This window comes from Natator depressus, chromosome 2 (assembly GCF_965152275.1).
Source record: "Natator depressus isolate rNatDep1 chromosome 2, rNatDep2.hap1, whole genome shotgun sequence".
NCBI classification, from domain to species: domain Eukaryota; kingdom Metazoa; phylum Chordata; order Testudines; family Cheloniidae; genus Natator; species Natator depressus.
The window spans coordinates 113848897-113920985 of NC_134235.1; the positions used below are offsets into that span (position 1 = coordinate 113848897).

Consider the following 72089-nt stretch of genomic DNA (forward strand, 5'->3'; position numbering starts at 1 on the left):
CACACAGCTCCCCTTGATTCCAATAGGCATTGCCCACACCCCCCCCATGGCAAAATTTCACTGTGTTTACTGAATTCAGGAACCCCTCTCCTGTAGCCAAAAAGATTGAAATCCACTTAAAACGGGGGATTCTGAACCATTTCTCATGTCTCAGTAAATGTTACAAAGCTGCATCTCTCTAGTGGATGGCAAATGTCAGTAGAAGCTATTTTGACATTGGATCATCCCTTCAGCCTAGGGCACAGCTGATGAGTTTCATTTATAGAGTCCAAGTTACAAAACTCTAGTCTCTCCCAGGGGATCCTTCTGTGCAGGGTTCACCTTCTCAGCTACTTGAACCTTTCACCACTGATGCCTGGGGTCAGGATGGAACCATTCAATTTATCTTCCTAGGTCTCGAGTTGTACAGAGCATGATAATTTGGATTGTGCGCGCCTGGTGATTTTATATGTGGATTTTTATCTCCCGATAACATATGAACTCTTGAAAAGGTTACAGGCTAAACTCCAACTGGGGCCAAAGATACGAAAGTCCATTTGTGATGCATGGCTAGAAAGGGTTAAACATCCTGCAAAATAAATAACTCTCAAAAGACATGTGGGGAGATAATGTTTGTGTTTTTGTGTATTTACATATGTATGAGTAGGGTCAACAATGTAATCAACAGTCCCTGTCTATGCTGTATTCTGATAGTTCAGAGGTCAAAGAGACATCCTATCATTTAAATGAATTAAATACCGAGATATCCTGTGTTTACATCTCTCTTTGAAATGTACTGTGAATGGTGGAGGAAAAAGCAAATAGCTACATGAATTAACATAAGGCTAAGTACCCTGATGGATCTCCTTCAAAATCATGATAATCACTTTTATCAAAAGATCCCCTTGTGCTGGGTCAGCATCCCATGTTTGGCTAAACTGGTCTTCGGTGTGCTGGCTGAAGGCTACCCTCACGCAGGGGAGAATCTGATCCAGAGCGTTCTGCTTGTAGTTGCAAACATGTGTTGGATCACTAGTGGGAGAAAAAAAATTCTTCTGTCCTTAACTGCAATCAGATGTGAAAAGCGGCCTTCTGCTTATGGGGCCATAGTTCACGTTGTCTCTATTTTCTTTTGGAAAATGCAGGCTTAGTTTTCTATGCTCATGAAGATAACAGGACTGACATAAACAAGTTCCTGAGACTCAGAGTTAACGTCATGAGTTTGTACAGTAATTGTGGCACTGCAAACATTTGTTCATTTTTGGCAAAGAAAGGCTCTTTCTATTTCCCTTCCTTCCAAGGCTGTGTTCATGTCTAAATTTTAAAATAAACCACAAATACTTTAAAAGTTTAAAAGTTTATTGCCAGAATGCAGCAGTCAGCCTTTTTTGATGTTACATGGAAAATGAACAAGCAAAATGAGTAAAAAATATAGAGGATGGTGAAAGAAAAGTACATGCTAATAATATCCCCCAATAATGAAGTTATAATTGAACAGTCAACCAAGTACATTATCTGTGGAAGAGGATACAGCTTCTCATGTTACAGTACAGTATCCAGATTGATAAGGAAATGCGTTTTCCATCCACAAATAACTACTTTTCTTAAAATAAAATAAAAAATAAAATAAAATAAAAGTGGCTAGGCTGGGGAAAAAAGGAAACTATTACAATATTTGCAGATCTTGGTTATCAGCTTACAATTTTGAGGGTATGGAAATGGGAGAAGCAAACAATAGCCCATGCAAAATATACAGGAAGAGATTAATCAAAAATCCAAACATTAAAAAAAATAGGAAACTCATAACTGTTGCATTTTGCTGTCCTGCAATCTTCTCTTCAAAAGTCTACACCCAAAACATTTTACAGATTTTTTAAGAAGAGTAGAGAAGTTAATCACACCCAGAAAAGACTTTATGATTTATTTTGGGCATGACTTTATTTTCCAGCAAGGTCACTGCACCCAAGCAAATAATAATATGACCACCAGTTTGTTTTGTTTTTAAGTGAAAGTAATACAGATTCATCTAAATGAAATTAAAATTCAGATACACTTGTTAACTGACTACTAACGCCCAATAGAGCTGCTGCTGAAGGTTGAATAGGAATAAGAATATGAAGCATTTGCTGATGCATCTAAACTTCCTCTCCTGGATCCACTTTGTGAGCCTGAGCGGGAGCCTGAGCGGGAGCCTGAGCGGGAGCCAGGGGCAGAGGAGACATTATAGGGACTAGAGATGCCTTTGGACGAAACAGAAGCAGCTTCCAACAGTCTCAGCCCAGTGACGTCCTCCACCATTGATCGACTCATTGCATCTTTGTAGGATATTTTCAGCTTGGTCTTGGGGCAGGTCAGAATTTTGGTATAGCTGTTAGTGTCTTGCAATCTCTGAGCATTCCGCCCATCAATCAATCCTTTCCTAATGGCTTCCTCCGTACTTATTCTTCCACGCACTTCTGGATCGACGAGGCCTCCAGTGAGGTACTGGAATTCAAGAAAGCGCTGACCAGCCTCATAAGGCAGCCACTTTTCCTTCACGGCCTCTGCTGCTGACATTCTACTGCCACCCTTTAGGCCTTCAAACCCTAAGAAGGCCTTCTGAGCTGGCTTGAGCCGTGTGGCCATATCGTGATCAATGATGCCTTGAGCAACTGCATCCTGAAGTGAAAGCCTTTGGCCTGTGGTAGGGCACATTATGCCTCCTGTGCAAGCCTGAGCTTCGAGCAACCGCTGTCCTGTAATGCTGTCGACAATGCCCCGTTGTATAGCTTCTGAAATGGAGATTCTTTCTAAGTTTTCAGTATCAAATATGGCTGCAATGGGGCTGCATTCCTCAAGGGGTGCTGAAAAAGAACCACTCTTTCTCACTGAAGAACTCCTGACACTCAGCACTGTGGGAGATTTAGTTACTGACTCATGCTTAAATACTTCATCGCCACCATTCTTGTAGGAAATCATGTCTGCAAACTGTGTAAGGCTCAAGCTTCCAGAACGGTACTGGTCAAAAAATTTCCTTTCAACAAGACCCGTATCAATAGCCTCCTGAATGTCATACTGATTGCCTGTTTTCCTGTCCACAAGGACCACTCTTGTGCTTCCATCTGACCCTGTAATAGTTATTTCTTCCCACTCACACTCCTGTTCAGAAAGTTCCAGGTAGGTGTCATAATCTATGAGGCCTTTATTGTATGCCTCCTGCACGGACATTTCCCGGTCTGTTTCTGGATCTACGATGACAACCCTGCGTTTCCTAAGTGTGTTCTTCTGTGAAGTTTGCACCACTTTTTTCTTGTCTCTCAGGGGGAGAAGACAGAGCCCTGTTGCGTCATCCTTTATGCACCTTTCTTTCAGCTGCAGGTAGGTCAGATTTTCTTCGGTGTTAGGATCGAAAAAACCCTTCGTATCATCACTCGGGTCTGAGAGAATTAAGCTGAGCTCTTCATTGAAGTAACCACGTGTATATGCCACGTCAACCGGCAAACGGTGGCTTTTTTGGGGGTCAATGATTCCCCCAGTGGCAATCTGAGCCTCTAGCAAACGAATGCCATGGCCTCTCTCAATGAGCTCCTTATTCATTGCCTGGAACAAGGAGATGATATTTCCTGTTTCGGGGTCTTTGTACCCTGTGACCGCTCTTTCAGCGGAGAGAAGTTTGTCTTTAAATTCAATTCCAACAAGGCCTCTTTTGTAAGCTTCCTCAACTGGTAGCCTTGCATTGCTGACAGGATCCACTATGAAACCAGTGGCTGCTTGGGCTTCTAGAAGTTCAAGGGCTGTACCCGGTCTAACCAGGCCTATTTTCATGGCCTGGTAAATGCCAAGCTTCTCTTTAGTGGCCTCATTGTAGATCCCTGCTATGCAACTAGAGCCCTGGAGGAAATCCTTAATTCTGTCACTGACTTCTTCCACACTAATTGTGCCTGCTTCGAGCTCACAGGCTGTTGATTCCTGAATAATTCCAGAGCTGACCAGTTCACTTATGGGGACGGGCTGCCTAATCCCTTGAAATGACATGCTTCTCTTATGCACGGGAAGGAGAAGTAAACCAGTGTGAGGTTCAATCCTGCATTTTTCCCTCAGCTGGATGTAACTGACCGCCTTCTTGGTTGCAGGGTCAATAAAATTCTTTGAAGCACCTTGAGGGTTATTCAGGACTCTGTACAGGTCTTTGTCAATCAACCCACGAGACAAAGCAACATCTTTTGGCAAGAAAACACTGTTGACAGGGTCAACAATGCCTCCTGCAGACATCTGGGCTTCGAGCAGGCGAATACCAGTTTCCCTGTCAATCAGATTTTTCTTGATGGCATCAGACACTGGCACTGTTTTTCCTGAGAATGGATCTTTAAATCCCATAACAGCCTTCTCTGCTGTATAGATTTGTTCTCGGTCATCAAAATCAACCAGGTCTCTCGCAATCGCACTGTCCACAGTCAACAACTCGTTTCTGTGCGGGTCAATCACGCCTCCTGTAGCTGCCTGGGCTTCTAAAAGCAGGACTGTGTTTTCTGGGGTAAGAAGCTGCTTCCGTTTGGCCTCCAACAAAGTGTACTTCTCCTTTGGAGTAAGAGATGCTCCAGCAATAGCCCCTGCCCCTCTAAGATAAGGTTCAATGTCAGCAGCAACTTCTTCCACTGACCTTTGCCCCTTCAGGAGCTTATCTAGGGTGCTTTTGTCTATCAACTGACATTCATAGAGCTGAATTGCTGTAATTTTCTTACGCAGCCCATTAAACAGCAATTTGGAAGGATCAATGGCAAAGTCCTCTTCCGTCTGAGTACATCTGTGGGATCCACATGGGCGATACTTAAATTTCTCAATCTCCCTTTGCATTCTGAGGCGCTCGGCATCCACCTCCGATTGGCTTTTGCAGCTGATCTCTTCCAATCTGCACTTGTATCGGTCTTCAATCCTCTTGATCTCCATTTGTAACCTTTCAATCTCAATCCTCAGGGCATTCTTCTCCCTCTCGCTCTTTTCCCTCTCAGATTCAAACTTTCTAATGGTCTCTTCATTTCGGGAATACTGGCTCTTCCACTGATTTAAGTCATTCAGGATTTGTTGTTTCTCACTTTCCAGCCGTTGTTTCAAACGAGACTCTGATTCCAGTGTAACCTTTGCACGGTTCAGCTCTTCTTCTAATCTCTGCAGTCTTGCCCTGTCTTGTTCCAAGGTACTTATTTTTATCAGCAGGGTCTCCCTTTCTTGCATAATGTGAGTATACTGACTTTGGGATTCTTGAATCCTGTTGGATGCCTAAAATTTAAGAAGCAAAAAATTGAGAGAGAAAAATGTTATAATTCCCACTTACGGTGTTCTTTATCCTGTTCCATAATTTAACCTATCACGTATTGGCACTGGAAAACCTTCGGAATATCCCTATGCTGTATCCAAGATTATGAATATGTTTTAATATACACGGATACCTTCTCTGAAAACATTCCTGTTACCACCTAGCACATAGTGCCTCATACCCACTTTTCGCTTCTAGACTGTACTGCATCCCCTCTTAACTGTCTTGTTTTTAATTCTGTCTGTGGGTTAGGGAAGCCTTGGTTTTATGGTGATCAGTTACCTTTTGACTACATTTTTACGACTACTCATACTATATATGTACAGTGTACACAGACACATCAAGGGCCTGATCCTCAGCTGGTGAAAATGGGCATAGCTCCATTTACTTATGCCTCCTCTTCTTGTCCATATTTTTTATTTTCAGTTCCAAATATTTTTACTTGAATTTCTTTAAATTTTAATGCATTTAATGCCACTTAACATATGCGTACACACATGCACAGATACATAGAATGCATACCCTATATGCATCAACTGTATTAAATTAAACTATGTATGTGATAAATATATACGTGTGTGTGTGTTTCTGTCTAGAGAGAGACATATACAGACAGATCGATAGATACAGAGACTCTATCAAAAAAAGAGAGGAACAATATTATGAGTTTAAAAAGAGAAAAACAAAGGGAAAGAACGATGCTGAGAACAGAATCAAAAGACAAATACCGAGGATGGTAATAGTAAAAGATTACAGAAGGTAAGCACAGGGAAAATCATGGCATGGGGAAAAATCATGGAAGTAATAGAAAAATATTTTGAAGTAAGCACGGAAATAAAACTGCAAAGTGGCAGAGTTATGAAGGATGTTTTTATTTTGACAGATAGCATATCATAACTATGTATTTCATAGTTACATATGCATGCATAAATATATCATGTAATATAGTGGTGTATACATAATATATTTATTTACACATATATTCAACCATATACATAAAAACACACAGATTGTAAGGAAGAATTACTTTCTGGAAAACAAAGCAAAACAGATGTGGATTTGTTCTGTTTATATATATATATATATATATATATATATATATATATATATATAATGTAACATATGTAGATTCAAACCTGCTCAGTAGATAGGGTTTCATAAATGCTCACTTGTACATGTAATAAATATAAACTGCTCTTTGGCAAGTGACAAAGCAAACGAATGAAGGATAAAATCAGATCTTTTAAAATTTTCTCTGTAATCAAATATCATTGATATTTTGGGGAATATGGGCTCAGAGTAAAATTTTCAGAAGAGCCTAAGTGGCTTATTACCAAGTCCCATTGAAAGGCAATGACACTTAAGCTTCTAAGTCACATAAGCACTTTTGAAGATTTTACCCTTAATCCTTAGCTGCAGCCAAAGATATACTCAACCCACTTGAGAAGAGGGGGAAAGTCTCTTAAGCCACTTTTGCAGCTCCTCAATTCTGGGGCTAGCAGCTGGTTCAGCACCTGCTGCAATTTACAACAGTCTCCGGACTGCTTTCACTTGTGCTGGATGAAACAGTCCCCAAGGAGTATACAGCCTACAGGGCAGAGTTGAAACACAGTGGCAATCCAGGTACTCCCTCTTCCCCTGTGGCTGTAAAATGGGGGGATTAGTACGGAGCTAGAGTTTCCCTCACCCTGGGGGAAATCCTCAGCTGGACGGGTAAGACTGCTTTATAGCCCATTGACACTGCTTCAGGGGTGCATAGGAGCTAGAAAAGGGGCCAGGATCTGACCATTTTAAAAATCAAATGTAAAAGGGAAATTAATCTCCATTATAATTAAACAGCAAAGAGTAAATTAAATCAAAAAGCCACTGGAGTCAATTAGAACATTGGAGAAACAGTAAAGTCGTGATCAAATATTTGTGAATACCTCTAGAGCCTGCTTTTGGAATTTTTCAATTTCCTGTCTCAAATTTTCCCTTTCTCTGTGTAAATCAGTAATCAGCCCCTGAAGTTCCAGGGTTTGCTTGCTGCTTGTCTGGAGCTGATTCTTTAGTTCAGCAATAGTAGCGTTTTTTTCACCATCAGCTTCACTTTTGTCCCTTCTTACATCGTCATATTCCAATCTTAAATTGCGCAACTCTTCCTCTAACATCAAGTGCTCCTTGGTAAGATTCTCAGTAAGAGACTGAAGTCTTTCAATTTCTATTTTGCACTCATTCAGGCTCCTGCTTTTGTCCTCAGTAGCTTTCTGCAAGTGCTCGTTTCGGAGGTGAGCCTGTTTTAAGTGTTCCTGCTCTTGAACCAACTGGTGGCTTAAAGTTTCAAGCTCAGATGTGTATTTTCTTATCTCCTCCATGAATCTCTGCTTTTCTCTTACTTGACCATCTAGTAACTCTCTCTGGTGCTTAAGGTCATCCTCACTCCTTTTCTTTACAATGGACACTTCCTCTATCTGCTGAGTGAGATTGGTGATTTTAACTGACTGCTCTCTGAAAGATCTCCTCATACTTTCTAATTCCTCTTCTACGTTCTTCCTCTTGGAAGACTCCTCCATTGCATTTTTATTCAGCCTACAAAGTTCCTCTTCCAGTTTATGTTTCTGGAGCTGCAAGTCTTTTACAGTGCTTTGGAACTTTGCACTTTCCTGATCCTTCCCTTTTTTCTCATGTGAAATTCTTTCATATTCAATTTTCAGTCGTGTCAGTTCCTGTTCCTGGATCCTCAGTTTGTTGATCGTCTCTGTCGCACTGATGTTAGTTTTCTGCAGATCAAACTGAACTCTTTGTAATTGTTTATTTTCCTCCTCTAAGTCTTTCCTTTTACTTGTTTCCACTTCAAACGACTTTCTCAGTCTTTCAATCTCTTTGTTTCTCTCCTGAATGGTCTTTGCAGCATCATCAAGTGACTGCTTGTATCGTATGCTTTCTTCAGAGTGCATCTGAATGACCTGTTTTAGCTCAACCTCCACTTGATGTTTCTTCTGGGAGATCTCTGAGCTAGTTGCTTTCTGCTGTTGAGCATTCTCCTCTATTTTTCTAAGGTTCTCTGTTGTCTGACTTATTGTGTTCTTCAGTCTCCTAATTTCCTCACACAAATTCCTATTTTCTCGCATGGCATTGTCAAGCTGTGTTCGGTAACTATTTGTGTCCTCCTCTTTTTGCATAGTAATCTGGTGAATTGTAGTCTTGGTGATATTAATTTCGGACTCGTACTTGTTTTTTAAACTAATAATTTCCTCATCAAAATTGTTCCTTACCTTAGCCAGTTCATTTTCAAGTTGCCATTGGCTTTTAGCCTCTTCCTGAAGCTGAATCTTTAATCTTTCTAGCTCCTTAGTTTTTTCCTGAATGGTTAATGCAGCCTCCTCAAGAGCCTGCTTGTACCTTGAGTTGTCTTCATTACGCAGCTGAATTATCTGCTTCAACTCCAGCTCCAGCTGTTGCTTCTGCTGTGACACTTCAGAACCACAGGCCTTCTGCTGAAGAGCGTTTTCTTCTGCCCTCCTTCGTTGCTCTGTTGTTTGCAAAATGGTATCATTGAGTCTCACAATCTCATCTTTAAGGTCTCTGTTCTCCCTTGCCAGTCTATCCAACTGGTTTCTGAGACTTTTTGTATCATCTTCTTTTTGGGAAGCTAGCTGATGGATTGTGGTTGTCTTAATATTAATTTCAGTCTCATACTTGTTCTTTAAATTACTCATCTCCTCGTTAAACTGGTTCCTTACCTTAGCCAGCTCATTTTCATATTCCCTCTTCCGTACGCCTTCATCCTGGAGAAGAACCCTTAACTTTTCTATCTCGTACTCCTTCTCCTTGATGAACTTCTCAGACTCTAACTTTTGCCAGCTCAGGCTATCTTTCTCATTTTGTCTTGTTTTCTGCAGTTGGTCATAGTCATTTTTCTGCTGCTCATATCTATCCTCCATCTGCTTCCTTTTCCTTTTCTCATCTTCAATCTCATAAGTCAGTCTTGTTATCCTGTCATTGAGATCCTTTATCTGACCATAGCATTTGTCCAGATTTTGCTTAGCAGAACTGCCATCCATCTCAGCTTGTCTCTTCAACTCCTCCAGACTCATGAGCTTTGCTTTGAGCTGGGAACAGTCCACCTGGAACTTCTGCAGATTCTGTTCCAGAAATTTATACTTGTTGCTATTATCGGAATTTGCATCTCTGGCAAGCCTGAGCTCTTCTTCTAACATTTCAATTTTAGTGGTTTTCATCTGTGGGATCAAAATTGAAAAAATAGGCTGTGATAACTAGTTTGAACCCATCCCATGAATTACATCTTAAAAAACCAACAACTGTAAGGGACATGCCCAACAATTCACAAGACTTATTTAATCACATCAGGACAGATTCAGATACCCATCTTCACACCGAGTAGTACCTTACTCTGTAAAATCAATAGGATGATTTCCAGAATAAGATTCTACCTGATGTGAGTATGGGTGGCAAAATTTGGCTTTTTGCTTTGGCAACATCAAAGCTCCCAATGCTACATGCTGTTGGGAATGAATGAACTATCTTAGCTTCAAACACATTTAAATTCCCCTCTACCCGGAATTTACTAGCTATTGATATTGTTCATACCTAAGGCTACAATTCTTTCATGGAGATCACGGAATCCGTCACTTCCAGCGACCTCCATGAATTCAGCCCACGGCGACCAGGAGCTGCAGGGTCCCCTCTGCCACCTGGCATAGATACCCCAGAGCTGCCAGGGGCAGTGGGGGTACCCCAGAGCTTCCTGCTGCAGGCGTCAGCGGGGGGACCCTGGAGCTCCAAGCCCACACAGGGAATGGGAGCCCCTACAGCTGTCTAGCCACTGGGGGTGGTGTGGGAACCCCACAACTGATTTTGCCACGGATATTTTCAGTAAAAAAAAAAAAAAAAAAAAGTCACTAACAGATCACAGGCTTCCATGAATTTTTCTTTATTGCCCATAACCCGTCTGACTTTTACTAAAAATATCCATGACAAAATCTTAGCCTGATTCATACCTCCCCTCTCCTGTAGGTGCACAGTGCCCCTAAAGAGGTAGGGTGGAAGTAGGATCCCAGCTGTCTGCACGGCCTGTAGAACAGGATTAGTATAGCAGAGTGAGTGGATTATATGCTGTTAAAGAAGCGTAGAAATGGGCACATTCCCCCTGCTCCAGGGAGCTCCTTCAGAGATGGTGTACCCAAAAAGCACACGTGCCCTTAAATAAGCTCACTTTAATGGGCTCACTATATTTGCAACCAATCATTTTCCTACACATATCTTACATTCCTCACACGTGACCTCTGAATTGGGCCTGATTCTGGTCTCACCATGATGCATCACATCAGCAGTAACGCCACTAAAAATCAGTGGAATCACAACACTGCGAAAAGGACATAAAATCAGACTCAGGCCCACAGAATGGGTGTGAGGTGTGCAGAAGTAGTCAGGGTTGACCTAATAGGCCAATGCTGGGTACTTTTGATATTACCACCTCACGTGTAAGTCTAATATACGCCAGTTTCTACATCACCTCAAAATTGGCCCTGCAAGTCACTATCCCAACTTGAAAACGGGGAGAATGGAATTTATTTGCCTACTTCAGAAGTGTGTTGTGAGGATTAATTAGCTTGCTGTTGATATAATCCAAGGTGCTTTTTCCTTTTCAATACTTTGTTTTGCATTTCACTAAGGGAAAAAGCTTTTGACCAGTGATACCTTGCTGTCGGATACTGTGATGACAATGTAAAAGTACCAGAAATACAACAAACAGGTTACCTTCAAATCCTCCATGCTCTTTAATATTTCACTTAAGAATTTGTAATAATCCCCTGATCTCGTAAGAAGCTCTATGTACCGTGACTGAATTTCTGAAGCCTGGAAATAAAAATAAAACTATGGTCAGTCTATATTAGAAAGCTGTATGAGACCAGAGAGAAGCTCGTGATTTTTTTTAAATGGTTTGAATATATTAAAAGAAACATCGATTTAGAGAGTGTGGAGATAATTCTCTGCCTTCAAACTCCTCCCAATAACCCTAGGAGACTTTGGGAAGTGAAAATGCCCCTTTCTGAGAAGGCTATGCCTCTTTTTTCCAAGATCCATTTGCCCCACTGCAGATGTGGTGTGATATCCTGGGTTCAGTTCCCCACATCACCATTTATTTCCTGTGTAACTGCAGCAAGTCACTTCAGGTAAAAAAGTGTCAAAAGCACCTAAGTGACTAATGAACCTAAGTTCCATTTTGAAAAGTGACTTAGGCACTTTTGAAAATTTTACCCTTAACCTCTCTGTGCCCCAACTGTAAAATGGAGATGATGTCCCTATCCTGCCCTAAGACCTGATTAGGGAGATTTAATGAAACAATACTTCTATATTTCAGCCACTGATCTCAGCTCTGCTCCTAGGATAAGAGAGGAAGGTTTCACACTTCTAATTTTATTTTAAAAAGCACGGATTCAAAAATGCTTTGTGACCACATTATCTATTCAGTGGTGACGTGCTGAAGTTAAACATTACAAATAGAACATCTTGGCGGCTTCTAACTTTTTTTGATGTATAATGGAATGTAACATTTCTTACAGTGAAGCAGTAATGATGTCAAAGAACTTGTCTCTCTCATTTTCTGCATCCAAAAGAGGGATTTGGACACAGTGAAACCGGTGCGGTTCCACGGCACAGGGGGTTCTCTACATAAGGATGTGAAAGGAGATTTGGGGATTCCAGAAGGAAGAATTGGGATGTTGGCTCCATGACAATGTGGATCCATCAGCTACACAGACGTGTGTGAGCAGCTCTGTTGCTGCTCCACAGGGGGATTCATCCACTCAACCACCTGGAACGCTCCGGCACAAAGTTTGGCAAGTCAGGCATGGCATGATGGAAAGGATTTTCCCTTCAGAGTCTAGACTGGCTTAACAGAAATGTTTATAGACCCTAAACAACAGTAGTGCTAGTGATTAGGATCCAGCAGCGTATCTAACAGGATAGTTTCAGCCGAAACAGCTCACGTGAATAAACAGAGTTTACAAGGATCTTGGGGGAAAAGGCAATGTACCTCTTGAAGAATCAACCCTGCAGGTGACTGAACTATAGTCTTCTTGATAGGTATGTTGAGCAACGTTTCCAGTCCTGAACTGTAGGAAGCAGCCAGTAATTCATAATCCTGTAAGGATGGGAACAGAATACAATGCATTTTTAATGAATGCTGAGAAACCTCTCCTGGTCCAGATTTTTAGAACTGTACACAAAGTATTTACTGCTGTAAAAGGCCACATGCTCTCCTCTGTTTAAGGAGTATGGGGGAATCTGATCAGCCTGAATACTGCAGAGGAGACTCAGATGAGCGTGTGCGCGTACTGCACAGAGGGGAAAGGTGTTTGTCGCTCTGTGACTGAGGTGGCATGGTTAGTTAGGTGAGGTGGAAGGACTCCTGGGTGTAATTGTTCTGTCACCTTGTCCCCTAGAACAGCAGTTCTCAACCAGGAGTCCAAGGCCCCCAGCGGGGCCGTGAGCAGATTTCAGGGGGTCCTCGAAGCAGGGCCAGCATTAGACTCACTGTGGTCCAGGGCAGAAAGCTGAAGCCCCGCCGCTCCAAGCTCCACCACCTGGGGCTGAAGCTGAAGCCCGAGCAACTTAGCTTCACTGGGCCCTGTGTGGCGTTGGGCCACAGGCGTCTGCCCTGCTTGCTACCCCCTAATGCTGGCCCTGGCTTTCGCATGCAGAAAAACAGTTGTGGCACAGCTGGGCTGTGGAGTTTGCATAGCCTGGTGGGGGGACCTCAGAAAGAGAAAGGTTGAGAACATTAGAACACTGCCGTAGAACATTAACAGAACAACCTCCTCTGTGTCTTTCTTACAGCACAGAAGGGATGTGAACACTTGCCAGACGCAACAGAGCTACTACTGCACAGCAAGAGATGGGGCTGGGAGAAACATGGAGACAACGGCAAGCCACATAGAAAGATCACCAAAGATCACCAAAATTGTCCCCTGTGGACCTTTCTTGACCTCTGTGGCTATTCTATACTCCTCCTCCTCCCTGATCTGCACTGCCATTGGCCCTGCCTCCCAAAGCAACCCAGGAGCCCCAGATTTCTCATCCACTCCCACCCTTTTAATGTGTGACGTGGAGGGTCTGTATATATAGTGCCTTTGATCCTCCTTCAGAAATCCAGCAGACATCAGTGGGAGCTGCATGCTGGGATGAAAGGAAGGGATGGCCCTAAATATGCAAGTACCAGAGGGTACAAATTGCTTTCAGGAAGCTCTGCTTCCCCCAAGTGCTTTACACGAGCAATTTCTTCACATACAGTCCAGTATGAAAGGAGCGAGTGTGGGAGTTTTGCCTGAGTAAGAGCTAAGTGAAAACTGCAGGAGGGGGTCCACATAGTGAAAAGCCATTCCTTGTTGAAGTGCTGGAGTAAGTGTACCTTAATTGCAGCTGCACACAGATCCGCTTGCTTGAGAACCTCCTCCACTTTGTCTCGTTTTCCTGTTATTTCACTATGCAAGTTCTGTCCAGGAAACAATAAAATTGATTTAAAAAAAAAAACTTACTGCATTTCCACTTGCCAAGAGTCTCCCTTGTTGAAGAGAGCAGCAGGTGCCTGTCACTTTCTTGAAAGGGTGACTGCAATATAATATGTTGGAATCATAAACGGCTTAAGCCTAAAATCTTCACTCTGATGCTCAGGCCTTCCACGGACTAACTCCCATTGCCTAAGGACTTAGTAACAACTGAATAAGGACCTCAGGATTTGGGAAGTGCCTGACTTTAGTTTACACCCATTAAAAACCCTCTTTTTACTTGATTTTCCGGCTGTACTTATCACATAACTTCCATCAATTCGACTCCCTTGGACTACATTCAAAGGTGATGTGTAAGGAAGTGTCAGTAGGTGGGTGGGAGTCTAAGAGGGTCTGTGCTCAATCCTTGGCTGTGTGCTGCACAATCGTAGGGATGGCAGTACTGCCTTGCGCCCTCCATTTATACAGAACTGAGGGCAAGTCAACACTACAGCGCTACGTCAGCGCAGCTGCACTGCTATAAAGCATCTGGTGAAGACACACTATGCTGACGGGAGAGTACTCTCCCGTCAGAATAATTACAGACACTCCCCAGGCTACGCAAGACCCAACTTATGCAAATCCGCACTCACAGAAAAAGTTCCGTAAACTAGAAATAGGGGGATATTTTCTGTGTGGTTGGGTTTTTTTGTTTTGTTTTGTTTTTTTGCATAAGGGTCGTGTATACGTTTCCGCAAAATTCGAGTTATGCAAGGTGTTCCGAAACAGAATGATTGCGTAAGTCGGGGAGCATCTGTACTCCACTTCAGTGGGAAGTGGAAGCTATGTCAGCAGGAGAGCGTCTCCCACCAACATAGCGCCAGTGTGGACAGCGCAAAACTTGTGTCACTTAGGGGGAGGGGCTTTTTCACACCCCTAAGCGACGTACATTAGATCAACTTAGGCTGTAGTATAGACTTGCCCTGAGGCACGGATAGATTGGCGGTCAAACTGTGAAACCCTACCCACAATGGTGAGCAGCTACTCACGAGTAGTACTCTGGATTTCAAGGGGACTACTTGTGACAGTAAGTGCTCACCAGTATGAGGAAGAGCTTCACAGTCTGGCTGTAGGTGACTTGATCAAAGTCACATAGAAAATCAGTGGCAGAGACAGGAATTGAACCTAGCCTTTCTGAGTCCCAGTTGAATGCTTTAAGGACAAAACCATTCCTGGCCCTGAATTCTATGAGGCACACTGGGCTCCAGGCTTCCCCTCACCCCCGAAAATAGGCTGGAAATTTTGAGAGAGCAAAATTAGACTCTACTTGAGCAGAGATGAGTTGGCACAGAAATACCTGGTATTTCTAAATACTCAACTCACCAGCGAGGACTCAGGTTGTGGCAATCACTGTATTTTAAGAGCTGGAGGACAGTACTTCCAGAATGGATTTCATGACCAATCTATATGTTCTAATGTCCTTTCTGATGGTCAGTTATCTACCTTATTTATAGGATGACAGTTACCATAGAAGTAACAACCCTAACAATGTCATACTTATGAATAATGCCAAGAAAATACACAGGTCAGTCTGATTCCCATGTTAGGACTTAAGAGTTATAGTGGTAGGATGGCCCTTGCAATAATCGCACATGGAAGACAACAGAGTGGGAGGCCAAAGACTCGGTACATAGACTGGATATCAGTAGACCATAGAGAGACCAACTTGCATGACAGCCATGTGTACAATCACGAGTTTTGAAAGAAAGCTTTTGAAGTCACCGTCCCAAAGAGGGAAGTGGCAAGAGTTTGTTTTCCATATTTAGGTATAACACCATTTCAGAATAGTAATAAGTCACTTATGGGGAGCATTTCAGGATGGCTGCTGCATTTCTCAAGTGGCTAAGTTTAATCAACTTTTCAACTAACGCCATACATACCTTGAGGCAGCCTTTTGCCTGCGGCTTGTTTTTGGTTTTTTGCTGGTGCAAATATTTTCTAACTCAAAACAGGCCATTACTATGAAGACAACACTGCTGCACGATTATACATTTTAAAAATCTGGTTCACTGAAACCATTGCAGTAAGGTGCCACGTACCTTCTGCTCATGTGAATATCTCATGATGGCATTGCAATCTCCTAATTTCACAGATTCAATAGCATCTTGCCTGCGCTTCGCATCACAGATCCATTTGTTCAGAGCCTGGTATAAATCACGGTAAGTTTTCAGCTGTTTAACCTGTCTTTCTAGATCCCATGATCTAGAAAAAACAAAGAAAAACCATCAATGTGAAAAGTACAGTCTCATTTTTCGCAAATTTTCAAATGCTTAAAACAATCCTCTGTGTGCTCATTATTACAAGAGGTAAAACAACAGCAGCTGCAGAAAGAAGATTTAAGGTCAAAATATTCAAATTTGTATGCTGAAATTTACATCTAAACCCATATTTAGGTACCTAAATAACTGCTCTTATTTTCAGATGTCACTGCAAATTGTGAGTTCTCAGCACCTCTAAAAATCAGACCACTTATTTAGTTGCTCCATATGGATTTTGCTGCCTAACTGTTGTGTGATGATACCATATAAGTGCCTGATCTAATTCCCACTAAAGTCACTGGAGAGACTCCTATTGATTTTTTTTTTTTTTTTGGGGGGGGGGGGGGGGCCACAGGGCGGCAGGGGGAGGAAGCAAGGGTTTGATCAGACCTTAAGTATGACAAGAATCAGGACCACTGATGCAGTTACCTAGATTTACATCAGCATAAGCTTGTTTACTGTAATTGAGAGCAGAATTTGGCCTGAAGTCATCGGTGCTGGAACTAGGAGTGCTGGAAGTACTACCATACCCCCTGGCTTGAAGTAGTAACAACCACCACCCAAATACACGGTTTCCACCTTCAGTACCCCCACTATAAAAATTGTTCCAGCACCTCTGCCTGAAGTAACAACTTCAGGATTTGACTCTAATATATTAAAAGTGAAATATTATTTTAAAAAATGTAATTTCCTTTTTACTCCTTACGCTGTTCAATTTTTTTTTCCAATTTATTCAACCTAAACAATGAATACAGATTAATCAGTTTCATTTTTTCTAGTCAGTGTCATTTTCTGGCTCTCACACACTAGCACAGTGTTGCAGTGTTCAAGTGGCAAAACACTATATGGGAATGTTTTAAATCCAAACAGTCAACTATTTTCAGCGACATTAAAAAAAAAAAAATTCTAAAAACATTTATTTCCATATTAGGTTATATAAAGTCTTTCCCTTCCTGCAACGAAACTCGACATTTTGGGCCTGTCCTACCCAGCGGTGTCCTTTAAAGTGTGCTTAGCCTATTATTTTGACAATTCTCCCATTGCCAAAAAACCAAGCTCTACGCAGAGACCACCAAAATTCCCAGAATGCTGGTTACATCAGCTCAATGTTTTCCTTCTAACTACAACATGATGATTATCACAGTATCAAGGGGGGCGGGGGGGGGAAGGAAAGAGAACCATTAGGAAATATAGACAAACCTGTGGTCTATCTGTTTCTCCACCCTGTGCCAACGGTCTGTTAGCTGGTTGACTTTGTCAGTGTACTTTGTCAGGTCCAAATCATAGAGGACATAAGCCTGGCTAGACTGCGAGTGGATTTGCATTGTTTTCTGCAGCTCAGATTCCAGGGCGTTCAGCAATGACTTTTTCTGGTTTAGGTCTATTTTCATTTTCTGGATGTGAGAGAAAACAATGTAACATTTAGTTCCCCACCAGGTCTTGACCTTCTATAGTATGTATACTGCGTTATAAGGGTTGGTTTTGGCATTTCGGCCCTGATTCAGCAAAGCACTGAACCATATGGATGTCAACAGGACTTCAGAATGTGCTTAAAAATAAGCATGTACACAAGTGCTTTCTTGAATTGAGCTCTCATTGTCTGTGACTACCATCTCGGCTCCTTTAAATGGTAAAGGATGGATTTTAAATGTGAAGAGTCTGGCCTGCTCTTCCAATTGTTCTACATCTGAAAGTCTCATTTAATTTCAGAGGACTTATCTGTACATGGAACCTCTGCAGGATCAGGTCACAATACTGTCAAATTTTTTCTTTTTTTTTAAAATACAGTTAGATAAAAAGTAACAACCTCTTTGCGGATCTTTAAAACAATGACCAGACTTTTTTCTTTAATTAGTTTTATAGTAGACTTTTAAAAAACCACCACAGAAGATCATGCATTAAAAATAATAATCTAATAACAATAAATTTGGGGTGTCACCAAACTGCATATTGTTGCACTCCCCCAATCCTAGGGTTTCTATTCAATGGTGGTCTCTGGGTGAAAGTGCAAGTAGCCTTGGGGCTGCTCTAAATTACAATGGCTGCAAATGGCTGAAACTACAGCTGTGGATCGGTGTGGTGTAAGGGTACCCCAACTATGCCCCCTTTGCTCTGACCACAGCCTCTTTTTCCCACTACACCAGCAGTGGGATGGAAGAGCAGCATAGGAATGTATACTCTACTAGAAGATGACCTTACTGTGGGGTGATCATCCCAATGCCAGGTAAATTGGCTCTATAGCCAGATTCTACCCACAGTGAAGCGCAAAGCAGTTGCTCCACTTATGGACCTGGTCCACTGCGAGTAACTTAAACCTACAAAAGATATCAAATCCAAATAAATTCATAATAAAGGCTGCCGCTCCATCCCTAGTTTGCACAACCATGTCTCAGAAGCGTAGCTCATCCCCTATGGACAAACATGCACTCTTCAGACATCTTCAGTTAGAAGACTGATTAAGAAGAGGTATTTGGGGAGTATAAATCTAGGAGACCCTAACCCTGTTACTCAGTGAACCATAGGAGTCCCCTCTCACCCCCCGCCCCCACAGGGTTTATTCCTGAAAGTCACCAGGAATCTAAATTAGAATTTCAGTGTGTGAAAAACATCCCTAACACAGATACACCAGGATCCATAAATATTCATAATCTCTAGCTGTAAAAGCATTTAATCAAACTATTTTCTGTCAAAGCCAATGATACCTATTCATTTAGGATCCAACCCTGCAGCTGAGGGGTTGCATGTGCCTAACTCTCAGTGGAAGAACTGAGGTAAGCGCCGTCGCAGGACCAGGTCACAGGCTAACACAACACTATGATTTAACTGGTCACACCTGAGATATCAGGAAAGCTAAAATATCACCCTGTGAAGCTTTCTAAACACCACAGGACCAGAACCTCAGCTGGCGTAAATCAGCATAGTTCCACTGAAAGTCAACAGAGCTATGCCGATTTACACCAGCTGAGGATCTCTCCTCTCCAGCGTCTTTGGAATTTCAGGAAATACAGCACTTCAGCAGGCATTTAACCTCTCACCTTCAGACAGGCTCGGTAAGCCTCCACTTTGTCAAGGTCCAAAGAAACCGTTTCCTCCTCAGTAAGTCTGACTTCAAAAACTTTGATCACATCTTCTGCTTGTAGAAGAACCTGGAGCAGTGATCTCAGTGCATTCAAACTGCAATAAATAAACGTGACCCAAAATAAATCCATTATAACTTACGCAGGAAAATGATGCTGTTTGGTTTTACAGGAGCAGAGTTTAAGGACAGAAGGAACCACCAGATCATCTAGTCTGATCTACTGGATATCACAGGCCACCAGCATCACCCAGCATCCACGCACTAAACTCAGTATAATTTCACTATATCTCATTAGTCAAAAGGGGGAGCCTGTGACATAAAATAAAACTCTGCTACACCAGACTCTTTCAGAAACAGAGATGGAAGTCCACATAGGTGTATGGGCCAACCCACATAGGCCACTATGCAGGATCAAGGCCTAGAATATTAATTCTAGGAAGTGCTTTGTTACATATTCATATGAAAGGCCCTACATAAAACAACTTTTATACTGATAAACAAAAGCAGATTTCTGGACTAAGGGAATCTATGGGATTTATGGGACTAGTTAAGAGAAAGGAAAATGTTTAAAGTTCATGATTTGCTGTTATAAAACTTATTTTCTCACCTGTCTAAGTAGCCAGCAGAGACACCATTAATATTTTCCAGTTTCTGAAACAAGTTAGTTATCTCCAACTGCAAATAGACATACTTTTCAGAGCCTCTGAAGTTGGGCAGCAAGTCCTTATGCTTGTTGAGGGTGTCGGCCATTGTTTGTGAATCATTCTGTATACCCTGATGAAAGAGACCGAAATGTCTGTTTTATGCAGATACATTTCTCGTGGCTAGATGAACATTCTACATTGTATATGCCACTAATCTTCCCTCCAAAATATTTCACTTGATCGAATGGATCTGAGTGAGGACTAGTGTCCTCAACGTGCATTAGTAATATTCACCTATTACCTCTAGGCAGGGCTCTATTCACTTTTATGCACAAGCACAAAGATTGTAGAACCACTGGCCACTCCTCCCCCAAGCCCCTCCTGCTCTACGCTGGGCTACATGAAGTTCATCTCTACAGGGACCAACAACAGTGCCTGCTTCGGCACTGCCCAACCCTTACAGCAGCACTGCCATGGTCCTGCTTTTCTGGAGGCCTCTGCAGCCTCCATGCCCCTGGGGGATTTCACCCTTGAAAAATGAGTCCGTTCAGAAAAAGAAATGAGTCCGTTCAGCTTCTTTTCTTATCGCTTTCTGAGCCACTGCGGGATCTTGCATGAAGGGGACACTGAAGTACAGTCTAATACAATTAACTGAAGCGGGTCATATTTTTAATCATTACACAATGGACCCAATTCAGGCTATGAACAGGCACACGACCAAAAAGTCATGGTCAGGAGCAGAACTGCCAGGGGTCACTTTTCTGATCCACTCCCCCCTTCGGAGTTTGTAGCCCAGAGGTCTGCTGCAGGCAAAGCAATGGAAGGAGAATTCGGGGACAGAGCCTATAAACATGGAGCATGCAGTCTGCATTTCACACAGATTACAGCTGCCTATGGCCGGGATTATCTGTGCAGGAAGATGTTAACATTGCTTTTGCATGTGTGCAAAACGTGAACTCCTGCTACGGGCCAGGGGGGCCTGCATCTAGTGCAACAGAGTTTGCTTCTCAGATTGTCATCTCCTTCTGTTTAATCCCGCAAGGGAAGAATGAAAATCCAATCCAGAGAACTATAGTTAGTTCCCACTCGAAAAATGTCTTCTCTCAATTACGCTCACAAACACTCAGAGAAAAGAACAGGATTTAGCTATTTCCTAGCTGATCTGGAATGCAATACAGCAGAGTCTATTGGAAATGTTCACACTGGGACTGAAAGGCTCAGGGAAAAAACATCTACACTTACCTCTAACTCATTTACTTTGACTGAAAAATTGTGGGAAGCCCCCTGATCCACTCTGAGCGGGGTTCGTTGCACCATACGCATCTCGCAGATTTCTATTTGCCGACGAAGTTTCTGGAGTTCTGTCAGCAGCCAGGCCTCCTGCTTCTCAAGTTCCCGGTTTCTTTCATTAATTAGAACTTGTTTTGATGCATCCACCTGAGTGACTTCAGTAATCACTGTAGAACATATTGGGAGATAACCATTGGCATAGGAAACCTGTCAAAGAGCTAACGTGCAAAGTCAAGGCAATAACAATGTGACCTAACAGTTCATTTGGCTTGTGGAATTAAGATCCCAATCCTTCATCTATTCTTATGCAGCTACAATAGGAACAAACCAAAAAATCAGGGGCCACAAAGAAAAGGCTATATTAAAAAAAAAATGCAAGAACGAGGTTTTACTTTCTGGTCACTGTAAATCTGCAATATGGGCTAACTTCTGCTCTCCTTTGTGCTGGTGCAAACCCACAGCATCTCCACGGACTTTGCCAGGACACGTTCAGATTCACACCAGTGTAACTGAGAACACAATTTGTTCCTCTGTGCAAACTATTGCACATGCAGTTTTGTTTTCTTGGGGTAAGCAACAGAGGTTCTTAGGCACGCATCTTAAGGGGATTTTCTTAAATTACTCCTGTGCCTGTAGGGCCCCAATCCAGCGCCCAGTGAAGTCAACAGGAGTCTTTTTATTGGTTTTAAATGACATTGGATCAGGCCTAGCTGAAGAAAGAGCTTAAACATAATAAATAATTTCATGAAAAAAAAAAAAAATTTAATCACTAAAAAAAAACTCCAGACAAACCTTGCTGTTGTTGCTGTTGCTGCGGCCGTTGTTGATTTGGCAGTTGTATAACCAAGGTTTGATAGTGCTTCTGAGCATCAGTGAACTGAGTCTGGATTTTCCGTTTGTCATCATCACCAAACATCTCTGAGCCTTGACTGTTCCTCAGGAATTCTTGGTAATGGATCTCTAGATCAGTTATGATTCTCTGATAATCTTCTGTGCGCATTGTTTTCAGCTACAACAAAGATGCAGAAATTGTTAAAAATGGAACCACCGGATCAGGCTAATGAGAAGTTAAATTACCAGGAAACGTTAGCCTAGCTGTGCTATGAAACAATGGCGGATGCACACTTTAGAATGAAGTTCCCCAGCCTCTCTATAATTGAAAGTGAGTGCTCTGTAGAGCAGATACCACCAAACTTTGGCAGCCAGAGAGTGAATGTAACTTAATGGGTCTGCTGTGCACACCTCAGCACCTGTCAGCACCAGCAGTACATAATGGAGAGGCGGCTATGAAAGGACCCACAAGGCAAACTTTCCCTCTTGCTAATCTTCCAGTATATCCCTTCCACAGTCAAATAGGAATGTGTTTTGCTTCTCCATTAATAGAATGAAAGGGTTTCTCTCTCTATAGTCCCTTGCACAACAAAGTCATACAGTCTAACACCGTGGGTCTAGACATGACTACATGTGACACCAGTGCCAGTACAGTATGTGTGGTCAGTGGCAATACCAGTACTTCAGGCTTTTGGTGACTGATTTTCTGAGCTTTGGCCCACTTTAATGATGAATCGCTGTTCTGGACCCCAGTCCTCCTACCATATGAATGTGCAGAGCTCTAAAAATCCGTGTCTGCCTGCTTTATATCCAAGGATCTCTGTATTGTTTACCATCTTCGCAGTTCATGAATTTGATGTGGATCCAAATTTTTGTATTCATGCAAGGCTCTAACTAATGTGCATGCTGTAACCTGAGATAGAGTTTAGGCTGTTCTAAATCACAGTACTGGGAGTTTAGAGCTCCCCACATTCTAGTGTGTGTTAGAGAGACAGCTGCACCGGACATAGTGAGCACTGCTTGAGATAGCAAGAAGTCTAGTCAACTGGCATAGCTGTACGGAAAGGCTGAGCACCACTGGTCCGTCACAGTGAAGGCCAATTGAATACCCACCTTAGCAATAGTCATAGCCCTGATTTTCTCAATGTCAATCATGCAGTAGTGCCAGGACACCAGACTCTTCATGTTGATGTATAGCTGGTTCCACAGAGCCAGAATAGCTTCATAGTACTGCTCAATCCTGAGATGGGAAAAGAGATTTCACAATCAGTTAGAACAGTGGTTCTCAAACTTTTGTACTGGTGACTCCTTTCACAGCAACCCTCTGAGAGCGACCCCCCTTATACATGAAAAACACTTTTTTTAAATACTTAACACCATTACAAATGCTGGAGGCGAAGCGGGGTTTGGGGTGGAGGCTGGCAGCTCGTGACGCCCCATGTAATACCTCGCAACCCGTGGTGGGGTCCCAAACCCCAGTTTGAGAACCCCCAAGTTAGAACTTCTAAGCCTCCTGCCCATCACAGAAACATTAGTTTGAGAAACTCCAGTCAGCCTGTCTAGCTGTGTGCTGAGACTGTCCTGTTACTAGAAATGATCCCTGTCAATTAGCTTTTGTTATTTTTAAACCAGAAAATACAAATTAATTTACAGGTAGTATTTCAAGTTCTACAATGTATTTTAAATCACAAGGACATGTGAAGCTACTAGTGAAAAGGAAGAAGGTTTTTACACATGATGAAGCAGCCAAAAAGGGGCACAATCCATTTTTCCCCCATCCCATGCAGGCCACATTAAAGTGATGTTGTTGGAAGTGTGACACAAACCAGCAAAGGCCACAAAAAGTTTTGGCTGAAGACTATTCAGACTCTCCAGGCCAGATCCACAGGACTACTCACTCCAGGAATACTCAGTGTGGCTGTCAGAGGGGAAGTTCCCAATCCTACAGCTGCTTCACACCAGACCAATCCCCGGCACAAGTTAGAGTAGCCTGTGGTCCGCTCTAATCTGTGTCAATTGCCAGTGGCTCCAAGGCAGCTGAGATTGTTAGGGAGCAGGGATGCAGACAAACAACATTTCTTTTTCAATTTGATTTTTAAATGGTCTTAGTATGCACCAAGTTTCACCCATGGGGTGAATTTCTACAAATAAGGGGCCTGATCTTTTACTCCTGTGCCTCATCGGGCCCAAATTATAAAGCAGGGCTTTTTAAACAGACTCTTCCCAAACCTAGGCGAAATATTCAGAACCTTGTCAGTAACTCACTTAGTAGCAAGATCCACAGCTAATGGATTAGGAGGAGGAATAATAAGACCGACAGATGGCACCAGCATATCCACTCCTCCTGGGCCAGTCACAAGCCATTTGCTGCGTTCAGTGTTGTCCTTCAGTATGCATTCATCTCCTTTACGCACAGTTTTCTGTAAGTAGAGCAGGAGAATTATTTTTTAAAATATTTTGCTTACGTTTAAGCAAAATATGGTTTTCTAGGCAAGACAGACAGACCATTAACCGAGGGGGGGGGGGGGGGAGAGTGTCTGTGGCTTTAACCCACTTCCTATGGTGGCATAAGGAGACCCAGTGCCTCACTGGCATTTCCCAAAGCACCGTGCTCATGGGCCATAATTACCCAGATCCACCATCCATGTCAGCCAGGAGCTCCTGCAACCCTGAGGCTGCAGTCATGGCCACAATGCATCTCCACTGCCCTCCATATCCAGGAGGGGAAGATTCCTCCCTCTGTTTGCCCTCAAAAACACCTCTCCAGTGTACAGCCCAATTACTCAGGCACTGGGCAGTCATGAATACAGGTCTAGGGCTGGTGTGGAGACCCTTTCTACAGCACGCAAGGCTGTTCAGGCACCCCTCGATGGCTGCTCCACCTGCAGTTCCCCATCAGCTCCTATCCAGCATTTGAATGGTGTGGAGAACCTTGTGCTGGCCCTCTGATCCACAGAGAAACTTTACATTTGCATGTGTAAATATCTGCTCCAGGACAAATTGTGAATTCATCCAATCGGGGACAGAAACAAGAGCACGCAATCTCTCTGACCAATAACAACAAAGTGACACAGTACAGTTACGAATATTTGAGCAAACTATTCAGAAAGATTCAAATCCATTCAAAACATTCAAATCTTGAGCAAGAGAGGATTAAAGGGTTACAATAATCAGATCAGTGATTCATTGGGAATTATTTGGTCAGCTCTACTTTTTATAGTGTTCATTCTCAGTCTGTAATGAGTACTCTACCAGATCCTGTTTGTAGTCACACAGGGCCTTGAGGATAATGGGCTTGTTACTCCTGTAGTCTGGGTTACGAGGCTTCAACTGCACAATCTTCCTGGATTTATTCACCAAGTTCTGCACTTGCCTCTTGTATTCCAAAATTTTCTCTCGTTCATTCTGGAAAGGTAAATTGTATTTTAACACGTCATTAAAAAAAAAACCACAACACTCTTCGCACATCTGTATTAATGTCACAATGGCCCACATCTGGCTCTCCCTGAAGTCAGCAGCAAAAACTTCTATTGACCTCAATGGGACCGGGATTTGATCTATGAAAAAACTGTCTTTTTTTTTTTTTAAAAAGGCTGTAAGTGAATTCAAGTATTTCTACAGCTCTGCCAGCTACTGAGGCATCCCATAGTGTTTTATCCAGATCTATGACTTGTTTAAAGTGAAGTGCAAAAGCCTGGGGCATAGCACACTATGCATGCTCTCAGAATCAAAACAACAGCACCCTGAATCTTCACCCACTTCTTGTTCAGGCAAGCTTCCATTAAAATAATTGGCTGTTTTCTCTGAATAAGGAGTAAGTCAGGACTGTCTGACCACCTCCTGATGAACATTTAAGTCAAATATAGATTCAAGTCTTAAGATTTGCCAAGGAGACTATTATAATATAAAATTATGTGTTAGATGCTTTATTAAGCATATTATACTTCTTTGGGAGGGGAAGGAAGAGAATCCGTTTTGATGCCTACAGATTCATCTGATGTCTGTTCTCTCTATTTTCTAGCATGCCTTACACCTGGAAATGAGCTGGGCCCACACTATATTACACAACGCAATGTTCAGCAAGTTGCCTATGAAGTGTTGAAATACAAATTCAAATGATGCTGACCCACATATGAGAGATCACCAGAAAGATCCACCAATGTAGTGTCATTCTGTCTTATATTCTAGAGAACAGCATGCATTAGTACCCAAAATGGGCCCAATCCTGCTTCTGCTGAAATCGATGAGAGTTTTGCTATTGATTTCAATTGGAGCAGGCCCATAATTTGTTAGTGAAATCTGCAAGGTGTGACAGTACCTCAAGTTCTTTGATCTGTTCCAGCAAGCTCTGGAGTGACATGTTCTTATCACATATGTACTTCTTTCTGACGGAGTCCTGTAGGTTCTTCAGGTAGTTTTCAGTTGATTGGGCCTCTTCAAAAAACTACAAAGAAGGGTTGTGATTTCAGTTACACAGAACTCGCAAAAACCACTCCTTTAAGAAGGGATGGGTATTTTCACAAGTAAAAGGAATCAGAATCATTATCTAACACGAGAATCCCAATTTACATTACGGAGAAGTGCAGTGTATAAAACAATAATATATTGTTACTTGGTACTTGATACATAACTATATGAATATATGAAGATTTGGACATAGGAAAAATGGCTTTCAGGTACCTAGGGACAAAGTTCATGCTTTTAATCAACTACAGAAGTAAGGGAAATGCCAGACTTCCTATGAATTGTTGGTCAAATCAACAGGCCTAATTCTGCAGTTCTTACTTGAGCAAAACTCACACTGAAATCAATGGGAATTTTACTCCAGGAAGGGCCAGAGAACAGAGTCTTATGTTACTCAAAATTGGTAGTAATCTAATTGAGTTTTTGAAATGTGACATTTTCAAAAAATGTTATACAAAGCTTGAAGTATAAATGAAGAGGAATAAAACTTCTGATTCACAAAGAGCATTATTACTGCAAACACCAGAACTCACCTGAAAGTATGTTGCGTTCTCCTTCAGATGAACATCAATGCATTTGGTGATCTGAAGAATCCAGCTCCACTGAGTTTGCAGCGTGTCCATGTATGCCTAAACAAATTAATTTTAAAAAACCATGATTCATTGCACCAATCTTCCACTCACCTCAAGCCTAGAACAGGATTCTTTTTCTTTAAGCTACCTACAAAGGCAGAGTCTGCTACTGCAAATACATGCAACCGTGAGTGACTTGACTCATGCAAATAATTTCACTTTTCCGCAAGGCAGCAACTGACCAGCTAACTGACTATAGAGAGGAAACGGTGAATATTGACTTTACACAAAGCACTGTCAAATGCACAAAGTAAGCAATCTGAAAAACAAAGGAAAATCTTTTTTTCCCCAGTAACTTTTCAGTTACAGTGTTCTTAGATGTTACTTGTAACTATAGTAGTTCTCATGTTTTCAGACAGAAATGTTATTTTCAAATTGATGGAGTCTCTTTAAATGTTAGATAAGACAAAACAACATATTCCAAATTGTGAAAACAAAAATTTCTTGGCCTAGCTATTGATTTACATTCTAAATTTCAGTTGGAGAAAGTGTGGCTACCTTCAAAACCTGGGCAGCTAAACAATCAGAGCAACAAGAATGAGATGACTAGCTACAATTAACTATGTTTCATATAAATCAATCCATGTGAGACGAAGGAATTTAGGATACACCTAAATATTGCCTTAAGACCAACCATGAATTTTCTAAACACACACACACTTACACTTTCCTTCCTTTAGGAAAATGATCAGTTTTGCCAACAAAAGGGTCTCCTTGAGCTGCCATACAAATATGGAATTTAATTTACAGACCTTCCACTTCACTGAGAATTTCACTCAAAGAAGAACTATGGGATCGGGTTTAATCCCAGACAGCCTAACCTACCTCAATTTTGTCAGAAGCAGGGTGCTGATTGAGCACTAGTTGGTCACTTTCTTGTTTAAGTTTGTTGAGCTCTTTTTCTTTAAGCTCCAACTGGCTCATGCGTTTCTGTGAATACAAAGCACAGCATTAAACACTTCAAAGGCAAATTAACAATCACGTCATTATCTTGTTTAATAAGAGTTTCCCAAAAATGTTAAAGGCTGAAAAAGTACTGCAGAAAACTACTAGCGTATAAAAATTAAATAATTATATGTAATGTATTCAAAGTGATACATTAATATAGTCCATAAAAAAAAAACTGTTAAAAGAACAACCTCTCCAATGCTACTCCTGGGGCTGTCGAGCTCTGTACTGCTCCCTTTGCAGGGCAACAAAGCCACCCTCTAGCTCTTACAGTCTACGTGCAGTGATCAAAGGAAAAAATTTGCAGCACCTTGCAAAAATCTAACGTAACACGACTAAAAGTATCTGCTTAGAACTGTAAATTTTGTTTTCTTCTTTAAATGAATGTAGTGCTTGGGAAAGATGCTGCATTTAGACAGCTAGACAGTGAAGGACACAGGCAGTGACAATGCAAGCTCTCTCTCCCAACACTCCTTGTGTGTCGAGAGACAATTAATAGAGGTGAGACAGTAGCTTCTTCTCTATGTCCGTGTGATCGTTGGTCTCTGCACAGTTTGCCAACAGAAGTGTTAATGGAAATAATGGGGCTTTTAGATGTGGCTATCAGTCCATAAGGAACTGGCCTGAGGTCACCAAGCCATATCACAGAGGGCACCAGAGAGTCACAGATTTTAAAGCCAGAAAAGACCATTATGGCTATCTAGTCCGACCTCCTGCTTAGCACAGTGTATAGAATATCTACCAGTAGTTCCTGCAGCAAGCCCATGACTTCTAGTTTAGCTACAGCCTCTCTTTTTAAAAGACATCCAATCCTGATTTAAATACCCACCACACAGTAACTACCCAACTGGGATAGATACAAACTAGCAACCTGGAAAGTGAAGGAATTCAGACACAGTACCAGTCTCCTAAGCAGTGCAGTGCCCCGTCATCAGGATTTATTATGAAAAGTCCACAGGGAGGGGGTTTTGTGGCACTAACTTACAGAAAAGGCCTCCTGCTTCCTGGCAATATCTGTGTTCCTGTCACTCCAGTCATACAGAAGCTCCTCTTCCTCACAGTCATTGATCCACATGATCTCTCTGCTAGTGGCTTGGATGAGGTTCTGAAACTGACGCAGTTGATCCATTCTCTCAAAGGAGGATCTCTACAAGGAAAAACAACAGGAAACAATAAAACCAAAAAGGTTAAAAAAAAATCAGAATCACAAAATGCATCTTCTTTTACAATTAATACAAAAAAATTATTGCAAGACAACTGTTGAAAATAGACAACGTGTCTGGATTTATTAAGTAGTGGGATCCAGAAGTCATCAGCCTCTGCAAACATTCGGTTCAAGCATAAATATAACAGCATGACTCAGTATTTGTATATGTTTTGTTGAGCGGGTTTGGGTTGTTAAAGAGGTGCGTCTATTTACTTCCAAAAGGAGGAAATAGTTTGAGGAAGTCCCACTGATCTAAGGAGAAACACAATGTGCGATTGTTACTGGTACAACCATTAGCAGAGCCCAGCAAGGGATAAAACTGCTGTAGACCAGAGAGTAGTGAACTTCAGATACCACTGCAGCAAATAGTAGGGATTGAATTGCACAGGCAAGAAAGATACCAAAATATATATAAAGAGAGAGAGACTAAAAATGAAGGGGTCCTTTTTTGCTGCTCCCCCCGCTAAGTCCCATTACTACTAGTGGGAGTTACGTTCATATGCCAACAGCAGAACAGTCCCCTAGAAGTGGCACTCAGGTCAACAAGATGCATGAAAGAGTATGATACAAAAGTGCAAATTAAGACACTGTCAGCATCTATGTTTTAAAATCCAACCTTCAGTGAAGATGAAATTCACCCCTCTGCAGACTGGGCTGAAGTGGGACTGGCAAGGTGCACGAGCTGTGGGCTGGGCCTCTACACAGGAGACTAATTGCTTACATTTGATACAATAAGGATAAAATAATCAAACAGAGCACGCGTTCCAAACATGTCAGAGGTAAACAAATGTGCTTACCAGCAGGGTTTCATATTCTTCTTCTAGCTGATGAACTGCAGCCTTCTCACGCTGAAACAAAGACAATAATTATTTAGTGTGCTTTGCCTACAGACAAACCTAGAGATGAGAGATCTGTGCCTACTCTAGGATGCTTACTATAGTGATGGGTGCCACAGACAATCCTAAAACAGATCAATATTAGGGCTGAATGAACTCACACTCTGTCTCATGAACTGATGTCAGATAGGCTCAGTTGTCTGCTCGTATTTCCGTTACAGGAACTAAAAAATCATGCTCTTATGACCCAATTAACTAAGCCCCAGACTGCACACTTTGGCAAAGCTTTCCGCAGGGGGTGGTGCAGAGCTCCAGCACCCCTTGGGCAGCACCAGGACAGTCTGACCATGCTTTGGATGAGCAATCTCCCCAGTGCTGTTTGGTACGCACATCGTCTCTGTAATACACAGAACTGCTCCTGAAAGTGGGTGTCCCATGCAATTACATGGAACAGACACATTTTTAGAACTAGTGGATAGCCTTACAATTTCTGCAATGCTATGCGCACACAGCACACCCCTGGCAGCAGCGTGTAGGGTCTGTCTAGATACACGCTGCAATGAAAAGCAAGTTCCATCCACGCTGCGGCGTGTAGCTACACACATCAGTGAACGGCTCTGGCAGTGGGGAGGTAGCGGGGAAAGGCTAGGCAGCATCCAGCGACAGGCAAAGGCTCTAGTAGCAAGGAGACAGTGGGACCCTACATTGCTAAACATAGCAGTGTAGATGGGCCAGGCATTGCTTGGGCGTATAGAGAGCTGTGTAGGGTATATACCCAAGGGTTCAGGTGTGTCTTTCTTCACCTAAGCAGTGCTTCACCATCAACGCTGCAAGTTATAGCCATGCTAGGGAAGAGCGCAGTGTATGTACTCCACACGCCACTGTAAGGAGTGTGCACTGTAGACATATACCCAGAGACAACACCATCTCGTGGTTTGGAGCATGGAGCTGCAAGTTCTTGTTTTTAATCTCAGGTCCGCCGCTGACTCCTTGCGGAACGTCAGGTAAATCACATAGGGCTAGATTGTGCCCCTTCTTACTTGTCCAAGCAGGGGAGTCAAAAGGAGTATGCTCCCCCCCCCCGCAACCCCATTCTGCTTGGCCGAGAAAGACACACTTAGGTCTTGGCTCCAGGTCTGTAGCACACAGCCCTTGAGCTCCCATGTGACCAAGTGCATGGGAAAGGAATAAAGAAGGGTGGAGCTTTGGCTCCCCCATTCCTCCCACTTGCTGGCCAAGTATCAGGCGGATGTAAGCACCACCTTTTAAAGGCCTGCCCCAGTCCCCACCCTAGAACCAAAGGGGAACAGGGAAGGTGTTGTGCCTCAGAGAGGTCAGACAAAATACCTGCCTGGTCTGCTCCTGGGGTGGAGCTGTCTTCACAGCATCCCTTGCTCACGGCTGTACTTACAGGGCACAATCTAGCCCTTAATCTCTGTGTATCAGACTCCCCTAGCTATAAAATGGGAACAACAACGCTGACCTACCCTCCTGAAGTGTTGTAAGGATTCATTTGTTAAGGTTTGTACAAAATTATGCAATTCCACATCATTGCTCAATATCGTTATCTTCATGGAGCTATTGGAAGAAGAAGGGAACAGCAAAAAGGGCAGGGGGGATTACAAGCCTAAAGCTGCTGCAATCTTGACAGCCAGGCCTTTTGAACAGAAGACACCTGGCTATCCTCACTGCTGCAGTAATTTTAGCAACCTGTGGATATGAACTTAGAAGGGTGGAGAAAGTCTATTACCAGATCTGTTTTCAATTTGTCCAGATGCCAGCGATAGTCCCCAATGGCATTGTGAAATCTCCTGTGGTCATTAATTTGTTGCTCAATAGCTGCTGCATCAAAACCCCATTTCACTAACTCCATTTCAGCCTAAAGAAAAAAGGGAAAGCACGTCTCGTCATTTGCAATAAGGCACATATTACCCAAAACAAAGCACCAGCGAAACACACACACAGGGAAATCTCACTCTAGCAGGTAAGGTGTACAATGGAGCAAAAGGAAGCTCAGAATAGGAGTTTAAAAGTTTCTTAAAAGTGAGATCTATTAGATGGTGTAACAGGCTTCTAACATAGTGGTTGAGGAACCATCACTTGAGTCACTTAAAACTGGACTAGATAAGGTATATTTTCATCTCTAGTGGGTCTGAGCTAAACCATTCCTTTATGTTTCCCAGTGTAACTTAATTGACATCACAGGAGCTGCTCTGATGTTTCTGGAAACAGAATCTGGCCCTGTGACTCTATGAGATTCAGGTAGCTTGTAAAAGCACACGGAGCCAAATTCTACTCTCAGTTACACATCACATTTCCATCAAAATAAATTACAGTAACTTACAGACTTCAATAGGGGGCAGCACAGGAATATCTAAGAGTGGAATCTGGATTATATTTTTTAGATGGGAATGGCTCTGGAACACATTGTCCATCTGGCCTATTGATACAGTATATGCAATTGTAGCTGTATTGGTCCCAGGATATGAGAGAGAGAACATGGGTGAGCTATGTCTTTTATTGGGCCAACTTCTGTTGGTGAGACACACAAGTTTTCCAGCCACACATAGCTCTTCTTCAGGTCTGGGAAAGATACTCCTAGCCTCACAGCAAAATGTGAAGCGGAACCGATTGTTTAGCATAAGTAGATTGCACATATGGTAAGGGACCATTCAAGACAGAGTGGCTTATTGGTAGGGCCCTACCAAATTCACAGGCCATTTTGGTCAATTTCACAGTCATAGGATTTTAAAAATCGTAAATTTCATTATTTCAGCTATTTAAATCTGAAATTTCACTGTGTAATTGTAGGGGTCCTGACCCAAAAAGGAGTTGGGGGGGGAAGGGGGGATCACAAGGGTATTGTAGCCGAGGTTGCAGTACTCCTACCCTTACTTCTGCGCTGCTGCTGGTGGCAGCGCTGCCTTCGGAGCTGGCCAGCTGGAGAGCGGGGGCTGGGAGCCCAGCTCTGAAGGCAGAGCTGCGGCCAGCAGCAGCGCAGAAGTAAAGATGGCATGGGATGGTACTGCCACTCTTACTTCTGCGCTGCTGCTGGTGGGGAGCTGCCTTCCGAGCCACTCTCCATTCGCCCACCTTTGTTGCCAAGAAGGCCAATGGCATTTTGGGATGTATAAGTAGGGGCATAGCCAGCAGATCGAGGGATGTGATCGTTCCCCTCTATTCGACACTGGTGAGGCCTCATCTGGAGTACTGTGTCCAGTTTTGGGCCCCACACTACAAGAAGGATGTGGATAAATTGGAGAGAGTCCAGCGAAGGGCAACAAAAATGATTAGGGGTCTAGAGCACATGACTTATGGGGAGAGGCTGAGGGAGCTGGGATTGTTTAGTCTGCAGAAGAGAAGAATGAGGGGGGATTTGATAGCTGCTTTCAACTACCTGAAAGGGGGTTCCAAAGAGGATGGCTCTAGACTGTTCTCAATGGTAGCAGATGACAGAACGAGGAGTAATGGTCTCAAGTTGCAATGGGGGAGGTTTAGATTGGATATTAGGAAAAACTTTTTCACTAAGAGGGTGGTGAAACACTGGAATGCGTTACCTAGGGAGGTGGTAGAATCTCCTTCCTTAGAGGTTTTTAAGGTCAGGCTTGACAAAGCCCTGGCTGGGATGATTTAACTGGGAATTGGTCCTGCTTCGAGCAGGGGGTTGGACTAGATGACCTTCTGGGGTCCCTTCCAACCCTGATATTCTATGATTCTATGATTCTATGAAGGCAGGGCAGAAATCAGGGTGGCAATAGCGTGACCCCCTCAAATAACCTCGCAACCCCCCACTGCAATTCCCTTTTGGGTCAGGACCCCCAATTTGAGAAATGCTGGTCTCCTCACACCATAGCTGTATAGTATCGGGTAAAAGCACACAAAAGACGCAGATTTCATGGGAGGAGACCAGATTTCACGGTCCGTGACGCATTTTTCATGGCCGTGAATTTGGTGGGGCCTTACCAATTGGTAACATTTCTATTTGGGAAGCTTGCAATGTTGAGGGAAAATCTCTAGAAACGTTCTTTGAAAAACGTTGAACCCAGACAAAAGCTGACAGCAAGGATCACAATTCCTTGTTTTAATATTTTTAAATACCAAAGTCCATTAAATCCATTACAAGGAGGATCAAAATCTTTATGCTTCCAACTGTAAAAACACAGCCAAATCACTTTTTTTGATATTTGGCTTCTTCTATATTATATATAGAGATTTGGTTCCACGCTGATAATTACCAGATATTATCTCAGTCTGAGAGAGATATTGATATGTATATACGTAGTGTCCGTGCATACGAATACATACCCATATCACTCTTGGGTGGAGATCATATCAGGTAATTATTAGTCTGGAACCAAATCGCTATGACTCAGCATTGCAATACAATTACTACTACAGTACCTGCTATCCTGAGCCACACCCATGGTTAGGCAGAGCTGGAAAGATTCCAACAAAGGAAGTCATTTCCTACAGTCGGCCATCTAGAAGTTACACAGGACTTTGACCCTTTTCATTTCAGCTAAAGGCCAAAGTGTTTGAAGCAGCAGCAACCGTATGTGATTGCCTGTGTGTAAATAAGGGGTGGCTGAATTCCAGCTCACTGCCCCTCTGTTCACCATGGAAAGTCAGTTGGGATATTTAGCATCTGATTCTCCTACCAACAAACCACCATGAAAGAAAAATAGAGCACAGGCAGAAAGCAGGAGCTGCTGTGAATGATTTCCCATGTATCATATTACTAGGGGAAACATTACCTTGGTCCTGTAGCTGGGCTCTGCATAATAGATCCTAGACTCCAGGGGAGTGAAATACAGTATGTATTGTGCAGTACAGGGAGCAGGGAAGAGTTCAAAACTAATGTGAACTGTCAAACAAAAAAAAGTGCTAAGGGGCCAAATGATGGCCACCCCAGCCTGGGTAAGCTAAGGGAATTGGCATGGGGAGTGAACCCTCTTCTTCCTCTACAGCTTCTATGCAGGATGCAGCCAGAAAGCCTGTGCTCCCTGTATACAGGTAAGCCTGTCTGAATGGGGTGTCCCGTGTTAAGTACGATGGCTGGTGGGTGAGCTCTGGTCTTCACACTGGCTTGAAGCTGGAAGTCCCCCCGTGCAAGCTACACCATTTCCTAAACTGTAACAAGGGCTAGCAGTGAGTGTGCTCCTCCCACAGCATGTTTGGAGGAATCATACCTACTCCTGGCCTCTGCAGGCTCAATGCTAGTGCATCTCCACTTCCCCACCCACCCCTACAACATGCCTCTGTCTGTGTACTAGAGCTATTACAGAACCCACAGCACTGGAGAGTGACTGGTATTCACACAGGTGTGAAGGATTGAAGGGTGTGTGCAAGAAGCTTATCTTTCCTTATGTGGTTTGCAAAAAAGCCACCTGGCAAACACTGTAAACAGAAGCTAGGAAGAGGGGGCCGTAGCCGTAAGTATTATCATAAAAGCAGATTAAATAGTTCTTGGTTTTGGAAAAGAAAGAGATAGAAATCCAAATTTCAAGGCTGGATTGGTGCAAATTCCAATTGCAGCCATTTTCTCCCACACCTCCCACCATCCAGATAATGGGTGCACTCAAAGGGATATATCAAGTCATAAAAACAGGGTAACCACCTCATCAGCACAGAACCAGACTACGGGGTTATAACAGGTGTTTTTAGCAACTTGTGTACACAGCTACCTGGTTATACAGACAAATGTGAATATTGCACATGCAGCCGGGGTACATTTTGAACATTTGTCACATCTGAAATGTTGCTATTTAGGGAATCATTTTTGAAAACTTAGTCCTCTAACTAGCAATGCTACTTTCCTACTCTAGCTGGGATGTAGATACAGGAGTGGGGTACTAGCTACAGCATACTGGCCAAAAGGATAAAACCATGGCAGATGGTCTTAACTGGACAGTGGGTAAATACGGTACAAATCAGAGGCATTGAGGTATATGTGAAGGCAAAAAGGCAGGCAGGCAGAGTGCAAATGCTGAGCACTAATCTGAAATAAATAAATGGTTATACCATCTGGGAGCCACCTTTTCTCCCTGTTACGTAGGGTTCTGGATCCTAGTCTTTATTTCAATGAAAATACATATATATAATGAACTGCAATTAAAAGAAGAAAGAGACGAGACAACGCAACATTGTCTCAGAAGCGGGTTTTAAAATGTTTTGATGGTTCCCACAACACCACTGAGTGTGAAGTGAGGTTCAACGCTACACCATTTTTGACTACCCTATTTGTGCTTAGGATAGATTTACCTTCTGCTGCCTCATCCAGCCCAAACATTCACTGGTGATGCGTTTGGTGTACTCATCCCAGCCTGAGCCGCTCTGAGAGGAATAGCAGCCACCACCCTTAGAGCTGGCCCTCCGGACACGAGGACCACTGATGGCTTTATAAAGGGCACGCATTTGCTCTTGAAGCTGAAGAAGCCTGAAAAGGGAAAGGAAATAGTTAGCATGAACCAGGAAAATAACCAGAAGAGAGGTAAATAAAGCAATTCCCATCTCCTACTGAACCAGTAAGCGTGCAAGAAAATCCCCCAAATGATCCGATTGAGGAACAGAACCTTGACAAAAATCTCAGAATACAACTGAGACATATATCATAAGTATAATGCTACCAGGCCCATTGAGTGGTATTGCCCTGCACTAGCATGAAGGGAACTGGAGTTTAGTTCCATCTTCTGATCTCTTGCTTTTCTGGCAGCAGGAACTGAGAGCATTTCAGAGGCAGCAAATTTGTGTCTGGTGAGAAGGACAGTCAGTCCCGGATATCACTCCTTACTCGTTCCTCTGACTGAATGGGGACTGAGGACGACAGGTTCAGAAGGAAATCCTTGCAATCCTCAAATGAAGGATCATTACTGTAGGTCAAACAGACAGAGCTAAATCCTGTTTGCTAAAGCTCCACACTAAAAAAACCCCAGTGGTGTCCACATGCAGCAGCAAGTCTCATATACGTACACGGAAAGTAATTATTTCTGCTGGCCTCTGCTGCAGAAATGCCTGTGTACACAGCACACAAATCTCATGAAAGCTATCTTTTCTGACAGCTTAAGTGGCTTGGTTTTCCCCCAGCTTTATATGCACAAGGTGTGACACAATTCACATACAAAGAGGAATAAAATGGTATGTGCTTTCATGTGCCAAAGATTCCGTACTATAAGGACAGCATGCTGGACCAGATTCTGATCTCAGTTACAGCATAAAAGCAGGGTAATTTCACCGACTTCAGTGGAGTTACTCCAGATTTACACTTTTGTGTAAACAAGATCACAACCATTTGTCCCATTGCTAGTTGGGTTTTTTAAGCTCTGAAGGCATAATGAGAAGGCTGTTTATTTACAATGTGATGGGAGCACATTCCTCTTGTAATTCACCAATGGCAGTACCTTTTCTGATACAAATCACAGGGCTGGCCCATTTGCCTCATCTCTCTGATCAGTCCATCGAGGATATCCATATTTTCATTAGTCTGCGCAAAACATTCTTCCAGTTCTCTGTTCCTGCTTATTTGAATGCCATCCCCATATTTCAATTCCTAAAAGAAACAGAAGAAAAAAAATCATTGTACAAATTCCAGCTCAGTACAAATTGTACAAATTCCAGCTCAGTAATTTATTTAAAGAGAGACAATGCTTTGATCTGTTATCAGGAGCAATTACATTTAAAAGGTATGACACACTGCACTCGGAGACAGCTGATAAACTTTTTGCTTTCAGTTCTGTCAACAATCAATAAATAAGAAATTAATATTAATGAACATTATGATTTGAAATGTGACTATTTCGGAATTCCTTCTGAATCTCCTCTTCTGTGATTATACTTTTAAATAATAATTAATGTCTCTGCTTTTGTTTTATTTCCCACTATACCAAAATGTCAGCACTGTAGATACAAATCAAATCCTTCCAAAAAATAATGATAGGCTCCTTAGTACACATAGCTTGGGTTTCCTTGAATCCAGCATTGGGACCACCATACTAACCCTCAAAATGAAAAATGTCTCCATACTTGTCCACAATGGTCACATTTCCTACGTTGTTGTGTTAAGAACTGCGCCTAAGTCCATTGACAATTTCACTGCAAAGACTTGAATGCATATGGTCTTTATAAACACCAGAGATGAAATCCGAGTTTCATGGAAGTCAATGGCAAAACTCACATTAACCTAAATAGAGCCAATATTTCACCCCAGGAATCAAATCCCAATGACCTTATGGAGGGATGCTTTGCACTTTCAAGGGAGTAATAAGTAAGTGCTGTGGCCCAGTGGGAATTGCTAGACATTGCTCGACATGATTCAAGCGAAATACCTTCTGAGAATCACAGAATGCACTCACCCTGCATGGGGCCAGTGCTATTAACTTGGGATAGAGCAAGGATAGGCCATGGCCAGCCCCTCTCACATCCCTCCCTACCAACCTGTGGAGGCTGACACTAATTGCTACCTCAGAGGCACAAACCAGAATGCGGACAGCTGCTGCACAAGGGGTAAAGGATCCCTGACCTGTCTCCCTACTTGTGCACCTACATGGGACCAGTCACAATTGAACATGCATTTTTTCCCCTCCACCTTTAGGCAGGCAAAATTCTTATGGACTTCACACTCTTTGGCCCCAAAAGAATAAAAATTAAACAGTGCAACAAGTGGCACAGAGCCAGAACGAAGTACTTCTTTGTTTTAACTCCACTGAAATAATATTAGGTGAAAGAGACAGTATTTGCTTTGGCACTGACATTTCCAAAAGCATGGACAGACGTGCAACGACTCAGAAAAGGAAACAAAACTCTCAACCAGAGAGTTCATTCCTGGAAGAGATTAGTGCCCCCAGCGGGCCCTAAAATGTAAATTTAATTACATCCTCTGCAGAGATTGTGGGTTTAATTCAGATCTCCGTGACCTCAATCTCATCATCTGCTCAGCATCCTGAATTCCCTTTGATTTCAATCAGAGTTCAGGGTGCTCAACACCTGGCAGGACCGAACCCAGTTACTCCAGTGTAAATCCAGAATAACTCCACTGCACATCACTGACCAACTCTGCATTTACACTGGGGGAGAGCAGAACTGGAATGGATACATTTAAGAAGAGACAGCTAAGGGGACCTCAGCCTAGTTTCATACCCTTCCTTACCAGTCAAGATACAGCAGTTTTGCATACGGCTGGTTCAATTTCAGGGCAACTGCAGCTCAGAACACTTTGCTGAACAAATACAGCAAAGTTTGGGGGAGCATATAAGTGGCCATGCCATTTAGGGGGATGGTTTGCCCTGACAGTGGTCTCAGTCTAACATTGAAAATTAAAGCTGGTGTGATTAATGTTCCATGGCAATTTTCACAGAAAGTGTGTTCCTTTTTCTTAGTCAGAAAATCTTGGAATTAATTTTTTTTTCTAATCAGCTCTAATGAAAAGTCAGTCGGAAGTGAAAGGTACATGTTTCAAGAATGAGATCTGAAAAGGATATATAGTATTTCAGGACAATAGACGAAAGGCAAGCTTTCCTTTGTAGAACATCTGAAAGGATCAGTGAGAAGAGGGAAAGTGGGATTTCAAATTTGAACCAAAGTTAATTGTGTGAAAGTTCTGAAGTACCATTACCTACAGCGTTAACATTCATTTAGGATAAGCAAAATAAAGGGGACTCACAGGCTGCACTATAAGTTCAGCACGCATCAGGCAATCCGCACAATTCTGCAAAAGATCCTGAATGGTGTTCTGACGTCTTGACATGGTACCGGTACCATTTTGACTGGGAGGGAAAAAGAGGAACAGTAGAATGAAATTTGAAGTACGAATTAGGCTTTAAATACATTTTTCAAAGGAAGTAAGAAATTCATATTCCCAACAATTAAGGACAGTGATATGAAATAATAAATTTAGTCAGGCTTCCCAGAGATCAATATGCTGCATCTGCCCTTCCTATTTTATCCTGCAGTGAAGTTAGAATGCTGACTCTGCAACATCATAACAATCTCCGTGGGAACAGGCTGTAATTCTAGAAGCACAGGCTTGATGACAACTTCAAGGTAGGACCAAGCAGAAGGGAGGAGCTGGCACCTGGTAAAGGAGAAAGTTCTTATTCTAGCACAGATCTGTGACCGTAGCAGGGGAACACACCCATCATACAAGAGTAACAAATTCCTTAAATTCTTCAAAGTCTATACCAAATAGTAGCACATAAATCTGTATACATTATGAGCCTGATCCTGAACCTTGGAGTGCACAAGGAATGCAGGATCGGGCCTTCTACACTCTCCAATGGAACAGCATCTATTAGAGCTAGGAAGACGTGTGTCACAACCACCTGTGTGAAGTATTATTGAATTTAACGTAATCATGAGGCTAGGTGCATCAAGTATCCTTGTATCAGAGGTAATATTTGAAGCTACCACAATGTCTTAAAGGCATTACAATAAGGGAACTGTATGAGCACTTGTTCTACCAAATAATAATAGTAATAAAAAAAATTCAGGGCTCTAAGCAAAAACCTGCTACTAGATTTATCTGAGGTGTTAAATATGAGTGCCCAAGTTAAGTAGATGGGTTGGAGTGGAATTCCTTTTCGGGTGATTATTTGCATATGATCTACTGTATATTGCCATTCACCTATAGATCACATGACCAGATAGTGCCCGTGTACAGGTTTGTTTTGCCAGTAATTGCCTATCCTTCGATTCAGCCACCAAAGCGAAGCAGTGCTAGTTGAACATGGGTGAGGTGCTTCAAACTGGGAACCACCCCTTGCAGATGGAATCACAGCTCCCAGACAAACTCAGACTGTTCCTAGGTTTATATTTCCAACATATCCTGCCACTGAAAAAGAAATAAACGACTGCCAGAAGACGGTAAGAAACGTATATGCTTCCTGCACTAACCCAGCTCTCTGTGTACCATGCTCACTGTATATAGAATTTTCCCATTGCAAATTGCTAAAGACCCAAATCTTCACCCTAAGTAATTCCACTGACATCTAATGAGCGAGATCATCCTCTGAAGTCAACAGGAATCTTTCCATTGACTTCAGTGGACTTTGGATTAGGCCCTATAACAACAGGTTTTCAGAACTGGGCCTTAAGATACTAACTCTAAGGATACAGGCCTGGATTCTCCCCTGCTTTGTGCCACCAGCACAAAAAGGCACTAAATCCTTTGCTGTAGTTGGACACACGAGGATCACTCTGGTGTAGGAAAATCCTTAAGTAGTGAAGAGCTGCTGTTACAGCTCCTATTGCACCTACCTCTCTGCAGCTAGCCAAGGAGGGGTGGTTGGGGCAAAGAGGTACGATTGGGGCTTCTCTGTGCCCCAGCAATAAGCAGCTGCTGGAACAGCCAATGGCAGCCAGCACAATTCAGAGCAGCGCCTAAGCTGCTTTAGGTTATTCCAGGAGACCAGAACTGGAGTACAAACAACCCAAGACTGGAGAAGCACAAAGGTGACAAAGCTAACTTTCCACGCTACAGCATGCACTGCTCGGCAGCAGCACAGAATCTGGGCCATATGCACTCCTGTGTATTTGAAACCAGACTGAAGAAAAGCCAAACAACATGGACTCGATTTTAACCCAAGCTCCTTTTCTACAGCCATAATTCTTCGCGGGCTCAGCTGATGTCTTTGGATCTCCAAGTACCTGTCTCCCCCTAAAATCTACATTACAACAATTGCACCTGCAATTATTTGCACTCAAAAAAGACAAAACATAAAAAGGGAGGATTCTTGTTAAGTGGCCTACATTTTTCAAGTTTTGTTTTTTTGTTTTTTTTAAACTAGCATATAAGAACAGTATTTTTGCCTACTGATTTTTAGGTGCCCCCTCTGAAAGTAAAATGCCTTACATTCACAGGAGTTTTATGTAAGGACCAGATCTTCAGCTGGGGCTAAGGAGCATAGCTTCTTTGACTTCAGTGGAGCTCTGTGGATTCATACCAACTGAGGTAAGGCACAAAGAATGTATGAAAATTCCAAATGGTCCATTATGTCAGTCTAATTATCTCCAAAGATGATGAAGAAAATCCTTTCCAAATAAACTAACCTACCGCAACCATTTAAAAGACTGAAGAACAAGTATAAATCCAGGAAGTCTACACGTATGTGTGCATTAACTGTGGCATGCACTGACTAGAGAAAAAGATCCCTGTATCTGAAAGTAAAGGTATAACCACGAGCTTCTGTACTTCAGCATCAGTTTCACTTTAAAAATTTAGAAAGGCTAACTCCAGAAATAAAAACTTTGCTTTGGTGAAGTGCAACAAAAATAGTTCTGCATAGAATCGCCAGGCAGGTGTAGCTATTTGGTGCCACAGCCCCAGCTGGTGTAAGACAGGGTAGCTCCAAGAAGTTAATGGAGCTATGCCGATTTACACTAGCCAAGGAGCTGGCCTTTGAAGAGGATTTTTCTGCACAAACATGCACTCACATTCAAAAATGTCCCTCCTGTTTTAAAACTAAAAGAATATGGAAGTGAACTTTCAATTGAGAACTTGTTAGAAATATTAGCTAATATAATGCCTAAACCCACTTTGATTGACACAGAAACTCTACAACAGTGGCAGCAAGCAAATCTAACCAGTTGTTGAAATGTATACCACCTCTTATGATATCACGGATTAAATATCACTATGATTTTTCATCAACATGTTGCAATCTCTTACATTAATACACCATAATATTTTTCACTCTCTAGAACTGTACTTTATAAGCAATACAGGGTAGCATTTTCAAAAAAACCATCAGCCATGACCTTACTCTTTGCTCCTACTTAAGTTAGAGGAGTTTATTCCTGTTGAAGTCAAGAGGAGTTTTACCATTGACTTCAATAGGAACAGTTAGGACAAGGCTGCATTCCTTCGAAAATCCCAATCATGCTGCCAAACAATCATACAGCCAATCTTGCGATGGAGGCAACAGACAAGTGGATGAACAGCTGGGAAGAAAAGCTTGGGCCAGAGAAATCAGGGCAAAATCCCACTTCTTGTAAAATGTGATATGGCATCTTTAATATTCATGCATGGAAGACAGAACCTTGATTTTTAAAGGCTCATCCAAATGACCAATACACTCCGCACACAACTCCATTTATCCGATGCATCCGATGAAGTGAGCTGTAGCTCACGAAAGCTTATGCTCAAACAAATTTGTTAGTCTCCAAGGTACCACAAGTCCTCCTTTTCTTTTTGCGGATACAGACAAACACGGCTGCTACTCTGAAACTCCATTTATGTTCCTCACAAGGATGTAGGATCTAGTTAACCCTGATGTGATTCAAACCAAGTGAGCTGCTACAGAAGCATCATTTTGACACACACATCTTCAGAGACTGTTTGAGATGAAACAGACTTCCAGATATGAAAATAAAGGATTGTTGTTGTTATTTTGTACTGAGATAGCACACAGAGTCCCCAGTTAGGGATCAAGGTCCCGTTGCACAAGACATTGTACACACACACAGTACGAAGATGGTCCCTATCACATATGGAGTCATTCTTTCACTTAGTCTAGATGAACCTGTGATTCACAATGTCAAAATCAAAATCAAATAACCTGTCTATTTAGATAGAGGGAAAAATCAGAGATGAGGTCTTTTGTCTGGACTTCCAAAACAAGAGTGCACTGACTTTTACTAAATATGCATTTGGGACCTGATTCACCATTCCATTATTCTAGTTTTACATTGTTTAAGTGAACGGAAACCCATGGAATTACACTGGCATAAGAACAAGTCTAGCAATGGCGAATCAGGCCTTAGGTCTAGAATGATTTATAAATCCATATTTTTAATTACATCTCAAAGCCTTAAACAAGAATATTTATTCTGATGCGACTTCATGACTTCCAAAGGCATGTTATTAAAATATCCTAAAGCAGCAAAGGAGCGTTTTGCGCTTTCATGTAAAAGTATTGTGTATAGCAAAACAATTTGATTTGGGGGCAGAGATGCAGCTTTTAAAACATAGGGCAGGGTTGTGTATTTTGCAAGAAGTCTAGCAAGTACCATTCCAGGAGGAGCACCAGAAGGGAATGAGACAGAATCCCTCCAAGTTCTCCTTGTGCTTTGAAGGCATGCACTTTGCTCCATTCATTAGGATCATCACTACTACATTAGTCCTTGGTTCTCCGTGAGGGAGCAAGGCCGCAGCTCCTCAGGGATTGCTGTTGTGATCCTTGCTTTGTTCAGGAGCAGGAGATTTCATGAGCAGCTCCCCACACCTACAGAAGGGTGGGTCTCAATCTGGTCCTAACTAATTATCCTTAGATTTTAAACCATGTTTTCAATTGTGCACGTACAGGACCTCCCACACCCAATCCTATATATGCCTGTTAACTAGCAACAATCCTCACAACTCCCAGGGGAGGAAAACAAGAAAACATTACTTTTTAAATGAGACAGAGACACTTTCCCAAGGCCACACAAGGAGTCAGCAACAGAGCTGCACTAAGCAAGAACTCGCTTACAGTTCTGAGCCTCTTCTCTAGCGCCCAGTGTTGCTCATTGTTAGTGTTATTAGAAACATTTAAATAGTCTAAAGATTTCTTACATTATATGTTTTGAAAAGAAGTGATTTCCCCTTTGTAAACACTTAAGCCCTGATCCTCAAGTGCAGCTGAGCTGTTCTCAGTACAGAACCCAAGGGGTGAGCAGCACAGAAGGGATGCAAAAAGGCCAAACCTGTGTGTAAAAGGTTACACATCAAAGGGCCAACGACACCTAAAGAAGGCGTTACATGGTTGGCCCCCCAGAGAAACAATTTTTCCTGTTTTCACAATTAAAACAAGTTTTTAAAATGATCTTTATGCTCAGGTTCAAAGACTCAAGCAATTGCTATATGCAACAAGCCAACACTTGAGAAAAAAAAAATCATGTTTTTTTTCCCCACTCTCTCAAACTTGTCTGAACAAGCAACAGATTCATCAAGGTATTATTTGATAGGCTCACTCAGCAGTGATTAATAAAAACCTGAACTGGATTCTAAATTCCAAGAGCAAGTGATGTATACACCATTGTTTAAACAACTGCTATACAGCTTTATATTTGCTGCCTGCTAGTCACAGATGTTCCTGAACTTGGACACAAAAGCACTCCAATCAAATACCAACAAAAGCTGTAACCTGCGTGTTATAAATTTTACATGAGAGATATTTTGAAGAGGAGCATATAAAAAAGTAGCTACATATCTAGTCACAATATTCAAATAGACGTAACCAAAAATTAAAATACCCTAAAACAAGGTTTGTTTCCCAAGGCGAATGCATGAAAAATCAGGAATATTTTAGCCGAATTTTCGATATATCACTTTTGTTACAAATGCTAATTTTGCATATTGAAGCCTCACCAAACAGACTCATCTTGTGAGGTGCTGAACAACTTCTGAGAGATGGTGAGCATCCTCCACTCAAGAGAAGCTGAGGGAGCACAGCTCAGGAGGCTCAGTACCTTGCTGGATAAAGCTCTTAATCCTGTAATAGAAAGACAGACTTGGGTGAAATCCTGGCTCCAGTGAAGTCAATGGAAAAATTCCCACTGACTTCAATGGACCCAGGATTTCACCCAAGTTGCAGACCTTACGTATGCAAAACTCCCACTGACTTCAGTGGGAGTTTCTTCACTGTTAAAACATACAGGATTAAGCCTTAGAAACAACAACATCTTCTTAAACACACTATTTATCTGCTAAGTAGAATATGCTTCACTAACATTTACCACATAACTCTGTCTTTCCCATTCTTAAATCTCAAGGAGCATGGAATTGGGCCCAAAGGCTGTAGCTTAGTGTGCAGACCCAGGAAATATACTTCTAGCAGAAGCCTCACTTGAAAGAGAGACCGACAGAGCTACAACTACACTAAATACATCACTTGAAAAAGGCTCCTTTTCTAGGAAGACAGCTTGTAAGGAAGTGGTCTCACCCACTCTCCTGTAAAGAGCGAGTTATGAAAGTGACAACCTGTTTTTCTTCCTTATTTCCCAAACAATTCCCAATTGCCCACCCCATTTCTTGCTGTGGGTTTTCTTTTGTTGACCTACAGACAGTAATTAGCTTTGTTAGTTTGATGTGCACTTGGCAAATTGATAGAAAGCAAAGAACACAATCGTCTGATCTTTTTATTGGTCACAGCAACGGCCCGCCTCACTCACAACTTGAGACTGTGAAGGGGTAGCAATCTTATCAGTGTACAGCAAATGCCCTATAAACCACAGCAATGCTCAATAGGCAGGAACAAAGGAAACTCCAGACTTTTCTTCCCAGTGTACTGTTTGTTATTCTGCCAGACCCTACAAGTTACTTCAGGTCTGGTATGTGGATTTCTCACTCCCTTGCAACTTGCTGGGCGTGTGAGCTACAGTACTTTCAAAATAGCTCATGTATTTAAGTGAATTTGGATTTGTAGCCAAGTATTATGTGCTTGATAATTAGCTATAGAGTGAACTTTTATCTGATCTTAGAAATGACAAGTGAAATTGCAGAATTTGACACTGTCTTTTTTTCTCTTCATAGTATATTGGATTTTATCCCTAGATAGCAAAGGGTTAGATAGTCAATTGCCCGATGAACTGGCAACTGGTGAGAAGCATTGTCAAACAGTATCTACATTCAGGACTCAAGCTCATCCCGAGTTCCCAGGCCAGCAGAAGCTGGGAAAACAGCAGAGACAGCATACTCAGCCCTAAGGGTAGGGAGTGCCTAACACTGCTCTGTGAGTAAGATGTTACTCAATGCAAATAAGAGGGGGAGGGGTGTAGTCCCCAAAGCAGCAGGATCAGGCCCCAAATGTAACCCTATTGATTTTAAGATTAAGGTACAGTAGCTTTTGCATTTTAAAAAAATCCCAGTTTTGGAGGTTTAACATCTCCACTGAAATCTGGCATACAAACTGCCAGCCTGAATGCCATTTATAAGATTGATTGAATAGATTATGGCCCCGATCCTGCAGACCTCCTACAGGCAGAACTCTCAATTTCAATGGGAGCTCTGCAAACAGCACAGCTGCAGGATCAGGTGCTAATTATTTTCTAGTTATACAGTAATAAAAATGTCCTTATATCTTTTGGACACATCCCAGCTAAACACCTAACTGATTTTAGAAACATCAACCTTTGCAAAGAATTATTCCTCAGACTGGGGTAAAGATGTTCAATGTTTTGAAGAGAAAAGTTTCAAACATTTTGGACAAATGCATTTCATCTCTCTGTTTATAACATTAATTTCTCATTCACACAAAGGTGCTGGAACTAGGGGTGCTGCCGCACCCCCTGGTTAGAAGTGGTTTCCATTATATACAGGGTTTACAGTTTGGTTCAATGGCTCTCAGCACCCCCACTGTACAAATTGTTCCATCGCCCCTGCATTCACATGAAGTTTTGACACGAAATCTTATGAAAATGGGACCAAATCTAAGGGACTAGGGTTCCATGGGGAGATCTCCCAATGGAGTCAAGAGGATTTTTAGTCTGAACTCCTGGCAAGATTTGGCCTTGTCAGTAAAAAGATGAAAACAAAGGATAGGCTGTCAAGAAGAAATGAAAGGATGTTGATGCTAGACCTTTAACAACAGCACTCTCAATCAAGTCCAGATTGAAATGTTATACCACTATTAAAAAAATAAAGAAAAGCTTAATTAAAATGAGTGTTAAACAAAAATAAATTAAAGGGACCTCATATGTGTCAATTATTCTGGTTCAAATCAGGAGAAATTTAGGAATAATTCCAATGAAGCCAATGTAGTTACACTGGGGTAAAATCCATAAAGGACAGACTAGAGTAGAGGAGGAGTGTATTCTTCCATTAATTTACATTTATAGCTTATATTAAATGTTATTAATTGGATTTGTGGGTGAGCTCTTGATGGCAGAATAAAGCCTTAAGAATGTAACACAGCCTGTGTATCTCAGAGTTAAAGAACAGGAGATCTCCATCAAAGGATTCCACAACTGAGCGATGCTACACACCACTGGTAAAACATCGTATTATTACAGTTATACAGCAATTTAGAGTTCAAACATGAATAGGTATTATAATTTATATTATTACAATATGTGTAATAATAATAATATATTGGTTTGTAATAACAATTAATTATCTTTAATTATGACGTGAGGGCACCTTATCAGAAATAAACTAAACTAAGAACCAGAAGATTGGGCATCTAATTCACAAAAAACAAACATGTAATGTAATCCACTAATAAAGGATTGTATGTACCCAAGCAGAGTTGCAAGTGGTGGCTTGGGCAGCCTTACTTCAAAATGTATTTTATGGAGGTACTTGATTCAATACAGTTTGTTTATACTCGTCTAGTTCCTTTCACGTATTCCCGGGAAGAAATGAGACAATGTGCCACCAAAAAAATCACAGGGTCAAATTCTACTGTAAGTCAGGGTTGCACCATTGTATAGCCAAAGAACTCAGCTGAAGTCAATAACTTTAACAGAGGTACTCCAGATTTACCAAAGTATAACTGAGAGCAGGATTTGATTTAGATGGTTTATCTTTCATGCAGGCAATATCAATGTATGATTGAAGTAAAGTATATATGCTACTTTTCAGCCATGTGAATCACGAACCAAAAGGATTAACTGAAAAGCTCTTTTCTATATACACCTTGACCAGACTACTAGTATTTGGTAGGGCCAAGTTCTAGCCCACAGTTTCTCAAAGTCTTCAGTAAATCAGAATTTGACAACTAGGACCAAGTCTCACAAACTGAACTATGTAGAGAAATCCTTCTTGGGAGTACAGGGGTCTAATCTGATGAAATCCATTACAGGGTCATGGCCTTAGATTATAATGGCTAGCAGAGATTAGGAACAAATGCAAGAATTAATAAAAAGCGGTTTCACAATTTATGGTCTGGTCTACGTATAAAAAGTTTTACTGGCATGACGTTGTCAGTAAGAGCTGTAATTTTTCACTTTCATAGTTATGACAGTAAAAGCCCTAATATGCACACAGCATTATATCAGTATAATGTGCTTTGTACCAGCATAGTTTATTTCACTTCAACAAACCAGAACAGACTGTACAGGTATATGGCACTTTTATACTGGTATAATTGCATCTACACTAGGGGGATTTTCCTGCTTTCACTATCCAATATTGCAGTGGCTCTAACTAGTACCTAAGTCCTGCAGAGAGAGCCCCTCTATGAAGTAGAAAAGTGATCCAAGTAATAATTAAAATTATTCTTTGCTTGCTCTCAAAGGACTCACAAAAATTAGCTTACTTAGAAAACAGTAGCAAACTCCAATACAATAAGCTGTAAATAGTACTAATCTCTGAGTTGACTTCAAACCTGGTTCACAGCAGTTACAATAAACCAGAAATGTTTATGAAAATATTCTGTTATTGGACCGCCTCCACCAACCCTAAGGCCAACTAATTATTTTTAAAGGATTTTCTTCAGAGAATTTGACAGGTGGGGGAAAGGAGATAAAAGGTTCTGAATTACACAACATGCAGTTTTCAAAAAAGTGTCCTGTATTACAAGCTGCACACACTCACAAAAAGTGGACCCGGATTTTGAAAAGTAAAGGTGAATTCCAGACTAGTTCTCTTTTTGTCCACCTAGACAATCCACTTGTATTTGCTTTTCCTAACTATTTAAAAGCACCTGACGGAATGCTAAGAGCAACAGGGATTGATGTCTCCCGTTAATAAGCAACACCGACGCCATTACAGGAGTCTTTATACGGCCGAAAGTGGAAACTTCTACACAAGCTGTCAACCCTGCCACGTCCCTGCTCCGGATACGAACTCAGAGTTAGAACCCCACAACTTAAAGCCGGGCTTTGTTACAGAAACAGAATAAATAGCATTTGGTAACCTTCGATTTTTTTTTTTAAAGCAATGCATCCAAACAGCAACAAAGACAATAAGGCAGCTTGATCCCTTCCAGGGTACTGAACAACAACAACCCCCAACAAAATCACTTCCCTATGATAGGTTTCAGAATAGCAGCCGTGTCAGTCTGCATCCGCAAAAAGAAAAGGAGGACTTGTGGCACCTTAGAGACTAACTCACGAAAGCTTATGCTCAAATAAATTTGTTAGTCTCTAAGGTGCCACAAGTCCTGCTTTTCTTTTCCCTATTATAGTGTTTGCACAGCCTTTCAATGGTTCTTCTTATTTTCATTCCATTTTGAGATGGCTAGAGGCTGCTGAACCTTCTCTTTGTGTTATGGTTAATTTTGCTTCGCCCACAGGCAATAAAATACCATGGGCGTAGATGAGTTGCAAAGAGCTTTATGACTGGTTTCAGAGTTTAACAGCCGTGTTAGTCTGTATTCGCAAAAAGAAAAGGAGGACTTGTGGCACCTTAGAGACTAACCAATTTATTTGAGCATAAGCTTTCTTGAGCTACAGCTCACTTCATCGGATGCATGCTGTAGCTCGTGAAAGCTTATGCTCAAATAAATTGGTTAGTCTCTAAGGTGCCACAAGTCCTCCTTTTTTTAAAGAGCTTTATCTAACAGCTTCTGAAGAGGCCCAGATCTCCACTCCAAGGGAGAGTAAAAAGAAAGCCTGCAGAGCCAGAGAGGATAACAACCATAAATGTTCTTGTATTTCACAGGAAGGGAAATCAAAGAGCACTGGCAAGGTAACGGTTTCATATTTTAACAGATAAACGTTCAGGACACAGACCTTGTTCGGCACATGGAATAAGTAACTTATAAATAACTCCCTCTTCGTGCAGGAAGTATTCTCCTTTCTCCCTGCTCAAGTGTACCAAACAAACAACTACTGAGGCGAAATGAATCGCCTGCAGAAAACCAGCATGCAAAAGTACCAGTAAGTTACAAACTTCAAGGCTCACTTGCGTTAGAAAGGCGTTTGGGTGGAATAACTCGTCCCCTACACCAGTGTGCATCAAGAGTACCTGAAGGGGAACAGGAGGAGGTATGTCTGCAAATTCTCCACTCATTTGCAGCGCCCGATCTCTTCTGGGACTGAGCCGCAACACCCCCCGCTCTGCCTAGCAAGATTTCTTTTCTTTTTTCGCCCGCGATCCCGTCCGGGGACACACGGCCGCCCCTCGGCTGCACCTACCCGTATCCCTCCGAGCTGAACTCCTGTACGTAGTTTTTCTGGATGGTGTACATTTTGTGGGTAGCATGGCTGCTGCCGCCGCCGCCGCCGCCGCCGCCACCGACCACATGGGAGTTCATCTCGTAGTGCATATCCGGGCCGGATTCGGCTCCGACCATCCGGGACATGGTGCTGAGCCGCGGGTGGGACTCGCCGTTCATGCTCATCTCGGCGGCGGGCAGGGGCTCAGCGAACGCACCGGGGCGGACAAAGCGATCAGGGCAGACTCATTCAGGGCCAGGCCGGCTCCCAGGGATCGGGGCTGCAAGCACCAGGACGAAAAGGGGACGGGGGCGGGACCGACAGGTGGGGAGGAGAAGGGGGAAATGCCAGCGCCCCTAGCTGGAGCGTCTGCCCAGGAAGGGTAGGCGGGGACTGGTGTGAGTTCAGAGGAGGGGGACAGACTTACAGAAGGGGGGGGGGGTTTGCAAAGGCACAGGTGTGCAAAGGGGGGAGGGAGCGGATCGGCTGTCCTCAGCGGGAGGGGAAGAAGAGGGGCCTGCCAAGCAGAGTAGCGAGGGGAGCAGGAGAAATGGCACCGGCCGGGTATAAAACTAAGCAGAGCGTGGTAGGGGCGCAGGTGTCTGTCTCCGCGGTGCCCAGGTAGGAGCAGCAGTGGCAGGAAAGCCGGGCTGCTGCAGGTGGTGGTAGAGGAGGAGGAGGTGGTGTGATCTAGTCCCTCCCAGCTGGCGCAGGACAAGCGCAGCCACACCTTTTGGGTGCTTTTTTAAACAATAACAAGCCTGGGCGTGGAGCCACCGCCGCTCCCACCCCCCCGTCCGGTCCGGTCCTGTCCTGTCCTCGCCTCCTGTGTCTGGCTCAGGTTCACACGGCATCTGACTCCCGCCCCCAGCCCAGCCCAGCCCAGCCGCTTGCTCTCAGCGCGCGGGGCCCCTGGCCAACACACACACACGAGCTCGGCTGGGCTCTTCCTTTACAGAGGCCCCAGCTCCACCCAGCCACCGGGAGGCAGGGAGACGATCAGAGGCAGCGCATGGGAGTGTCTCCACGCTGGGGAAGCGGAGCGCCCTGTTCCCAGCTGCGCAGCGGTGCGTCCGAATGACCGGCTCATTGCAGATCCCTCTCCCACCGAGTTGCCGCCTTGTGCAAGTGTGTGGCTGTTTTTATTAACAGCTGGGAGCCACGGCTAGCTATTTGCATTTCTTTGGATGGTTTCTCTCTGTTGGCCGCTCCACATTGCTCGTCCCCAGGGTCAGCAGTGGGGTTCTCGGCTGTGGATGACCTACGCGCTCACCCCCACCCACCGTGCGCAGCGTGCAGGGAGCCTCCCCTCGCGTGCACTCACGGGTTAGGCACGACTATGGCTGCAAACTTTCCTGCTCGGAGGGACTGAGGCCTGGTAGCTTCCCCTCGGGGAAGTAAGGCTGAGGTGTGGTCACACCCCCTCCTAAGCCAGCAGGGGCAGAACTAGGCAGCCATAGAGGGAAGGCCAGACTGCACAAGTACTGCTCCTACCGGAGGGTAATTTACCTAGAGCTTCCACTAAGGTAGTAGAGAGCTGCGCTGCACCCAAAGCTGGCACCAGTGCCTAATAGGTACAGTCTGTTATGAATAGCAGAACCAATGCAGACACAAAGAGACAAAAGAATCTGCATTAATAGAGCCATAGCAGGGATTAATTTGGACCACCATGCATGCCCCCAGAAGGGTTTGCATTGTGTATTAGTAAATCAAAGTAAATCACCATCTCATCACCACTGTCAATAAAGTCGTGATTCTGGGAACATTTTTCTGTTTATGTGGAAAAGGTTCCTGCCGTCCAGATCAAATGCATTGCTGAAGTAGCGCTGCATTTCCTGTGTCAGCAAAGGAAACGTCTGAGTTGAGTAATTTGCGGACTCTGTGTGTCTCTCTCTTGTATGGGGAGCTGGAGCATATGTGTGTGAGAGAATCTCTTGTATGGCGCACAGCGGGGAGAGGGTGTCTGTGACTCTTGTATTGGGGAGCAGGGGTATCTTTATCAGGAACCAGGGGTCTAACTGGGCTGACTCACCCATTGCTAGTTTTCATTGGTGGCTGCCCTCTTGTGCTCCAGAATCTACGCCTTGTTGTTCTAATTAACAGCTGGATTCTAGGGTTGGGCTGGTCTGTTCTCAGTAAAATGTGGAGTCAGCAAAGATATCTATAAGATGCATTATGGCTTCTTTATCCTCAGGCCCCTAGGCTAGTCTTGAGGATCAATTTAGAACAACCTCAGGGTCATTATAAAATTGTGCTGACTTCAGCTTCCAAGGAGCCATTCTAGCTCCTAGGAATAGCCTGCATGGGAAGGGCATGTTGGGGGCATGCCTGGAGAAAAGAAGAATGGACATGGCCTGATTTTTTAGAAGTGTTGGGTACGCATTGATCTCACTGAAGTCGAAGGAGTTACTCTGGGAAGACACCAGTGTAAATTAGATCAGAATTTAGCCCTAAGTACACATGACATTTTAGAGGAGGAGAACTGTTCTAAACAAATACCGGTTCCTTCTCTCAGTAGGCAATCTAAAGGCTATATATAATGTAAACAATTTAAAATGCTAACCAACTGCAACTCTGTGTTTGTATGGTATCTACTTTGTCAGAGAACAGATGGGTTTTCAGTGATGGGTTATTTGAAGGAAGAGGGTGACTGAGTTTTATGCACATGACTTGGGTGTTTTTTGCAGGCATAAGGGAGCAGTGCAGAAAAACACCAAGGATGAGCAAATAAGAACAAGTGAGCACTTAAACTTGATGATTCAGCAAAGTTAGGAAAGCAGGAAGGAGTATGGAAGAAAATAAGGGCAGAGGCAGGAGCAAAGTTAAGGACACCTATTAGAGGGATGAGAAGATGGTTGAGTTTTATGCCTCAGACCCTCCAGTCTAAAATCTGATTAAAGGATTTATTTAAATGCAGATTACTGAATTATTGGCATAGTTCTGCCTAGGATCAAGATTTTCAAACATAGGTTCATAAAGTTAGGCACCTACATCTGTAGTTAGGCATCCAAACAAGAGGCCTAACACCCACAGCTCCCATTGACTTCAGGGGGTTTCTCACATATAAACATGAGCAGTTTAGCCCAATGTCCTATCTAGTAAGCAGTGTCAACTGCTTTCTTAGCACAGCATTAGGAACATGAGTTACAACCTTAACTGATGTAAATCAGCAGAATTCTATTGATTTCTCCGGAGCATTGCCAGTTACACCTGCTGAGGATGTGGCCTATGCATTTTGATAAACATTTAAAATCTGCTAACTGGGTTAATATATCTCAGAAATTGTTTTTATTTTTAATTTTAAAAGAAGCCCTGTCCTGCCCCACCTTTCAGCTCACACTGGCTTACAGCTTAGTGAGACATTCCATTATTTTTAATGGACATGCAGCATGTTTGTGATACACCCCAAAGGCTGTATGAGTCATTTTTTCCTGGACATGTACATCATGCTTTATAGCAAAAGGGCTAGATTTCACTTGTCCTACTCTGTGCAGATAGCTCCATTGAAATCCACGGGACTGAGTAAAGTAAGAAGGGTTTGACCTGTAAAATGGTTAATTCTCCATATAATTATAAAATATAACTATTTTTACCCTACAAAAACCAAACTTTGTTTTGAATATTTCATTTGATAGAACAGGGACAGTTAGACTGACAATAACAAGTCATTGCAAGTTTATCTTAAAATTCCATTTACTAGTGGAAAATGTCAATGTCCCAAGTAGAAATAGGAAAACATTGCTTAGACCAGAGGTGGGCAAAGTACGGCCCACGGGACCATCCTGCCAGGCCCTTGAGCTCCGGCTAGCCTCCGGCCCCTCCCCTGCTGTTCCCCCTGCGAGCACTTGCCATTCTGAGCAGCATGGTAAGGGGGCGGCGTGCGTGGCAGTGGGGGGAGTTGGGTAGGAGGTCCCGGGGGGCAGACAGGGGACAGGGAGTGGTTGGATGGAGGTTCTGGGGCCATTGGGGACGGGGAACAGGGAGGGTAGGATGGCAGTCCCAGGGGGCCTGTCAGGGGGCGGGGAGGTGGATAGGGGCTGGGGGCAGTCAGGGAGCAAGGGGAGGTTGGATAGGAGGTGGGATCCTGGGGGGGTGGTTTGGGGCAGGGGGTCCTGGGAGGGGGCGGTCAGTGGATGAGGGGGACGGGGGGTTGGATGGGTCAGAGGTTCTGAGGGGGTCAGTCAGGGGGCGGGAAGTGGGAGGGGTAGATAGGAGGCAGGGGCCAGGCTGTTTGGGGGGCACAGCCTTCCCTGCCTGGCCCTCCATACAGTTTCACACTCTGATGTGGCCCTTGGACCAAAAAGTTTGCCCACCCCTGCTGTAGTCCTTAACACTCTTTGGCTTCAAAAAGAGTTTGCTGGAGTAAGGATTGAGTAATCCCCACTTGAAGTAAAGTCTGTGGGTGTCATTCTCCCTCCACATAGAAGAGAATAAAATCTACTAATTTCAACATGTGGAGTTTGTTACTCATTGTTCCACCAAGGGGGACATGTTTTGTCCCCCTGGGAATGAAGCCAAGGGTTCCATTCCTTTAACCCATGAAGCCCCAAGAACCACACAGATCTTTAGAGGATCCACATCAGGTGTGGGTATAACATTTCTCTCCCCTACACATCAAATCAGCTTTGCTGGCCAGTGTAGAGTGGGGCTGAGCCAGGGCCCACCCTCTTCCTCTCCACCCATCTCCATCCTTTTTGGGGTGGCTTGTACCAAGAGGACACTAGCAAGGCATAATCTGTGAATTTATGCCTGAACTCTGTGCAGAGAAGTGGGAGGCTCCTCTATGCATTAGACAAGGGGTAGGCACAATCTATCCTATCAGCTTTTGTAAAACTTTCCCCTCCCATGCCCTCCAAAAAACCCCAAACAAGCAAAGTTTTGGGCCTGAACTACTGGTCCGGGTCCTTTTCATTATTAATTAATTATGTGAGTATGACTAGCTGAATTTGTCCCTGTCTCAGCTGGGTGCCTGTCATAGAACCACAGTGTTAGAAGGGACCGCAAGGGTCATCTAGTCTAACCCCCTGCCAAGATCCAGGATTTGTTGTGTCTAAACCATCCAAGACAGATGGCTATCCAGTCTCTTTTGAAAAACCTCCAGTGAAGGAGATCTCACAACTTCCCTAGGCAGTTGTTCCATTGTCCTACTTTTCTCACAGGTAAGAAATTTTTCCTGAAATTTAATATAAATCTGCTTTGCTGTAGTTTTCACTCATTGTCTCTTGTCCTACCTTCTTTGGCAAGAGAGAACATTTTTTTTCTCCATCTTTCATATGGCAGCCTTTCAAGTACATGCTGAAATCCTTGTTAATTACCAGCTATCATCCCAACCTAGCAGGTTTTGTTCATGTACAATCACCTGAGTATATCTAAAGACACTCCCTTGACATCTCTGTGAACAAGAAACAACTAAATGAGAATATCATAGCTGAAAAAACAAGTTGTTAACCCAACATGTCTGATAAGAGGCCTGATTATTGGCTTTCATTATTGTTGGTTAGAAAAACTCAATGTTATGACTTCAAATATCAGTTGAATTGTAAGCAAAATTAGAATTTGATTTCTGTTTATCAGACTTCCCCCACTTTTGGATATTGAGGCCAAGTCTACACAGGCAAGCCATTAATATAACTATGTATCTTGCTGGTATATCACTACTCTGCATCAGCATTCCTACATAGTGGTCTTCCTGTCTTTGGCTAAATGGTAGCAGCGAGAAATTCAGTGATTCTTAGGCAATAAAGGTAAACCCAGGAATTTCTACTCCTTATTCAGCGTATCGGGCTTCTCACACCTTCTCTGTGTTATCTCAAAAGATCTCACAACCTAAATGGGGTCACATTTGAACAGTTCATGACAGACTCTGCTGTTATGGAGTTCCTTTTCCATGGAGGGTCAGATCATCAGCTGGTGTAAATCAGTGTAGCACCACTGATTTCAGTACAGCTACAGAGAGTTTTTTAAACTCTACAGCAGCTCAGAAAGTGACCTGGAATTTCATTAGTAACAGAACTGTAGGGCTCAGACAATTCCTCTAAATGCATCGACAATGCCCTTTTACAGGGGACTGACCTATCCCAGACCAACTTATGTGGTTTCTAATTATTTTGGCCAGCTCTATAACCCCTTGTAGCCCAATCCACTTGAACGTTTAGATGCGCTACAGCCAGTGCTGTGATAAATGAAAGACCGCCTAACTCTTCTAGGGACTCAAGTGATGACTACAGAGCTGTCACTCAGTACAAAGCAGCTCCTACTCTGTACCAAAAAGCAGTGGGACCAGGGATGCAAAGCTCACACTTTATCATTCGTGGGCTGCCTTTCCCCTGAGCACTGGCTGTACTCCTTGTGGATATTCTGCACTGTAGCCTTTACATTACCGGTAAGTGGTATAACAAACGACCCTTTAAATTCAAGGAAAAAAGTCATGGTGGGACTGTATCTTTGTTTCCATAAAATGAAAAAATTAAACTCCCAAAGAAGGGTGAGGTGAGAGATGCGTCAGTCGCATCAAACCTGACTGACCACTCAGATAAAAAGCTTCCGATGCCTCGCAGTTTTGCTTCAAGTGGCAAAAGCCATTGCAGCTAAAACATCCTTTGTCCCACTGTGGACAGCAAAGGGAGTGCACTGTAATTCTTCAGAGCTTTTTGTTTCATGTTATTTTTCACAGGGTAATTTCCCAGAGAAAGCGCAGGGCCAATTGTTTACTATTATATTACCACCTTGAAATTAATTTAACAATTCTGTTTAATGAATGGCTGATGAAACATACGAGCTTGAAAAGATTATATGTGAAAAGAAAGTGGATGATGTCGAGAGCAACAGAAGGGCTACTTTTTATTTATTTTTATTAATAGCCTGAAACCTTTTTGATCTCCATAGAAAGTATACATGCTATACATACTAATTTATGTGGGCTAATGATTGAAAATAAATGTGAGCTGTTTGAAAAAGCAAATTCACTCTCATTATGTGGACAGTTACACATGCAGGCTTAGATGCTGATGGCCAGGTGAGCTACACTTGGAACAAAACTAGAGGTGGGGCAATGATGGCTTTAAGACACCTTTACTCTCCCCTGATACTGGGGATAGCCCTGGGGCTCCTCTAATTTACACCCAGATCAGTGAAACACAAGGGATTGATCCTGCTGCTGTGGATCAACAGGACATAGTCATGCTCTGGTCACCAGGTCCTACAGGAGTTCAGAGTTTGCCATTTCATGTTCGATCTGTCGGTCAAACCATAGCTGTTTGGATAATTAACAGGGAAAAAGATAAAGGCCCAGTTCTTTGCTGTGCCAAAACTCTGAGTCTCACAGCTGAAGAGAGAAGGTGCCATCTTTGTGTTCTCCCAGTTGCTGGGGAATTGAAGGTCGGTTTGTCTTCTAGGTCTGCTGTAAATTATGTCACTTTTAATGGCCCCCCTATTGCTCAAAGGACATTATGCCAGCCAGATTTGCCAGACGGCAGTGTGTTCTGGCCATGCCCCCTCACACCCGCATCTCACCCCAATATACCACCACCTCTTGGGGAGCCAGCTGAGGTGGCACAGAGCCAAATACCTGGATTTATAGCTGCCAGGGATTTCCCCGCACCAAGGAAATCTCTTGCTGCCTATCTAGAGCAGTTTTAAAGGTGCTTTGGGTCATGGCAGTGCAAAAAAGTCTTATCAGAGGCCAGAATCTTGCCCTGAATGTTTTCAGAGAGTCTTCTTCCTGAACATCTTTAAACAGGCACTTTAGTTACTATAGCATGTGAGCTACAAAACAGGAAAGGAAGAGATAAAACAAAAAAATACCCTCAGTTCTAACATCAGAGGTGATAGGGTGAAGCCAGTCCTACTGCACCATTCTTTTGAGCCATGCTAGTTAAAAAGAAAAACAAATGGCAGGCTTTAAGGTCTTGTATATTAAAAGCTTATTTTCTCCATCCCCGACAACAAGACACTACCATTTCTTAAGATTAACAGCTACTGTTGCAGTAGTGTTGGCAGTAGGATCACAAAACAACTGAGATTATTAAAAATGTCATGATACTTTGAGCAAGCGTAGGGTGGGGGTTAACCAAGTTGATCTGACCAAATTCCAGTGTTTACCTAAATTTCACCTGCAGTTTCTACTAAGTATATTTTTCTTCTTCATTCCCAATCCTAAATTGTTGCATAATTTTGCTGTTTGTCGTTAAACAGCTTGCTGCATTTCAGTTTCCTTCTCAGAGACAGCTGCAGTTCAGTGGTAGGTGAACGAGCAGAATCATTACCATTTCTTTCCTTTAACCTTTCCATCCTCCACTCCATTTTTTTCCAAGTATAATAAACGACAAGAGGTTAGGATCTGAAATCATAGAAATGTTGGACTGCAAGGGACTTTATAGATCATCTAGTCCAGTCCCCCGTGCAGAATTTACCCCTCTGTTATTTCTATATCTGTGTGTTATTTTGTATACCATACTAGTGTGTGGTATATATTTATATATAAAATGGGCAAAAATCTGCTGTCGGCAACAACAGTTATAGTATTAATAATCTACCTACAATGCTGTAGGTGTATATAGTGTTTTAAAGACATATAAGAAGCCAAAGTCCCTGCCCCAAGGAGTTTACACTCCAAACACCTGAACAAGGATTTGAAGCAGGACAAAATTAAGGCATAGGCACTACGGGTGTGTACCTAGGGCCCTTACTTTTGGACCTACGTGACAACATCAGAATCTCAGGTTTTATTTTTTTGAGTTATGTTTCTTACTCTCAGTTTTGAAGTACAGCTTGAAACTATGAACCAAGGGTAGCTGATGCAGAAATGTCTGCCTAAGTCGTAGGGCTCCAGTCTGCCTTAGTCCAGCCCCGGATGACAGCTTCTGTTAAATAGCAGAAATTCAATCCAGTTAAAACAGAATTAATCTGGTTGGCTGGGGAAAAAAGTGGATGAGATGTCAGAGATAATTTCTGTCATTATTTTTGGAGCATCCTTTTGTTACTAAGATTCAGAGTCTAAAAGTACCACTGAATTCTTTCTCAGCACAATGGGGCTACATGTCTGTTACTGTGGGCGGAAATTAGCCTGCTATTGGATTCACAATCACAGTCCAGTTTGCTTTCAGGGTATTATACCAGCTAAAGTAATTTTGTACTGTTGTTTGAAAAATAGCTATTGACCTGTCAACAACTGGATGAAATCATCATATGACTTTGTCTCAACCAACTGAATTACGGTTAGCAATCTGAAGTGTCAGGCCCATTGCATCTTCCTTCCGCCTCTCAATTCTTTCTCAGCTGTTGTCAGCTGGGCTCCTGTCTATCCGAATGCTGATTGCTCCTCAAACAACTGGGTGGGCTTTTTTTTCAGCTCAGCCATGTGCAGTCTGTTCCTATGAGTGTCAGATGTGCCTCTTTGGCACTGGGAGTTGTGTGCCCGTGGACTGAGGACAGTCTATAGTTTCATGAAAGGCACTGAAACCAACTGCCCCCACTCAATGCTTTATGCCATTTGTTCTAAGCGACCATTAGTGGACCGAATTACACACTGGCATAAGTGGGTGCAACTCCCCCCTTGACTTTCACCCACACATGCCAGCGCTGAATTTGATCTACTCTGCTGGATGTAGTAGGAGTTTAAGTTAAGACTAGGCTAAATCATGATACTACTGGTTGTATAGAAAATGGACCCCCTCTTAAAATTTCCAGTGATGTTTTCAATGAAACACATATCGCCCCTACAAAATCAAATTGAAGGGAAACTTGGGACGATTTCCTGATTCTAGTGGAATTTACTCCCTCTCTGGACATTATAAATCATCCCTGAGGTGCATAAAAACCACTTCTTAAAAGCAATTTTTTTTTGCTTTTTGGAATAAACCAGATTGCATCAAATAGAAAGTATTTAAAAAACAAGAAATCCCCAGGGAAGGAGCTTCATGGCCCAAAGCACTTACAATCTGACACATAAAGAGCTTGGCCAAATTTTCAAACCTGGCTGCCTAACATTAGCCTCATAAATCCATACTTAGGCCCCTAAATAAAAAGTAAGTGCTCAGTCCCCACAAATCCTACTGAAGTCAATGGGATCTGCTGAGCACTTTGAAAAATCAGGCCATTTTATGTAGGGGTGGAAATACGGATTTAGTAGCCTAATGTTAGGCACCCAAGTTTGAAAATTTGGCTTTTGTGTTTCAATAGGACAATGAACAGGTTTTTCTTTCCTTCATCCCTCCTCCGATGATCAGTTGGCAAGAGCAAACAGGACAAATGCCCAGTTTTGCCACACACAAAAAAAGAAATTGGGTTGCTCAGGATAGGGCTTAAAAAGGGGACTGTCTGGGCCAAAACGGGACATAGGGTCACTCTACTAACAAGCAACCACTACTGTGGTTGATTTTGTGATGTAGAATTCTGTCCAATAGCGACTGAACCAAAATGCCTGACTCATTTCACATCAACACCCATTAAATGGTAACAACACTGGGACATGTCATCCGGCGCCAGATTCAAACCACCATCTAGAAAACTTCATAGCTTGTTACAGTACCAGCCCCCTACCTCATTCTTTCTCCATGTTATTCAGCAATTCTGTTATCTAAAATGAGCCATATTCTGTCCTCAGTTACACTGGTGAAATTAATGAGGTTGCAGTAGCGTAAGTGAGGCCAGATTTTGGTCCCTAGCAGTGAGCTGGAATTGTAATCATGATCTATATTCATATTACTTCGTATTTTGCAATACACACTGAAGCAAGAGCTTGCTGAGAGAAATGGAGATGCTCTAATGTGACTTATTCTTATCTCTTGGGAAGAACCCAGAAGATAGTGTTGGACAATTGCTCCTCCAATCCAACAATATATTCCTGTGGAGTTCTGCAGGGCTCCATTTTGTCCTCTCTCTTGTTCAGTCTGTATATGTAGCTGTTAAGAAGGTTGGCGAGGAAGCAAGGGCTGCAATATCTTCACTAAGCTGATGGCACTCAGCTACATGTTTTCCTTTCCTTTCTCTGGGTGAGCTTGGGACATGGATGAGGCCAAGATGGCTGAGGATCAATCCAGATAAAAGGGAGATGATGTTGGTAGGCTGCAGAAAGCAGTCAAAAGATGTGGCAAAAATTAGATCTGTCCCTCTGCCAATGGAAGTTTCTCCGCCATGTGTCACTTAACCTAGGAGTCTAGTTAGATTCCCAATCATTGCTAAATGATAGCCAAAACCATTGTTTTTTTCATTTTTTGTCATTCTAGTGGGTTGTGACAATTTCTTTCCGGCCTGGACCTCACCACTATGATGCATATCTTTGTCACCTCCAGACTGAACTATTGTAATCTGCTCTATTTGAGATTGCACCTTACAGCCATTCACAAACTAAGTTAGTGCAGAATCTCTTTCTCTAAGTTCTTCTATGGCCCTTGTCACCATAGTATTTTAGCACCAGCCATCTTGCTCAGTGGAGCATTACACTGCAAACAACTTAAATCAGTGCTTTGTGAAATGTTTGGCTGCCAATGGGTTGCTGCAGTGATCTATAAAGCATGGTATGATGAACCTAGAACCTGCCTACATAAGAGAATGCCTCTTTATCCATGTCATACTGCTGCAGCTGAGATCCAAAGAACTGGACCCTCCAATCCTGCAAATGAGAAGGGTCTATTGGCATATCTTTTCCAGCCACAATGGTCCCGTTCCCGTGGAGCACTCCCCTCCTTTAATCTGTAATAGGACAGATCTGATCTTCAGAGCATGCTGCAAATTTCATCTTTAAGAGAGCTGTTGAGCAGGGAAATGCTGGTTAAGGAATGACAGCGGGGTAGTAGTTTATTTATTGTTGTTGTTTTTATAGTTTGTAGGGTTGCTGCTGCTTTTTTGTTTGTTTATGATGATTGTGGCTGAAAATTTTCCAAGTAGTTGAGGAGATTCAAACAAATCTGCTATTAAAAAATCACTAGAGAGACAAGGTGAGTGAGGTAATATCTTTTAGAGACAAGCTCTCTCACCGAGAGAAGTTGGTTCAGGAAAAGCTATTACCTCACCCATCTTCTCTCTCTAATATCCTGGGATTCACACGGCTACAACTACACTGCATACTACAGTCACTAGCAGATACGTGTCTTGGTGCCCTTGACTACTTTGAAAATCGCCACTTGTACTTTTAACAAATCATCATGGGACCTGGCCTGTGGCATCACATAGAGGCCCTTTGTGGCTTCATAGATCTAAACGCACACCGTGAATGAAATTCTCCCTTCACTTGTATTCTGCAACCCTATTGACTTCAATGGGGATGCAGGGGTCTGACTGAGGCTGCCTGAGTAGAGTGTCCACCCCCCTAATTACATACCAGTATCTTAACCATTGCAGTTAAGGGCTCAGAGCAAATGCACCATTCCCCACACAGGCAAACCCTGGCAGGAGAATGCTGGAGGAAGCAGTGGCACGTACACATTATTGAAAGGGAAGCAAGGCCCACTGCTGATTATTCTCATTATGCTCCTCATAGTGCCATTGTGCCTCACAAAAGCATAGTGTTTCCTGGCATGACTCCTTATGTGCTGCACCCCTCCCATCGTTCCCAAAGTGACTCTGTAACATAAGATTTCATCTGCTGTTATTCTCATGGCAAGGAGTGCTCTCTCTGCCCCTTTCTAGGCCTTGCCCATCACCACAGTATCTGTGTGCCTGTTCCCTGCTCTGCCGCTAATCTACCATGTCTCTGGGGCGAGTTAGTCAGCCATGTTGTACCTTAGCTGCCTCATCTTCCCATTTTAAAGAACAATACTCACCTCCCGGGGGTGTTGTGCAATTCAATGTTTGTAAATTCATTAAAGCTGGTAACACACTCGAAGATCCTCAGATGAAAGGTGCACTAGAAGTGTAAATTATCAGTACTATTATTATTAGCCCGGGAGTGGGCAGATTCAACTTGCCTCAACTGGCTCTTCAGCCTCATTCACACAGAAGAGCATCCCAACTTGTGTTTAAGCAGCACTGCCAACACAGGCTGCTCTGAAGGAAGGAAATCACACCCCCTCACCTGGTGGCCTCACTCTGTGTCACGTGCACTGACAAAAACATGAGAAAGGGCAGGGTTGGCCTGCTGAGTAGAATTTTTTTTTTTTTAAGGCTTCATCTACAGACACCAGTGCAATACCCCTAGTGTGGACACAGTTGTACATGGTACAGCTTATTCTCATAAGGGAAGGGGAATAAGCTATCCCAATATAAGGTACCCTTCTCTGGGATAACTGTGTCAAACCCCTCAATGAAATAGTCAAATCAGTGCAAAAATTTGACACTGCTCAGGCCTGACAGATACAAGGAAGCGAAGTGATGACTGTCAGATGGGATACTTTTGTTCCCATGAGTAATATGTTACTGCGCTAGTGGTCCCACTGGTTTCAGTTAGGTCATTTGATGAGTAAAATACCACTAAAAGGGATCAAGGTTATCACAACCTTGATTTTTGAAAACGGCCCAAATCAGTACTTCTCACAAAATCTTGGTTGTTCAGTTCTCCACGTGGGTAGGCGAGACTCACCACACAGGGCCTGATCCCACACTCTTTATTGACACAAAACTCCCACTGACTTCAGCCTGGAGCTTTGCCTGAGCAAAAGGAGAGAAGAATCAGGTACATAAGCTTGAAAATAAATAAATAAATCAGTTACTGCACAGGTAGCAGCAGATTTTCCAGATCTGTGGTGATGCACAGCTATCTAGCCCATTGCTATATTTCTTACAGGCAAGCTCAGTGAAAGTGCTGCAGACTTCTGCTCGTAGTACAAAATGTTATTACACCAGAGATCAATGTATCCTAATGGATTTAACTCAGAAGGACAAATTTTCTTCTTTTCAACTATCCTGACTTCAACAAAGGTTTTTCCTTGTACACCAATGAATAATATGGCCACGAACTTCTCATTTATACACGTATTTCAAGGACATGAGGTAAAAACTAGTGGTGACAAATCTCAGTAGGCCTCAGGGGTCGGCTCTGAACTCATTCATCAATATGGACTTGGTGCTCTGGTATCTACTATTCTTATAGACAATAATGGTTTCACCATTTCCCCTCACCTCTTAGGTATTAAGAGAACTTGGTTGAAATCTTTATTCTTTCCTTGGATAAAGCTCGCAGTGAGGAGGCACGGTGGGTTTTGCCTGGGTCAGAGCTTGGCTCCTTAATTGTTGCCACTTTCTCCGAACACAGTTGAATTAGGGAAATGTCGAGCCTTGCTATGTTATCTCAATTGTTGCTCTAGATAACAATTCTGTTCCTTGTCAGATACTTGAGATGAGAGGATTCTGTTTGTTCCTTTGCTTATTAGGACACTTAGGTCTGCAAAAAGAACTGTAGTAATAAAATAGTATGAATTGTGCCCATGTTTATACTGAAACTGTGCGCTCTTGGTTACAGACAGATTTCACGTTCATTTGTTCTGTCAGCGACAGGATAACTATGATCTGAGTCCTCTAGGAGAGGAAGGAGCAGAGGTGCTTAAGGGTGACTCTATCTATCTCTGCCAGGGTCTGCAAAAGCGTCATCACCTCATGGTCACTGGGATCAAATGCAGTGAATAGCAATCAGGGCCTGTGGAGGTCAATGGAAAGACTCCTGTTGACTTTAATGGGTTTGGGTCAGGCCCCAAAAGAACCATCATGGATGTGATCTTGTCCATCACCATGGGAAGATCACTGAGACGAGGGCTATGTCTGCTCCATAAACAGCAACAAAACCAGACTTCCTGGATCCCACAAATCTAAGGATTCCAGGTGGAGCCAAGGCTGTTTTACCAAAAAACTAGGAAGATAAGAGACAAGGGGACAACAGGAGATCTTCAGCAAAAGCCTAAAATCTACTTGTTTGACAGATGCGGGCACCCTGTCCTCAGCAGTGAGGCCTTGGCTTTCTCCATCTTTTAGGGACTCCACGTCTCCGTACAGGATTTAACCAGCGATGAGGTACATGGACATGAAGTTCCTTGAGCATTTCCAGAACTTGAGAGAGTGGAACCTGCTGAAATTGAGGAAGGAGGTGTGCCTCCCTCTGCCAGCAGTGGTGGTTTTTCTTTGTATGTGTGTGTGTGGGAGCGGGGTGGGGAAGAGGGTCCCCTGTCTCATGAAAGATTATGTGGCAAAACTAAGAACCACCGGGCATTAGTCTCTTGTCATATTCAGTTCTTTTGGTAAACATGCACGTTTATCAAGGGATTCTAGTACACAGATGGCAGTCACCAAGAGCTTTGGAGACACAATAAGATCACCATTGAAAGACAAAGTGAATATCCAGCCAGACTACTTTAAAGACCTAGCTAGAGATCGATCCCTGTGGCACTTGATCTGCAAGGAGGCTACATCCCTTTAAGATTTGCTTTGATGATCATGATACTCAGGTCCCTGTCTCCCCATGTCATAAAGCGACTTTCAAATGAACACTTTTTTGAAAAGGAACATAGAAAGGTAGGCCTTGGCATGCTACCTAGAACAACTCAGGAGCATTCCACTGTTAAAATGAAGTAAGAGATTGCATGCCAAGCTCCAGATGAGTGCACTGTATCATAACACTGCTGTTTATTTCTTGGGAAGGCACAAGGATGTGATCAGGAAGACTGAAATTGTAAATGACCAGTTTGTATATTTGATTTATTTATTTATTTATTTTTTAAGGAAAAAGTAGGCACAGAAGCCTTGTCTAAACTTAGGGCTAGATATGTCACTTTACAATCTTCCCTGAGTAAGGGATAATATATACTTGCACTGTCCTAGGAGCAGCCCAGGGTGCAGATTGTGAGTCACTCGTTGGTAGGCCTGTATTAATCAGCTAGTGTGCTAACTCAGTGGAGGCAAGGGGACAAGGCTCTGCCCAGCTGTCTATAAAGGCTCTGTGGAATCAGCGTCCCTTCTTGCATTGCAACCTGTGGTATGGGTATTCAGTGCAAGAGAGGATGGAGGGCACCCTTACATCTCAGTGCGGGTGATGATATAGCCCTGAAGGTTTGAGTGAAATGTGTCCCACCACCCCTGCCCTATTGTTCTACCATCATCACATCCCAACAGGTGCTAGCAATGATGTGAGCACTAGCGTAGACAGGATATTAATGTTTTTAACCACTGTCTGAGCGAGGTTGCACAGTTCTGTGGTAAAAGCATTGACTGCACTAGCACTCTCACCATCTAATATTGCTGAGGCTGACCTGGTGCTCAAGCAATGATGAGAAATTTCTCTGAAATCCAGTGTAGACTCTGCCATACAACCTAATTTTCAGTGAGTTTGTGGGCTTGTTCTTGCATGCATGCAGGTGCTTTCCTGCCTGACTCCTCTTCTGTCAGAGATTCATGCAATGCACATGACTAGAGAAGAGTCTGTCTAGCCAAGTTTGTATACAAATCAAGGATTTGTATGAGGACATTCAGTAGTGCATGCACCAGTGATCACCTACAGACTTGCAGAAAAACCAAGTGTCACTGTCATGTCTATATTCTTCACTATTGTTAATCACATCCTGTTAAGTGTCTTGGAGGAGACAACCAGATTTTTTGCCTGACAGGCTGATGGGTTTGCTTCATGCCTTTTACCAACAGAAAGATAATCTCCTGCTTCACTGGGGGCTTTTTTGCTTGCATCCTCTTCCCCTTCTCTTACAGGATGTCCCCAAGCACATCCACCTGTAAAAGCCAGTGTTCGTGTTGCATTGAGAAGGAGATTAACACCAAAAATGGATCTTGCTCTTTATATTGGGAATAGCCCTTTGAGAAACTTGTTCCAACATGAACTATAGGATTTTTGCACAGGCAAACAGTTTTCCATCTGGCACACAAAACTTATTTGAGAGGTGTGGCTTCTGCTGGGACTATAGGCATCAATGAGTCACACCTATTTAGTACTGATGCAGTGCCCTACCTTAAGGAGTGTCTGTTTTTCTCTCCTCTCTGTCAGCCATTAATGGTCTTTAGTTAAGGTGCTTTGAGAAATCACTTGAACTCATCAATACTGTTCCAGTTAGATATTCACTCTGGCCAGTGGAGTGGCAGGGACTTCAAAATTGTTATAGTTTAAAGTACTAAGATTCCCAAAACATAGGCCCTCGCTATGTTTCAAAGCTGTTTGTTTCAAGTTCAAAGGACATGCTGCACAAGAGGGAGTGATAACTCATTCTCAAGAGATGCCAGCTTCAGTCAGCGTGCCAATAGGTTTATGGCATTAGCTCTGCTTTAATTAGGGTTGGGGTGTGTCTTTTCATATTGATAAACATCACAACACGTAGGAAGCAAAGTCTGAAGCAGTCATCCTGCCACACCTCACCTGTGGGGTATTCTCAGTATGGCCTTCAGCACATTTCAGAGCCCCAGTTTCCTAAAGCCACCATTACACCAAGAAAAATTTGATGCTTCCCCTTCCTTCCCCCTGGCATAAACCTACTCAAAGAAATTCCAGAAAGGTTAATGGATTCTGAACAGAGTTGTTACCATGCCAGTTTGGAAGGGCAAGAAGGAGAACTGGATGTGATAATACTCTGTGTGTGCTAACTATGACAGGATAGAATGCCTTTAAAGAAACCGTCTGTAGATTACTTGGTAAGTAGAATAAGCGGGGCACTGAGAATACTAGAGGCATGATTCTGCAGGGAGAGGATTGTACCTTAAAAAGGCCTTGTCTACACAGGATGGGGGGTATACGTCACACTAACTTTAGTTTGATTGCTTTAAAATGACCTGCATCCACACAATGCAATTCTTATGCTTTAACTGGCAAGTTAATACAAATTTTATTGTACACTTTGAAAAGTTACGAATTTAATTAGATTGAGTTAGTGCAAAGTAATGTGCTTGTGGACACATCTTTACTTCACGCTAGCTTGGCAGTCCTCCAACTGCTATCCCACACTTCTTTGCAGGACACTGGGGCTGGTGTGTCTGTTTACCTGTGCGCTCTCTGATGCTCTGGGATCCACTTGACTAGATGCCACTTCCCCATTCAAATGCTAACAGAATACCAGCATTGGGCCATTTGCTATTGCACGCTCCTGGAGCTGCATACTTCAGCATTATTCCACTGTTGTTAAAGCAGTGTTATACAATGTCTCATGCAGATGCCTGGAACCTTGCAGAGGTGCAGGCAACCCTTACAAAAACAAAAAACAAAACCCCAATCCAATAAAGACATGCATGAAGCCTCATTAAGGAATGGCCAAGAGGAGTCACTACTGGGACCCTATTCAATGCTTCATCAAAAGCAAAGGTCCCAAGAGAGCTTGTGAGAAATCCAAGGACAAAGACCAGTTCTTCAGCAGTGCTCCTGCTACTAGCCCCTACTTTGAGGAACTGAACTGGCTCTTAAAATATCCTGAGCGAAATCCTGGCCCAACTGAAGTCCATATCAAATCTCCCATGGAATTCAGAGGGACCAAAATTTGACCCCATATATTTGTTTAGGAGACATATTTTCTATTACATTTAATTACTTTCCTCTGCAGCGTGGCATGAATGCAGGCTTTCAAAAAGAGTGTCTATCAATTATTGAGCTCTAACAGTGTGTTCAACACTTCGCTAACATTCAAGACGACCAGTATTTGTCCCAAAGGGTGTCTACAGCCTAAGACAGATAGAGATAGAACAGTTCATTGAGTTACCATAAAAGCTCCAGATGATTGTGATATTTTGGAGATCACCCAAACCAGTAAGGGGTCACCACCTACCTTGTAACTATGCTATGATGCTATGGCTCAGAGCTCTGACCCCAGTAGCCAGCCTTCAATCATAAAGGCTTCACCCTGGCTTCCGCTTGCCTAGTTACTCTTTGTAGGGAGACGGTAATAGTCCTTCTGGTCCCAAGTCTCCCAAATTCATCCTCAATTTCTCAACTACCAGACAGACACTTGGTTTTTTCCCTTGTGGTTCATCATCTCCCAAAGGAATGAAATCTGTCCCTATATATCAGCTCACTCTTGCACACATACGCCACCATTTGGACAACAGAGACCTGTTTGGGGGTAAAAACAAACAAAAGGTGTGATAGGAGAAAAGTCGTCTCTAAGATAAAATATTAAGAAAAAGCAAACAGATATGAGTTACACAGAAAATAACCATAAAGACAAAACCTCAGGCTTTACACTTGTATATTAGCAAAGTTCCCTTCTGTACTACAAGTTACCCACTGCCTCTGAACAGTTTGCTAGCATGGCCTCCATCATAGAGGGTATGCATGTTTCACAAATAGCACCCTGTTTAGATGCTGGCCCTCACTCAGTTTCTGGATAGCTTTCACTTCAAGCCCTCTTCCCTTTTAACAAGATTTGCAGCTTTGTCTCCTTTCTCTCAGACTAGAGTAATCCATGGTTACAATGAATGGGATCGGAGCAGCAGGAAAGGAAGATGATTTGAGCAGAAGCTATTTGGATAAACTGGAGCAGGGTTGAAATGAGATATATGAGGAGGTGGTTTCCATTTATTCTCAGTACTAGTATTTCAGTAGCGTCTAGGAGCCCCAGTCATGGACCAAGACTCTATTGTGCTAGGCACTGTCCACACACAGTGTAAAATGGGTTTCTGTTTTATAAAGGATTAGAGGAGAAAGTTATACAAACTAACCCAGTTACACTTTTGTTTCTTAACACAAAGGACCAGACACTTCCCTCTGAGAAGTTAATGCAACACCCATCACTTTCAATGCAAGTGACACTCACTCAGAGGGCAGCTTGACCCTCATTAATTGTTGGGTTTAGCATTTTAACTCAAGTGTAGGTAGGATGCAGTGTGAGGCTGGGCCATGAGTTATCGCTCTGAGAAGGCAACCTGCAATTGAATTCATATGTCAGTAGCTGAGTAATTTAAATTTCTACATTTCAAACATGAGTATTTATTTAGTCAAGTTGTTCCATCAGTCCCATTATTGTTTGCATTACAGTAGCACAGTAAACAGGTCACCTACCTCCTGAGCATCTCCTCCTGGGCAGGGATGGCTATAAAACACCCACCTCTACTCCCCTTTCTTCAGGGCTACTCAAACTCCACATTTTAATAACATTCCCCTTTTGAAAGGGAATCCAGTTATTTAGTCTCTACAAATATTACTGCTTCACACCAACTGAGCAGACCAATGGTTCTGCAATTCACACCATTCTCTCCTTGAGTCAGGAGTCCCCTCCTTAAAATGGTCTCATTTTCTAAGAACCAGGGGATTGGGAGTGAGAGAGATCGAACTGTGGTCTATGTTAGGAGTCCTCAGCCCTCCTTCACAGAGTTGGGTTATAATCCAAACAGACCTTTGACTCCCTATTTTAGCCACTTTTGACCCCTACAATACTCACCTCCTTCCTTAAGCCAGCTCCGGCTTTCCAAGCTTCTGCCCTGTCTGGCACTCCAGCTGCACCTCACAGATGTGTCCCAGGGTCTCACTCAAGCTCCCATCCCACTTTCCTGCAGGCCTCTCCCTTAGATCCCTAGGCCTGGCCTGCGTTAGTCACATGACCTTCCTGTCACATGACCAAAATAATTTTCCCACTTGGGGAAGTGAGTTGATCTTGTTAGAGGGGGAGCTGAGGCCTATCTCCCCAAAAGGAGCCAACCACCCTATGACAAGCACCTAGAGCTCCCCACTGAGATCAGGGGCCCATTGCACAAGCTGTAAAAACACAGTAAAAGATAGACCCTGACTCAAAAAGCTTCGGCTCCTCATAGACAGTCAAAGGGTAGGAAGTATCATTACCCCCATTTTGGAGACAGGGAGTTGAGGCAAAAAGAGATTAAGTGACTTGCCCAAGGTCATACAGGAAGTCTACAGCAGGCTCTCTGTGTCATTATTGATTATTCTTACTCCAACTTGCCCACTCCAGAAAGATAGATACAATCCTCTTTCCCCCCCAAAGGAGAGGCATAACTGAAAATGTAAAAAAGCAATGGCTTCCCCTGCCCCAGACTTTTCAGGATCCTGTTAGGCAGAGATGTTCCCCATCTAACCTGCTGCTCCAAATGTGCTGGTAGAAACCACTTTCGAGATCAGTTGTTGAAAAGATTTCAGAACATGGCCAGAAAT

The 72089-nt window shown here is 42.9% G+C and overlaps 1 protein-coding gene across 3 annotated transcripts; it reads right to left on the reverse strand.

Moving 5' to 3' along the window:
• Positions 1-1345: 1345 nt before the first annotated feature.
• Positions 1346-51342, reverse strand: DSP (desmoplakin). 3 transcript variants are annotated; one of them, XM_074944907.1, is made up of 24 exons: positions 51059-51342; positions 39666-39768; positions 37408-37556; positions 36272-36446; positions 31761-31889; positions 29972-30022; positions 28953-29114; positions 27845-27949; positions 26921-27016; positions 26242-26367; positions 25176-25328; positions 24189-24343; positions 23037-23163; positions 21885-22101; positions 21045-21259; positions 19766-19932; positions 19115-19253; positions 17280-17473; positions 15861-16023; positions 13686-13769; positions 12312-12419; positions 11033-11131; positions 8527-9492; positions 1346-5235 (listed from the first exon to the last, which is right to left on the reverse strand). In XM_074944907.1, exons 1-24 carry the CDS (start codon positions 51262-51264, stop codon positions 2047-2049), a joined length of 7278 nt encoding a protein of 2425 aa, XP_074801008.1. In that variant the 5' UTR covers positions 51265-51342; the 3' UTR covers positions 1346-2046. The 3 variants fall into 3 exon arrangements, with proteins under 3 accessions (XP_074801008.1, XP_074801009.1, XP_074801007.1); XM_074944908.1 differs by having other exon boundaries at positions 8995-9492; positions 51059-51341; XM_074944906.1 differs by having other exon boundaries at positions 7198-9492; positions 51059-51338.
• Positions 51343-72089: the final 20747 nt, after the last annotated feature.

Bases quoted from the DNA above. Each gene is read 5' to 3' on its own strand.
- DSP (XM_074944906.1), bottom strand. From the start codon at position 51,264: ATGAGCATGAACGGCGAGTCCCACCCGCGGCTCAGCACCATGTCCCGG. The intron at 21,260-21,884 runs GTTTGTCTGGAG...TATGTTCTACAG, and splicing joins GCAACAGCAACAACAGCAAG to TGATTACTGAAGTCACTCAG. The intron at 13,770-15,860 runs GTACGTGGCACC...TTTCCTGGACAG, and splicing joins GATATTCACATGAGCAGAAG to AACTTGCATAGTGAAATAAC.